Genomic DNA, 66,675 nt, shown 5'->3' on the forward strand with positions numbered 1-66,675 from the left:
CCATCGGGTAGAGAAACTATCAGTGCCTCACATAGTTTCTTCTTTAGCTTCTCGAATGCTTCTTTATGCTTATCACTCCAAGCATAAGTAGCTCCTTTGTGGGTCAAAGCTGTCAATGGACTAGCGATCGAAGAAAAGCCTTGGATAAACCTTCGGTAATATCCGGCTAATCCTAAAAAGCTTCGAATCTCCGTGGGACTTTTTGGTTGCTCCCACTTCATCACAGCTTCAAGCTTTGCTGGATCAACCATTATCCCTTCTTGGTTGACCACGTGACCCTAGAATTGGACTTCTTGAATCCAAAAATCACATTTGGAGAACTTAGCATACAACTTCTCCTTCTTCAAAACTTCTAACACTTCTTGCAAGTATCTGCCATGCTCTTCTTGACTTTTTGAATAATTCAGAATGTCTTCTATGAACACTATCACAGATTTATCTAGAAACGGATTACAAACCCTATTCATCAAATCCATGAATGTTGTTGGAGCGTTGGTTAGTCCAAACGACATAACCAATAACTCGTAGTGTCCATATCGTGTTCTGAATGCAGTCTTCTCTATATCCTGCTCTCTTACTTTCAGCTGATGATATCCTGACCTCATGTCGATCTTTGAAAAATAACTTGAACCTTGTAGTTGATCGAACAGGTTATCAATCCTTGGCAACAAGTATCTATTCTTTATCGTTGCTTTATTCAACTATCTGTAATCAATGCACATCCTCATGCTTCCATCTTTCTTCTTTACGAATAACACCGGAGCTCCCCAGGGCGATGAACTAGGTCTAATGAAACCTTTGTCCAATAACTCTTGAAGTTGCATCATCAGCTCCTTCATCTTCGTCGGTGCTAATCGATAAGGTGCTTTTGCTATTGGCGTCGTCCCTGGCTACAAGTCTATTTGAAACTCCACTTGTCTATCAGGCGGTAATCCGGGAAGATCTTCAGGAAATACTTCCGGATAATCACACAAGACAGGAATGCTCTGCATCCCCTTTTTCTCCTTTTTAGCATCGATCACGAATGCTAGATACGGCGTACATCCTTTAGCCAAACACTTTCTGGCTTTCATCAATGAAATGATTCTAGAATTTACTCTGCGTTTATCTCCATACACCATAAACGACTCTTTCCCAGGCGGGTTTACTTTGACTATTTTCTTCTTGCATAAAATTTCGGCGTCATTGGCGCTAAGCCAATCCATTCCCAAAACGATGTCGAAACTGTTAAGTTCTATAGGCAATAATTCCTCGTGGAACTTATTCTCATTCAAGTCAATTAAGATGTTTTTCATACGATGACTAACAGGTACAAACTTGCCACTAGCAACTTCGACTAATAAAGCACTATCTAGTTTATCAACATGCAAAGCTAGCTTTCTACCAAATTCATGCGATATAAAGGAGTAGTTGGCTCCAGAATCAATTAAAATTTGGGCAGGCAATTTGTTAACGAGAAAGGTACCTGAAGCGACATCAGCTTCATCTTTAGCAGCTTCCAGTGTCATTTGGAATGCTCTCGCCTTCGGCTTTGGCGGAATGTTGGGTCTAGCTGCCTCCTTCTTCTTCGGGTAGTCCCTCGACATGTGTCCCTCCTCACCACAACCATAACAAACTTTCTTAGTGAGGGTACATTCATTGGCATAGAGCCCTGGTTTTCCACATTTGTAGCATGTGGCCACTACCTCACATTTCCCGTGATGCTTCTTCTTACATTTGTCGCACTATTTAGCTTCGCCTCCACCTCCCCTCGAACCAGACTTCGAGAACTTGTTTTTCTTGTTGGACCCTGAAATTCCATCGAACTTCCTCTTTTCACCAACATCTATCCTTTCCATACCCTTTTCCTTCTGCTGGGTCTCCATATTCTTAGCTGCACGAACAGCTGTTTTCAGAGTAGTTGCCATCTTGACTGTCGGACCAAAGTCGGCAGGCAGTCCATTAGCAAACCTCTCAATCTTGGAGAGTTCCGTTGGCACTAGGTATGGAAATAACTTCATTTTCTCAGTAAATGCAGTAGCATAGTCATCTATGCTCGTCCTGCCCTTCTTAAAGTTTTGGAACTCATGAGATCAATCAGATCTATCTCTGAACAATAATGTACCCTTAACTGTTCCAAGAACTCCTCCCATGACATTTTCAGGGCTTCTCCTCGTGGCATAGTATCTGCCAACAACTTCCACCAACTCAAGACTCCAGTCTTCAGTTGTCTAACTGCAAAGACAGTCTTCTGTTTGTTGCTACAGTCGCAACTTTCAAATACCATCTCCATTTCGGAGATCCAATCCATTATCTCAACAGGCTTTGGGCTTCCAGAAAGACTTGGCAGCTTGGCGCCCAAGAAGTTCTTGTACATACGCCCATCCTTGTTGTTTCTCCTTTCCGGATCGTTCCTTCATTCTCCTTGAGTCCCAACTTGACTCATAATGCGACTGTTGTTCCCTTCCTCCGATTGCTCGGGAATCAGTTCGGGTTCCTCAATAGGTGTGATAGGTTCGTCCCTATGCAACATATGTCACATTTCTTCCCTTTGTTCGGCTAACATAGCCCGAATCATGGCTTGCACCTCAGCCATCGTTATTGGTTCTGGTGCTGCTGCTATAATAGGTATTTGCTCAATCACTGGCGGTTGATTCCTGTTTTCATCCGCGTTTCCAATGCCACTCCTTGTTCTTACCATTTTTGATCTACACACCGAATAAGGTGAAATTAGATCCTTATTCACGATAGATATTCAAATCATCCTTATTACTCCGAAACGTTTACATGCTACTTCTAATAACGTAGATATACGCTTAGAATCCTACACACATAAGGTTTCCAGATCCGGTCGGCAACAAACCGTAGATCGGAACAATTAATATCATATATGGCAACATATAACATTTAGCACATAAAAGCATTTTAGGTAACTTTCCTTAAATAAACTAGTGCTCGTGTCTAAAATCCAACAGACACTTAACTCAAATTTCCACTTAGCATTCTAAGTTTAAGTTTAGAAATCCTACAAATTCCTAGTTCGCTTAAACTAATGCTTTGATACCAACTGTGACATCCCCAAAATCTCGGCCAGAAAAGACCGATTTCATTTATGCTTTTTAAAATAATTTTAGAGTAAATCCTTTTTGATTTAAAAGAGTTGCGGAATTTGTTCCCAAAACTAAATATGATAAAATAATAATTATCAAAGCATTTCATCAAGAGATGCATTTTCATTATATAATCAAAACTCAGGATGTCATGTTCCGATACAGACCATAAAGCATAAATGATAACATTACAAGTCATTCAACAATATATACATATACAGACTTGTAAACAAAACAACTCGATGATTCATCCATCTTATGCCCTTGCACCACTTCCTGTAATACAATTAAAACTGAGTGGGTCAGGCTTGGGAGCCTGGTGAGCATATAGGGTTTTCAACCCACAATAAATAATTATATTTAATTTCACCAACCAACAACAACCCGATTACCCATTCCGGTTATCCTCACTTTACGTCCCTAAAACAACATCTATCTCAAGGGACCTAATCTAGGATTTTCATCGGGACAGACATTACTGCTAAGGGGTTTCCTCAATAATAGATGTCCTAAAGGCAACCATGAGGGGGATAGAGTACACCGGTGAACACATCGTTCACAACACCTACAGGTTATGAACCTGCTAACGTTCCACTGGACTGTCTAGAAAGAGTCTGTGGTCGTTATCCATACTCCGCTGAATAACTAGATCAACAACAACAACATCGAGGCCTCTCATCTGTTTATTACACACCAACTATCTACCCATGTTCTACCCAACATATTAGTAGATAAAAATATATATTTTTATACATAGTTTAAAACCTGTATAACATTTTCATTCAATACATATTCCACATAACAGATGAGACACACCCACATAACACGTATTTCATAGAGAACAAATCGGATCTATGAGATAGAAGAAAGTGAATATACATTCACATACATAACAACAAAATTATACACATAACACGTATTTCGTATATAAATACTTCATAATTATGCATTAGAAGAAAGTAACTACACACTCACTTGATCAGAAGATGATCGGACAGCACTGCGGCTCGCAGAAGTAGTATTCTCCATAGATCTGGAAGATCTTCACAAAAACCGAACTTCTCGCGGGCAGAGCTTCGGCTTGGGAATAACGCTCTTCGGGATTCTCGGGGCTTCGGATCTTGCTTCGGGGCTTGGGAATATTACCGGGGCTTCGGGGTATAAATGGCACGCTAAACGATGCAAAACGAGAGAGAGAGAGAGAGAGAAGAGAAAAAGAGCAAAAGAACTCGGCAGCCTCGCATCCTATTTATAGGAGACTGGAGCCTCGCAGTACGCTGGGCGTACAGGCGTACGTGGGGCGTACGCGTCCGAATTCGTCATTGCTTACGTATCCGAAGAACTCGAGTGCGAGGGACGTCACGCTTCGCTGTACGCTGGGCGTACTTCGGATGAGTCCGATGACTCATCTTCGGATAATACCAAGATTTGGAATTAAATTTATATATTAAATATTTAATAAACTTCGGAAATTCATATCTTCATCATACGAACTCCATTTTCGATGTTCTTTGTATCCACGCGTAGGTGAGACTACGCTCTACAACTTTCGTTTAGACTCCATCGGCTAATTTTGACTTTATTTTTATTATTTATTTTTAGTAGGCCGAGACAGAAAAACTTCGTTATAAATTCATAACTTCTTCGTCCGACGTCCGTTCTTGCCTAACTTTTCATCGTTTCGCTACTAACAACGAGATCTTCAATTCTCGTTTAGATTGTTTCGGCTAAAAACCGCTCGATCTCAAATCGAGTATTCGGGTCGCACATCGCTAAGTCGAAACTTCAGAAAATCATAACTTCCTCATACGAAGTCAGATTTGGGCGTTCTATATATATTCGGAAACCTCGTTTCAACTACTACAACATTTATTAAAGATATCAAGTTTATTTTACACTTAAATTTTGACGCTCATTTTATTCTTAATTAATCAAATCACATAATTAAGCAATTAAGCACAAAACACATAATACTCAAATAATACACTTCTATTATTTCAAAACGAGTTACAAAGGTTAACCTAGACTATTATATCAACATTAATGACAAACCTAGAAACACAGGCGTTACATGAGTTGTTGTATGGGAGGAGATGTCGCACCCCAGTCTGTTGGGGGAAGGTGGGTCACAGGGTAATGGGTCGGACCGAGGTAGTTCTGCAAACTACCGAGAGGATTCAACAAATCAGACAGTGATTGCAGACTGCTCAGAGTCGGCAGAATAGCTACGCTAACCGACGCCGATCTGAGTTGGAGTTTCAGGTAGATGATATGGTGCTTCTGAAGGTCTCACCCTGGGAGGGTGTGATCCGCTTCAAGAAGAGGGGAAAATTGGGACCCTGATTTATTGGACCATTTCGAGTTATTTCTAGGGTTGGCAAGATTGCTTATAGACTGGACCTTCCGGAGGAGCTCATTCAGATACACAACACTTTTCACGTTTCCTAGTTGCGGAAGTGCATATTGGATGAGGATGCGCTAGTGTCATTGGATGATGTCCAGGTTGATGAGCACATGAACTATGTGGAGCAGCCAATGTCTATCATGGAGAGGAAGATAAAAGTTCTACGTAGCAAGGAGATACCTTTGGTAAAGGTGCAGTGGTGACATTGGAAGGGATCCGAGTGATCTTAGGAGCCATAGTCCGAAATGCGGGAGCACTATCCGGATCTATTCGCTGCAGCAGACTTCCGGGACGAAGTCTAGGTCAAGTGGGGGAGAGTTGTAACATCTCGAATTTCGCAGGTATATTTAAATCCCTCATCTTTTATGAGTTTCCCATTTAAAGTCCCTAGAGTTGGTTGAGTTGGGCCATGAGAAGTATGAGGACTAAAGTTGCCACTTTGAGTCAGGAAGGAGTACGTTGAGCGTACTAGGCGCGCCTTAGTACGTTGGGCATACACTCATGTATGCTGGGCGTACTCATGTCAGGAGAAAATCCTAATATTTAGGGTTGGGGACTATATAAACAACCTTATAGCTCATTCCTCTGTTTATCATCAACATCCATATCCTTGAAAAACGTCCCAAACCCTAGTTTCGTGTGAGAAGTGTGGGTTGGTGTGCATTTTGAACATTTGAAGGTGAAGTCATTGCTCAAAGGAGTTGGAGAAAGAGAGCAAGGCTATAGATTTGAAGTTGTGTTGTGTCCAAGAAGCTCCAAAAGGTAAAAATCTTGGAACTTTATGCTTGTGTGTTATAGATCTAGTTATTTTTGTTTTATGGAAGCTTTCTTGTCCCAAAAGTCCCAAAATGGTGCATGTTATATCTTGGACGAAATGGGTTGTCCTTTCAGACCCTAGAAGATGTCCTAAGCGATAAAAATGAGGTCCCAATAGCTAGATTTGTCTCATGCATGAAGTAGGAAGGTCTTAATGGATTAAGACCATGTGTTAAGAACTTTCTGGACGTCAAAAGTGCTAAAGTCCGAAACTTTATGGTTCAATGACACATTTGGTCGATGGATTTAGAAGATGGGCTCAAGTGCTTAAGCCATTAAGCACTTGTTAGGGTTTTAGTGAAACCCCGAGTACGCTCCGTGTAGTTTATGTACGCCCAACATACGACGTCAACCACCTCGATGACGATCAACATAGGGAAGGCGTACGTCCAACGTATTGGAGGAGTACGCCCCGCGTGCGTCCTCAGTTTGGACTTTTGACTTGTGGGCTTGGGTTGGGCTGTTGTTAGACTTTTGAACTTAGGCCTTGTTGGGCCTGAATATTTGAAGTAGGCCCAGTTTTGATAAAGGGTCCCATGGTAAGGCACAATTAGGAAGTTAGGCCCAATTAGGAAAATTGGGCCATTATTGGGCTTGTACATATTGACTTGGGTTAAGTGCATTGATCTTGGGCCTTAGTCCCAAATTGGGAAAATGGACAATATGGACCCTTTGGCAATTTTGGAGAGCCCACTTATTAATTTAGTGTTCACCATTTTAGGCAGTCAGGGTGTTCGGTGATGTAGCGGCGAGAGACTCCCAGTTCAGTTCTGCACTACTTGCGAGGTGAGTTATCCTCACTATATCAATAGGGTCTAAGGCACCAAGGTCGACCCTTTTATATATAGTTGTATCCGGATTAAGGCATGATATGTTTATTGATTACATACTAGTAGTTAGGATGGAGGTATGCTTATGCTTAGTGACCTGGTTAGGTCGGTGTCCTGGTTATAGGATCATCATTGCGTTGTGATATGTTAGATCGGCTGACTGTTATATGCATGTTATTGTTTATATGTCATCCATGTGCACATGATTATTTGTTGTGGGTTGGGTTGAGACGGTCCTGCTTCATGCTGTAGGCCAACATACCCGGGGCGGTCCGGATAAACTATAAGCCCTGAGGAGGCGGTCCAGTCAGGCCGAAGGCCTGACGAGTGGTCCGGATAAGCTGTAGGCCCTGTGAGGCGGTCCAGTCATGCTGAAGGCTCGGGAGCGGTCCAGATAGGTTGTAGGCCCTGAGGAGGCGGTCCAGTCATGCCGGAGGCTCATTTTACATGTTGTTTGTTATTATTTTGCTGTGTGGTATATGTTGGTATTTTGGGGGTAACTCACTAAGCCTTCGAGCTTACATTTATTGAATTTTGTTTCAGATACTTCAGGTGAGCATGGCAAGGCGAAGGCGTGACGCATACATCCTTACATTTTTATCATTTTGGATTTCTGGGAAACTCTGATATGAAATCATTTGAAACAATTTGTGAACTATGTTGATGTTTAAATAATTTTTGATTACTCAGATTGGTTTTGAAAAGTTTAAAATTTTTAGTAAAATTTTTGGGTTGTTACACACATCACCATAATATACCTTGAGGTAAACGTTTATGCTGATAAATATACCTCTCATACACAGTAATATCATTTTGTAGAGAGGTGTTGACAGCTAACCACAGTAAACATAGCATAGACCATGTTTTAACGAAGTTACCCATCCGAAACACTCTTCATATACGTTATGGCCAAAGAAGGTTGCAATCTTTGATAATCTTGCAACTTTAATTTCATTTAACTTTTCGGGGAAAATGACTCGCGAGGGTAACTAATTGTTGAGTCTGCTCTCATTTGGTCCATTTTTTTTTGTACTCAATATACCATCAAACTTGTTGTCAGTATTCACCATCAATGGCGGATTTAATATATATCCCGGGGTAGCCCGAGATATCTTTTTAAAAAATTTCAGTAGTGTAATTTTTTTCTTATTATGTATTACATGATTTTTTTGTCAGGGATACCCCTTTACTTTGATTATGGATCCGTCGCAGTTCACCATAACCCTTTGACCGACTATCACATGTCAAAAGTCAATCAAACGGGTTATGATGAATACAAACAATGATATATCATACATACTTATAAAGCTAACATTTTTTCTTGAATCTCATGCATATGAAACTCCCTTTTTTAACTTCTCAAACCACATTCATTTGAAACCCCCTTTTAACTAATGCAACTCAAAAGTTTTCTTAATTATGATTTAACACTCAAAAGTTTTATAACTTATATTATGTTTAATTAGCATTTAGTGAAAAGTTTAGTATAAAAAGACAAATCTTTTGTGTCTTTTGTGTTATATAAAATCTTACATGTAAGAAGGATTTGAAGATATTGTGATTCAAAAGTTTTCATGTAGTTGAAATATTCACATCCAAATATGATGATTTGAAGAAATGGGTTATGTCGATCCAAATATGATGATTTGAAGAAATGAGTTATGTCGCATCGATGGTAATTGTAATATGATTTTTTCTTTCAACCAAAACAAATGAAGCTTTTCTATACTTTCTTTATATTTAGTTTTTCATTTAATCTTTATATGTGATTTATGTGTATTACTCAATCTTGAATGTGACTCTCCAAACATCAATGTTTTGCTTGGAATATCTTTATGATTCTTCTTTTTCAAGAAAAATATTTTGATTGCAGGTTAGTGAAGAATTGTCATCAAGTTTCTATGGTTGAATGATGTTAAATGAAGAAAGAAGATTCATAAAATGGATATATGTTTTTTTGTTTGAGCAAAGTTGACGAATGTTAGTTTTTTCTTTTGATTTAAATATATGTTTATGTAACATCTTTATTTATATATTTAACTACCCAATGCTCTTATTTATTTGATTGTAGTTTTTCTATTTTGATTATGTTTATTTTCTATTATATTTTTGTTGGGTTATCCTACACAACATATTTAAAAGACAATATTTAAAAGATAACATAATTTTGAACATTTGATATGTAATTATGATAGACTTATCATGATATGTTCTTCATATGAAAGTAATTTATCCATATTACTACGACAAAAATTACATATGACATTTACGAATATATATATATATTATGTGATTTGTTTAACATGTATATGCACCTATGTATGTTATAAATTTATACTTAAATATCTTTATGTTTAATAATTGAAGGGATTAAAATGATGCATCAAAACCAATTATTTACACAAATATAATAATAATAATAATAATAATAATACATTTCCAAGTACCGCATTAATTTGAAACTCACACTACAACTTAAGAGTTTTCTAATTTATGTATATTAATTAGTTACAACTCAAGAGTTTTTAATTTATGATTATTAATTAGTAATCACTAATAACTTTTTATTTTCCTTTTTTTTATAAGGTTGTAAAGTTTTTTTCATTAAAAACATTAATGTATTTGGAGAGATTTGTGATTTAAATATGAAGAGTTAATATAAATGTTATAATAGATGATTTAGTGTTTTTATGTTATTAAAAGTTATAATGTTTATTTTTCATATTTTTTATTATTCGTTGTATATATATCTTTTTTTTAATACAAATGTTATAATAGATGTTTTTCTATTTTTATGTTAGTAAAAGTTGCAGTTCATATTTTTGTTCATACGTTTTGTTACCCGTTATATTATCATTCATATTTAATTTACATAATATTAAACGGTTTATAAAATTATCAAATAATTGTATATATCACAATGACTTAAAAATTAAACTATAATGTTTAATAAAACTAATATGTTAACTATATGTTTGCTTTACTACTAACATTTTGTTTCAAAATAAAAATATTAAATAATAATTTAGTAAAAGTTATTATTTTAATTATATAATTCTATTCTCGTGCAACACGTGAGGATTCGCTAGTTAAGTATAAAAAAAATAAATGAACCAAATGAAAATAAAGATATAGTTAGCTACCTCAAAAGTCATTTTTCTAAAAAAAATAAAAAACAAAAAAACAAATATATTATCTCAAACGTTAAAAAGAAAATAAAAAAACATTTCCGGGCAAAAGTGACAGATTCTATTTTTGAAAAGTTTAAGGGTAGTCTGCGATATAGCGTAACATACCTCCGTCCCGCTCTCCCTTTATAAATCCGTATTCGTTTCCTCCAAACCCTAACGTTTTCTCTGCTCACACACACTTCTCTCTGCCGCTACCTTCTCTCACGAATTTTTCTCTTCCTCTTCATCAATGGAGTTTTGGGGTAACGAATCCGCCTCTCTTCGTTTATATTTCGACGTCTACACTCTCTGTTTGTGTCTTCCTTTTCATTTATGGTGCTAGGTTTTTTTTTCGACGAAAACTCGTACCGTCTTATGGCTTTGATAATGATTCCAGTAACGCAAATCTTCAAATATATTTACCTTGTTGATGTTCTTCGTTTTCGTCTGTTTCCGTTTCGTGGTTTCGTGCACATGCTTTGTATGTTTATGTTTTCAAGTCGAGATTAGATGCTTCGTATATGTATGTTTTTTACAAATTTATTATCTGTGCTTATTTTTCTTCGCTGATATTAAATAGAATGTAGCTTTATGTATTAATTTGTCAACACGCTATGATCCTTTGGGATATGGGAGGCTGTTTCAGTATGTGTTTAAGCTTTCTTGTTTGATCTGTCTTCATTTGAAGAGATTTACTTTTCTTGTTATGAAAGAGGACGTGCAAGTGTTGGTCTAGATTTGAAGTTGGAATGAGACAATAAATTTGATTTATAAGGTTATACAGATGAGTGCTCTTTGCAATAATTCTCTTGCTATGTTTCGAATATTGTGGTTGTTGGTGTTTATTCATCAACCCTCTGTTATCTGCATTCTCAAATTTCTGATGTGAACATTGTTTAATTGTCTTATTAGTCAGTTGTTCATATCCCTAGTTTTCTTTCCTGTTTCATGTTACATGTGTTTCAGTTCTCCAAGTTTTGCTTAATTCTATTCTATTGATACAGGTGCTGAGATTAAAAGTGGCCAGTCATTTGATGTAGTCATTGGTGAAGGCAAGGTTTTGCATCTTTCACAGGTATAAAATACTTTACTACAATGGATATATTCTCATTTTGCATAATTAATTATACAACTAACTAATTTTCTTGTTACTCAGGCTTGTCTTGGTGAAGCAAAGAAGGAAACAAAGGAATCTGTTTGCATGCACATGACTATGGATGGAAAAAAACTTGTTCTTGGAACCCTTATTCCTGAGAAGATTCCACAACAGTTATTCGACTTGGTCTTTGACAAAGACTTTCAAGTCTCTCACAACTCAAAAAACAGCAGCATCTATTTGTATGGCTACAAAGCTGACAACCCTGCTGATGACAATGAATATCCTTTTCTCAATCAATCTTTTTTTTTCTAACTTGAAATCTTTTGTGTTAATAATGTTGAGGTTTTGTGTTGATTCCTTTACCAATTTTTCCTTTGTGTTTTGTGATCACTGACTCTGAAGAATTTTCTTCTGAAGATGATGAGGAGGAAGATCTTCCACTTCCAGTGGCTAATGGTAATAGACTAATGGATTCTTTTTTTTTTTCTTCTAATTTCTTGAATATCTTATAATGGGACATAATTGAAAGAAACCTGATGTGTTTTTAGGAAAGCAAGAGGCAAAGAAAGAGGAGAAAAAAGCTGTAGTTCCTAAGAAAGAACAGAAGTCATCTGCTGCTGGAAAACAGAAGGTGAAGATTGTGGAGCCTGAAAAAGACGTGAAAGAGTCGGATGATGATGATGACAGTGATGACTCTGCTGCAATGTCTGAAGATTCTGATGATGAGGTTACATACATACATATATACATACATAGCTTAGAAGCTGGAATTGAAGCTTGATATAACATAAAATGTTGATGCATTGTTTTTCAGGATGATGAGGATTCCTCTGATGATGAAGAAGACAGTGATGAGGAGGAAGAGACACCCAAAAAGGTTAAATATATACTTCTATTTAAGAATGATGACATGGCATATATTGAGTTATATATAAATATTAATTTTTGTGTGTTTGTTTTTTGATAATGATAATTCAGGAACAATCTGGAAAGAAGAGACAGAATGAATCTGCAAGCAAGACCCCTACTGAGAAGAAGAAAACAAAGATTGCTGCTACCCCTCAGAAGACTGGTTAGTTTTTTTTATATGTTATAAAGTACATGATATATAAAAATGTTGAAGTTTATATAAAAATGTAATGAAATATTGTTTGACAGAAGGAAAGAAGAGTGGAGCAGTGCATATAGCGACACCTCATCCATCAAAGCAGGCGGTTGCTAAGACGCCAGCTGGCGGAAGCAAGTCAAACCAAAAAAGTCCGGCTACTGAGGGTGCTCATTCTTGCAAATCGTGCAACAGGTATTTTGAATTTTTTGTTGATATAATTTTAGTTAGGGTTTAGTATGTGTTTTAATTAATGTGTGTGTGTGTGTGTGTTTGCAGGAACTTTAAGACAGAGGGTGCTCTTTCGTCTCATAACCAGGCGAAGCACTCAGCAAGTAAATGAATGGAAAGTGAGTGAGAGGATGGAAGATTTTGTTGAAGATGAGGAGGGTAGTAGTTTTTGAATATCATGATATGATTGATGATCGGTAGAGGTTTGTTAGTAGTTAGTATCGAAAAAACAATTCTATCCTTAAATCTGTCTGTTTGGAAGATTGATTGATGATATGGCAGTTATGTTGATGATGCTCTATCTACTTACTCATTTTATGGTGATTATGGTTTTGGTTTGGTTGAATATTCATCTGTTTTTGACAATATATGCAATTTGCTCTTGTAGATTTGAGGTGTGTATGTATGTGTTGCCAAACAAGCTTGAAACATGTTTAAGGGTAAAAACTTAGTTTTTCATGTAATGCGCAATTAGTTGAAGTTTAACTTTAACCACCTCTTTGGCTGAAGTTTGTGGTTGGTTAATATTGAAGAAGGCCAAAAGTGCCTGGTTTGTGGTTTCGACTCAATGCTAACCAAGGTAATATTCACCAAAAAGATATTTTTATCTAAAGAATAACCACAATTTTTAAGAAAAAACCTTAATGAACACTGAAGCTCAATAATTTTTTTTGACACTGGATAAACTACTAATAAACGCTTAAAATTCACATTCCATATTCCAAATTTCATAGATGTTATGGAAAGCGTATATATCCTTGTCATATAACCATTTTTCAAATTTACTAAGCTATCAAATCAAGTTGTCATCAGTTAAAGAAAACGACTGCCAGACAACTTCACAACTTCAGTGACATGAGGTCTGAAATGATTTCACAAACTCCAGAAACTCGGGTTTTAATGACAATGTTGTCCTAGATAGATAGAGCATCACATCAGGTCATTACTTGTGACAATTATACCCCTGCAGTAGTGGTGGAGAAAAACAGGTGAAGGACAATTTGGTCTATTTATGCTTCATTTCTCCTTCCCCTCCTTCCCCTAAAAAAAACTCAACATATCAAATACTAAATCTTTCGTGCAAGCTGTTATCGTCCAAGAAGTACGTATGAATTCCAAGATCGTTGAAGTATTTGCTAATAAACCTTCGTAATATGTAGACATAAATTGTTATGTTTTTTGTTATATATTACAATCATTTTGTATAAAATTAAAAGACTTTGCTACCAAATGACGTTCCAATAGTCATTTCATATAGCAAACATGTCGACATATATTAAAACTTAATAAACTTGTAAAATTTCATTTAATAAACATATAAACTGAATTTTCAAAGTGGTGTTTCAGCTGTTCATTTCTGAAAATGACAAAAACAATAAGTGAGTTGAAAAACCTAAGGAAATTAAAAAATCTACGCATTGTGATTATTTTGTGACATTCATTGACCAAAAGTAATCATTTTGGGGAACATTCCATTGATGTTCCCCAAAATTGTCCTTCACCTGTATCAAAACCAGCACTTTAAGCCAATAAAAAAGGTGGGAAAACAAGTCTAAAATTGAATCAGAAATATCCCAGAAAACTCCATTTGAACTTCTCAATCTTTCATACAAATACAAACCAAAAATTGTCAAATGAAATGAAACAAAAACATACAAAAACAGTGAAATTGACTTTTCCCTAACATCAGATTTCCTACTTCACCAGCTGTTCTTCACAAATCAACCATTAATGAACTTCTGATCACCTTTACTTCCTCAACAGTAACATTGATGAAGATGACCTGTATACAAATATAATGATAAACTGCACAAAATAAGCACCTTCCCTGAACCTGCAAAACTAGTAGTAAATCATGTAAGATCACATTTCTTATAAAATTACTTCAATACCCCCCTGCAAAACTTTATAATAACCTAATCCTCTAATGATTTACCATTCTTCACAAACCATTATAGGTCAACAAAAGTAGAAAATACATTTGACCGGTCAACCTGTACTCCTGCACATGGAAAGCAGGCAGTAAGCCATATCTTCCAAGTGGGATTCCTTTTTTTTCTTAAAAAAACTTTTTTTTTAATAAACTTCTAATTATCTCCTCTAATTTCTCCCAAATCAATTTAAACTCTCATTTATCTTAAAAAACCAAATTATATAAAACCAAGATCAAGAAACAGAAAACAAACCAGACAATTCGGCGATGATCAATCAGTAATCATAATTTCCATCATCTTGCTGCTTCGGCTGAGGGGCATCACGGTAATTTTCTCCATTTTGTAAACCACCATCATCATTAGTATTACCACCTTCATTATTTTCATTAACATTTGAAGCATTATTAGTTCCAGATTTCGCCTGTTCTTTTTCTCTATTCCATTGTTCAATCTTTGCCCTTCTTTCAGCACTCCCTTCCCTGACCGGACTCCGGTTTCTCTTCCCTCCTGGACTTCTGCTCCTCCCCCCTCTCCTCCCCGGACTCCTACTCCTCGGCCGCCTCCCCCTGTCATTGCTCCGGTGATCAGAGTAACCACCACCACCTCTTCTCCCATACCCACGTCCACCACCACCACCACCTTGTGGGCGGTCATCATGATTCCGATGTCTCGGAGGACTACGGCTTCTGCTTCGGCTCCTCCTACGCCTCCCGAATAACTGCCTCCTCAAATCTCTGGAGAAAATGATTGATGAAGATGAAATAAGAATATGAAAAGTGGTAGAAAATGTAAAATGATATGAAAAGAATTCTTACTTGTTGATCTTTTTTAGATGCATGAAGTTGCAATAACCACCACGATTGCATACGTTTTCTTCATATTGTCTGCATGTTGCTTCACGGAAATCTGTCACTGGAGAAAAGTCAACGATAATGGGACGACCTGAAGATATAAATGAATCATTAGTTTGTTTAAAGGAAAACATTTTAGATGATTTGAAAAGTTTGTTTGGTAAAAAAGTAAAGTCGAAATCAATGTCTAAACCTGCATAAAACCTTCCACTAAGATTCTGGAGAGCAGCTGCAGCATGTTCTTCTTCCCTGAACTGTGCATACACATTTCCAACCTATATATAGAGAGAAGAAACTTCATCTTAGTGAGCATTTAATAAGCAAATAATTAATGAATTTGAAAATGTGGAAACGATCATACCATATGGTCAGCCAAATTATCACAAATGTTTAGGCTTTCAATCTCTCCGTATTTTCCAAGCTCTTCAAACAGATCTTCATAAAAATCCTATGTTTAGACATGGATTTGAAGGTTAGATGAGGATGACTAGACTCAAGATTTAAACAAACAAAAGTTATCTTCCTTACAACACTACATTAGGAACAATTACTAATCTCTATGAGATAGAACTGCTTTACTCCTGGAAAATCATGTTTATCTTGATCGAGTCTTATGGTATGAAATGAAGCACCAATACCGATTGACCTAATGGAATACGTATTCACAAGTGTTTATTGTCGGTATGAATGTGATATCTCTATAATTACGTATACTAAGCAAAAATGAAACCAGACGTCAAATCAGATAAGCTTAATAAGCAGACAAAGCTAGTTCAAGCTTAATTAGAGACAGATCATTAAGATATACGAAAAAGTAATAAATGGAAACTGAATTAGGGGAATGAAAACCTCGAAGTGATCCTGGATTTTGCTAGGATCAAGGGGCTGACCCTGAGGATCAACACCTGGAGTGATCATATCGGGGCGTTGGTACATGTTGGAAAGCAATAGGGTAGGGCTGATGCTGGGTTTGGTATGAAGCCTTGAGCATCGATCTCCATGGCGACAGGCTCCGATCTTGAAGTAGAAAGGACAGTTGACTCGGTCCTTTTCCGTACCAAATATGGAAGCCAAGTGCTCCGCCATTCTTTCGTATCGTTTCTAGCAGTTGGAGCGGCTAGGGTTAGGGTTTCTGGGATCTTCGGGGAGAGACCAAAAAGAGTATTTTGTTCTCTTTTTCTGTATATAAATCCCTTGGATTGGATTGAGACAAGTTGTAGGAATGAAAGGCTTTTAAGTTAAATTTACATTTAATAAAAAACATGAGAAAAACATTTTTATTGTTTTGGAATAAAGAAAACTTTTAACAACGTAAATATAGAAAATTAAAGTAAATTATAATGATTTCAATTTTTATGGGGAATTTATTGAAAATATTTGTATTGTATCATGTTATTTTTTTGGTTTAATATCTATTTATAAATATTTATTTATCGAAAGATACATATGAATATTATAGGATATTAAGTAAACTAACCATTAAAAATTATATTTTTTTTTCAAAGAAATTATATTTTTTTTGAGTAATGATAACTTATTTCCGAATGTTGCGTTCCAAATTTGATTTTTAAATTTCAGATTTGTTTGTTGTTTTTTTTTTCTTTTTTTTTTCTTCAAATAGATCCTTCTACTTATGTCCATAATATCCATTTTGAAGTGTTTAGGGGTGTTTGTTTTATCTTTTAAACCAACTTTTAGCTTTTATTTTTTTCCTAAAAGTTAAAAAGGAACCAAAACATGTTTGGCAAAGAGAAAAAATCTTTTAAAAACAACTTTTCAGAAAGAAAGAATATGAACGTTTTGAAAAGTCACGTGACTTTTTGTAACTTTTGAAGCCCTTAAAACTGATATTACTTTTATACCCCCAACCACCCTAATCCTAATTACCATTTTTAGTCATTTTACATATAAAGGTTAAACCAAACACTTTTTAAAAACAACTTTTGACTTTTACTTTTCAAAAGCTAATCCAAACACATTTTTAAAAACATCTTTTGTAAAAAATCCTTTTACAAAAAGAACTTTTGAAGGTAAAAATATATCCCAAACACCCCCTTAATGTCACAATTTATAAATCAAATGTCTTTTAAGTCATAATATATATATATATATATATATATATATATATATATATATATATATATATATATATATATATATATATATATATATAGAGAGAGAGAGAGAGAGAGAGATAGATAGAGAGGTTCCGTTGAGATTAAAAATAAAATACAGATCTCGAGATTCAACCTCAGCCACGTATTTCACATCTGCCGCTCTAATCCTTTAGTGTACCGACGCGGCAGATCTGGTGTAATCATAAATGATTACATAGTGTCACTCGTTCTTTTCTCCTCCGCCACCATCCCCACCACCGTAACCGCCACCGCCACCACCACTACCACCACCTCTGACACCAGTCGACCCCACCATTGTCACCTCCATTACTTATACCACCGCCACCTCTGTCACCACCACCTCTTCTGCGACTAACTATAATAATCATTTATGATTACTTAATCTGTGAACAGACATATATGTATAATCATTTATGATTATGCATATACGTATAAACATGTATAATCCTATATGATTATACCTCTCTGTCATATAATCATTTATGATTAGGCATACGTCGTTGCTGCTGGTACGCTGGAGCATTAGAGCGGCAAATGCGGAATATGTGGCTGAGGTTTAATCTCAAGATCTCTACTTTTTTTTTAATCTCAAGTGAACCGTCCCCTATATATATATATATATATATATATATATATATAGGAATGAGTTCTATGGAAAACAAATAACTAGGGCAACATATGCTGGAACCAATGATCAAGTGACACGTGTCCATTTCTTTATTCATAAGCAATCTACTATGAAAGTTATTTATGTAGTTATTCCAAAGTGATGTGTTGTCATGCTTTCATTGGTTCCAACATGTGTTGCCCTAATTGTTTATTTTCCATATAACTCTTCCCTATATATATATATATATATATATATATATATATATATATATATATATATATATATATATATATATATATATATATATATATATATATATCACATTTATTATTTTGTTTAACTTTTTGTTAGATTTAAGTAAAAATGTTTTTTTTTTCGAAATTACGAAATTGTTCATTGGATCTCGGAATTGTTATTAAAATTCTAGATTTTTTTTTTCTTTTTCTTCTTCTGAACTTTGAAATTTCAGTTAGAAATTCTAGAATACAATCCGAAATGTATTTTTTCATAGAAAAAAAAAATACTTTTTTAGTACAAAATGCCCAATCTGAACTAAATGATTATTTTTGCCAAAAAAAAAAAAAAAGTTTTTTTGGTTGTTTCTTCAAATACATGTTACATCATGGTTAGATTACTCAATTTTCCAATATTATAGTAATTTTGTCTTACGGTCATATGCTATGTTTGATCGATTAAAATAACTTGCAGTCATCAAATGAATTTACATATTATTACATAAGTTTTCAACACATTTCATAAACATTTACATGTTGTCTTAAAATCAATGAATGAAAATCTACTTTTTGGACAGAAAGTCTCCGATACATTTCCATTTAAATTGCTATCGAACCAAAAGTATGTTACATTATAAAACGTGAATTACTTTTTAATTTTACCTCACGAAATATATGTTTTGAAATGTCATATATTAAAGTCAATCTTAGCAATGGAATGTCCAAATTTATTTTTACTATTTGTGTTGCACAGTACTTAATATGGTTAAGTGTGTGTTAGTGATTAATGGGTGCGATGGGCTTGAAGCTAAGGATCTAAAGTGTATCTATACTAAAGATTGAAGACCAGGAGCTTGGTGGGTGTATTTGGATACCTATTAAATTTCATACATATGAGTTTGGTCCCAATGTTCTTCATTTTTTATACATATTATACTCCGCCACCGGAATCAAGTTGTTTAATATTTTCTTGAATTTGTAAATCTTTTGCTTGTTCTTTTGTCGGTTCGTTCTCTATTTCTCAATCACTGCTTTGTTATTCTTCATGTATTCTTTGAGCTAACATTTGAAGCTACAATCATCTTTTATGTTCTTTTACTAAAGTGATAACAAAAAAATAAAGCGACATAGGCAATTGTGTTCAATATGTGCAATTTGTAATAGTTAGTTGAATATATGATTATAACAATATGGATACCCTTTCCTAGATTTTTGTAATCTTGTATCCTTATTATTCTATTGATTCTTCTGGGTCTTCTGTTTATTGCAAAATAAATTTGAACCAACATTTTGGCATAATCATTCATATATGATTGACTAAATGGTTTAGGATGTTTAACTTATCATCTAATGAATAAGTAATCTAAACAAGCATTTCATTCGAATATAAACAAACATTAGCTAGGATGATTGTGTTAGCCTACAACTCACCATATTCAATCATTCCTAACTATAACAAGAATGACTGACTTGTTACATGCTTTTCGTGATCTTCTAGCATCATGTCATCTTCATCTTGGTTGGATAGTAATTCAGGTGCTAGTAAGTACAAACAACTCGAAATTCATTATTCCTTAAATGTTGTTTGTTGGCTCGAATGACTTGTTGGACCTCTTAACCATTACAACAAAATGTAGATTGACTCATGAGGCGACTACTTGGGACCACCTGTTGTGGGTCATGAGGCGCTCTCCTATCCATCTTCTTATTGGTTGGATTGCAACACACATTCTAACAATATGCAATCTAACAACATAAGATGTTTAGGCCCATATAATATGAAAAACTTTTTGAAACATACAAAATTATCATGGATAGACTACCTTGTACCCCTATATAACAAGTTTAGCATGTTATGAAGTACCGTGAAATAGTAACCCTATTTTTTACAAAACCAATGTAAGTAATACAAAAATTATATAAACAAAATATGAAGAGTTTTGTAATGCATCACACTAAGAATAATGGTAGATCTTTAAATACATAAAAAAAATATATATGAACATTTGCCTTCATACTAGGAATTTAAATATGTCATTAAATGTGAAATATTATCATATTAATGGTAGATTTTTTGAATTATCAATATAATATATTTAAAATGTTAATTTAAATTTCATATTAAATCCAAAATCCAAAATCAAAATATCATTTTAAATCCAAAGTGTAAATCAAAATACCAAATAAACTTAAAAATATTGAAAAACTATTTTTTAAAATAGTTTAAAATGTTTAAATATAAAACCTAAATCGAATAACGGACATTAAATGATATGATTTTAATAGGTGTTAATATATGGTTCAAAATCATTACAATTTTATACAAGAAATTAATATAATAATTTAATTACATAATTGATATCAATAACATAATTATTTTCAGTATTACTTGCCAAATTGTAACTATATTTCAATTTACGCAACAAACAACCTAGTATATAATTAATAGTAGAGTTAAATTAACTTTTATAAACGATGTTAAAACAATTGGGACCAAAAGAGCCTTTGCAAGTCTTTCACATGTTGAAAGAGGATATGCTCTAGTGGTCTTGCAAACGGAGCCTATGTGGGTTTTGAAATTGCTTTGAAAGCCTAGCTGTGGGTGCTCTATAAGTAATACAAATTGGGCACTTGGCGGTAGGGGTTGGCAGTAAGGGTGTAAACGGGCCGAGCCGAGTCCGAGCTTGGCTAGGCTCGACTCGGGCTCGTTTAAGTTGAGGGGCTCGAACTCGAGCTTTATTGCACCGAGCTCGGTGCGAGCTCGTGAAGAATTATAAAGGCTCGGCTTGGGTTCGAGATCAACTTGTTTTCTGTATGAAGAACCTAAATAAGCTTAGGCTCGATTCAAGCTCGTTAAGAAGCTTGTTTTTTAATATCCTACATCCCTAATTCCTCAAATATTTTTTTATTTTAATATATAAAAATAATAATAATCTAATAATATATATATATATATATATATATATATATATATATATATATATATATATATATATATATAGGCTTGTTTAGGCTCGCGAGCTCACTGATTGAAGCTTGGCTCGAGCTCGTTTAATAAATGAGTCTCGTATTTAGGATCGGCTCGGTTCACTTACACCCCTGCTTGATAGTATATCATTTGTCATTATTTAAGCTCCTTTTGTATATGTAATTTTTAAGCTATAGTAACAAGGAAATTATTTTAGAGAGGGTCTTGAAAGAAATGGAAAATGGTAGAGCTTATTTCCAATGCAGAAAGAGAAATGATGTAAAACATAAAAAAGAAAAAGCATGTGATTCCATTTTCTAACCCATTCCGAAAATGGTAAAGCAACATTACAAAAAAGGAGGCCAAAAACATCAACTACCACAAATCACAAAACAAAATCCATTCCGAAGTACAAACTAATAACTCTGGCCTCCTGTAACCAAAAACCATTGCCCATTATTATCAGAGAGAGAGAGAAATGACCACTTTGCCCTTCTTCTTCTTCTCCTCCTTTTCTTTTATTTAGATGATGGGCCTTCATTCAAATTCAACCGCAAATCTAATACGGCTCAACAGGCTTCCTGAAGTTTGCTCCAGCATAAACCGCCTCTGACCCCAGCTCCTCTTCAATTCTCAGCAGCTATAGTAGAGAGTCATTCAGTTTTAGAAGGGTAATAAGGTAATTTACTTACACATTATATAAATATATACAAAAACTACCTGATTGTACTTGGCGAGACGCTCTGATCTGCAAGGTGCTCCAGTCTTGATTTGCCCCTGCAGATTGTATTGTATTGTATCATCAGTATTTAATTTAAATGAAGATTAATTTATTTAAATTAAATGAAGATTTAATTTATTATTATATATATAATAAAGAAAAGAAAATTACCGTTGACAAACCGACTGACAGGTCAGCAATAAAGGTATCTTCGGTTTCCCCACTGCGATGACTGGCCATGACACCCCAACCAGCCTGCTTTGACATTTTCACAGCTTCAATACTCTCAGTCACTGATCCAATTTGGTTCACTTTCAGGAGAAGGGCATTACATGTCTTTTCACTGATTGCCTTCTTAACTCTCTGTAAACACAATTCCCAACAAAAAGGTTAAATTAGGAATTTTGCATACTTTAAAGACCAACTTATATATATATATATATATATATATATATATATATATATATATATATATATATATATATATTGGTCCTTAATCTTTGGGTCTGTTGCAAATATCGTCTGTTCATCGTTAAATCTAACTACTCAGATGTGAACTTTTTCAAAATGACGATTTTGCCCTTCAACGAAATTTGTAAATGAATTTTGGGAAACTTACAGTTGGGTTAGTGACCAAAAGATCATCTCCAACAATCTGTACTTTGTCACCACATTCAGCAGTCATCTTGGCATATGTCTCCCAATCATCTTGATCAAATGGATCTTCAATGGAGACAATTGGGTATTCACTCACAAACGATTTGTAAAGATCCTTCAGTTGTACTCCTGAAATCTTTTGTGACCCGTTGTTGTTCTTCATATACACACACACACAAATTCAATAAATCAATCAAACAAAATGTATTTCTGGTGTTGAATGATTAAAAAAAAAAACTTACCTCTTCTTTGAAGTTGAGATCATAAGTTTTGTCTTTTCCATAGAATTCAGATGCAGCAACATCCATTCCAATCACAACTTTTCCAGTGTAACCAGCTTGACCAATGGCTGTTTTGAGCAACTCAAGTCCTTCCTTGTTTTCTTGAATATTAGGGGCAAATCCACCTTCATCACCAACATTTGTTGCATCTTGACCATATTTCTTCTTGATAACAGACTGTGATGTCAAGTGTCAACACAAGTAAAGATTAGTGTATAATTCACATGTTTATAGAGAAACATGTTTTAAAAAAAATGTACCTTTAAGTTATGGTATACTTCAACACCCATTTTCATGGCTTCCTTGAAACTTGAAGCACCAGTTGGAAGAATCATGAATTCCTGCATAGCAAGCTTGTTTCCAGCATGTGATCCACCATTGATGACATTGAATGCAGGTACTGGTAATACTAGTTTCTTGTTTCCAGCCAAGTTTGCAATATGCTGTGAGAAGTTTTTAAATCAGATATTAGATATTGTTTTTTATTTGGGAAATGTAATGTTTGTTACCTTGTAAAGGGGAATGTTTTTGACACTAGCACCTGCTTTGCAGAGTGCAAGAGACACTGCTAGAATGGCATTTGCTCCAAGCTGTAAGCAAGAAAGTAGATCATTTATAAATATGAAAATAAATAAATAAATTTAAGATTTGAAAGTTGAGAGTATATTACCTTTTGCTTGCACCAACCCCACTCATTTTTAGTTCCATCAAGTTCTTGAACCATGTAGTTGTCAATACCAGTTTGATCAGTTGGATCCTGTAATTTGAACATATATGTTTAGATCATGTATGTTGCTACTTCAAATGATGATATTTAAATTGATATTGAGAGGAAAGAGTGAATTGATGAAACAAACCTTGCCTACAATAGCAGGTCCGATTATGGTGTTCACATTGGAAACAGCCTACTCATAGAATGTAAAAGTTAGTTTATAGTGTAAAAAATAAAGAAAAGCATCAATCCAGATTCCAGAGTATTATCTTACCTTGGAAACACCTTTTCCAAGGTAGTCTGAGCCTCCATCTCTTAGTTCAAGTGCTTCATAGATGCCTACAAGACAAAATTAATGTGCATTTGTTATTATTACATCTGAAATTCTAGCAAAACATTATATCTGCTTGCAGATTAAATGCATGATTGTCTACTGTCAACACCATTGATATACGATATCAAAGGGCTGTACTAAACAGCTTTGAACCAAGTATGATAAAAAGTAAAAAGATATGCATAGATCGATTCAGGGAAAACATTTTGAGAAAAAGTTGGTAGATCTTACCAGTGGATGCCCCACTGGGAACAGCAGCTCGGTGCCATGTACCATTTGATAGTGCAATATCCACCTATATCACAGAAATATTAACATCCGAATTTCAGGAAAAGTAACTAATTAGGGATCAATCAGGATATGAAACACCGTTTCTAGATTATGATTTAATATGAACGTCATCTGTAGATTAATATACTTATGCTTCTTTTTCACAATTAGACATATGCAGTTGACGTCAAATTTTGATATAAATTTAAATATCTACTCAAAGTATAAAAATGTAAAGCTCCGATTCATAGCAAAACTAATCTTGTAGAATCAGAGCATTGATCCATATGCTATATCAATAAAATTGATCTAAAAGGAACCAAACCACGATTACTCAGTTATCGCTTTAGTTAATCTCATTCATAGCAAAACTAATCATAAAAACGACGATAAGTAACTGTTTCAAACAAAAACCTAACGTTAACTTAAACCGTAATCATAATTGGAATAGAGATCGGCGATTGGACATTTCAAAACGATGTTAATTCATAAGAAAAACGGTGAAATACCCAATTAAGAACCCAAATGGATTTACGAAGGGAAACAAACCTCGACGGTAGGGTTGCCTCTGCTGTCGAAGATTTGTCGTGCTTTTACTTCCTTAATGGTGGCCATATTCGCTTCTTCGTTGAGATTAAGATGCAGAAAGAGAGAAATATAAGGAGGAGAAGTGTGAAATGTGAGTGAGTGAACGCCATGTATTTGTAGGTGGTTTAGGAATTTATAACCTCCCGTGATGAAAAAGTCGCGAGAATAATACTCGCTCCGAAATAGAAGAAAATCAAATCCTTCTATTTATGGGTTTTTCTAAAAAAAATTAACTTTTGAAACATTCGTTTTCAAGTTTATACATGTGTTGGTTATTTTTAAGTTTTATAAAATTACTGATGGCTTGTAAAAAATTAAAAAAAAACTATCTCATCCCATTTTAAATTATTAATTATGTGATAATTTGGTGAAAGTTTTTGGGCGTCTTTACATAGAACTTATAATAGCTTTTGAGAGAGTTTTTAATAAAAAACATGAAAAAAAAAATGTTTCGTTAGACAGCAATAGTTTTTACCTTTTATTTTAAATTAAAAATTAAAAATTCAATAACTACTTTAAATAACTTTTATACGAGTTTTTAGCTTTTAAAAAGTTTTAACTTGTTTTTAATTAATTTTATACGTTTAAAAGCTAACAACTATTTTTTTTTTTCCAAAAATTTATATATAAATAAAAACTACAACTTCTACCTACCAACTATCAAATTCTGGCTACCAATTTTTTTTAGTAATGGCAGAAAGATATATTAAAAAACAAAACTAGCAAGAAGCTAGCACAAAAAAGTCTAAACCATTACAAGAACATAAGAGTTGAGTTTTGAAATCATAACACCCGATCAATAGATAGTTTAGACCTATTACAATACCAAAGATAAAAATGAAAAACAATGCTATTGAAAATAGTACTCTTTTTTGGTATATCTTTACAAAAAAACAACCCTATTTCGAAACATCCATAAAAACCACCATGCAACAAAGAACATCCCTTCCATAACATCTTTCAAATTCTTCCGCATTCTGGTGTTACCAAACCAATCAGACCAATCAATAGTAGAGTTAAAGTCATGCTTCTCCAAACCCCACCACTTCAAGATTCTATGAATGACTCCATTAGCAACAAAACAAGAAAAGAACACATGATTAACTAATTCCACTCCATTATTACAGATAAGGCATAAAATCGATTGAATCTCCAAGCCTTTCAAAGATAAATTATGTCTTGTAGGTAACCTATCCAAAAACATTTTCTAATAGAAAATATTTACTTCAATAGGAATCAAAGACATCAATCTAGTAGCATTACCACCTGAACCCAAAGTAGCAAAGTCCACCAAATTCCGAGCATAAGAAACTGTATAATTACCCGAGGTATCTAAATCCCAAACCCATTTATCACGATCCCAGTTAACAGAAATTGATGAAAGAGTGGAATTTAAACCAACCAACTGGTCAGACTCCGCTCCACCTAAACAAGAACGGCGAAAAGAATCAACAATCAAATTACTGTTGCATTTAACCGCAACAAAGACTTCCTTATTACTCTCTAGGGAGAATAACTACGGTAATCGATCTTTAAGAGGTGTTTCTCAAATCCACACATCCAACCAAAAAAAATATTAACGCCATTACCAATCAATTTCTTGCAATCACCAAATAAATCAACACCTTTCTGACGTAAATTAGAGGAGGCACAAATAATATCAATCCAAACTGAGTGTCAATTAGATCTGATATCAGAATCCAAGAGACCATGAACCCCATGAATAGATTTAATAACACGCATCCATAAAGAATCAGGAGAATATTGAAACCTCCATATCCATTTGAAGAGAAAGGCTCTATTCAAAGCAAAAAAACTACCCACTCCCAAACCACCATGAATTTTCGCCATCAACACCTTCTCCTAAGCCACCCAAGCAATCTTCCTTTCATCTTTCCCAATGCCTAAAAAAACATTCCTCAAAGCTTCCAATTAACAAGAATACCAGAAGGGGCCTTGAGCAACGACATATAAAAAATAGGTATAGAACCTATAACTGATTTAAGAATAGTGAGACGACCCCCAACTGAAAGAGTATCGATCTTCCATTTAGATAATCTCGACTCAACCTTTTGCACCACAATATACCATGAATGGAGTCTATTCATAGAGCCACCCACCATCAATCCAAGATAAATAAAAAGAGTCTTAAAAGTTGCACAACCAACTGAAGAAGACACCATCTCAACTTCATCAAAACAAACACTAACTCCCAAAAGATGAGATTTGTTAATATTAATCTTTAACCCATAAGCCAAGAAAAAACACTGCAAAATAGTGACAATGCTAGAAAATTTCTACACTTTCCAATCTCTAATGAAAATCACATCATTCGCGTAAAAAAGGTGAGAAATTATGAACTTAGGTTTAATGACAAGAGGCGAAAAAATCCCTCTGCCATAGCACGAGAAAAATCAATATGCAAAGACTCCATCACCAGAATAAAAAGAAAAGGAGAAAGAGGATCTCTTTGTCTTAACCCTTTATAAAACTGGAACTCTTCCGTAGGGCTACCATTAATTAAAACAAAACCCATAGAAGAATATAAACATCCCCTAATCAAACCCCGCCACCTAGTTCCAAAGCCAAACTTTCCAAGAATATCATCAAGAAAATCCCATTTGACAGAATCATACGTTTTCTCAAAATCTACTTTAAAAATCCTCGCCTTCTTTTTCTTCGTTTTACACCAAGATAGAAACTCGTTACGAATCAAAGGGCCATCAAGGATTTGGCGACCAACAAAAAAAGCATATTGTTGCTCATTAACAAGATCACTAATCACCATACTCAACCTGTTTGCTAAAATTTTAGCAATAATCTTGTATTGACATCCTATCAAACTAATAGGACGAAAATCCTTAACAAACTTCGCATTAGAGACTTTTGGGACGAGGGTAATAAAAGAAGGATTACATCCTTTAGGAAACCGAGCAAATAAAAAGAAATCTTGAACAACATCAATCACATAGGCCTCAACCAAGCTCCAGTATTTTTTTAAAAACTCAAATGTAAAACCATATGGACCAAGAGACTTATCTGAACCACAATCCCAAACTGCACGTTTAATTTCTACAGGTGAAACCGTATCCTCCAAAACCGATATATGCTCATTAGAAAGTGATTTAGGAAAATCAAACAGAAGAGGAATCCGAGAGCTAGATGGAGCCGAAAATCTACCAGCAAAATGATCAAAAAAATTCCTTTTTTTACAAGTCTTGGATCTTCAATCTAATCTTCATTCGAAAACATACCTCTTATCGCCATTTGATTTCTTTTTTTATTTATGATACCATGAATTGACCAATGAACCTTTGCCCTTTGAGCAAAGTCTATGTAAATGTAACACCCGTAGATCCAGGGTAGTCAATTTAGAGACGTTAAGCGTCAAAAATGATTTTTTGATAGAAGATTATTTAGAATGAATAATCTTATCTAAGTTGTATTATATGTTACAAGGATTCTGTACATATAAAGAACGTTGAAATCCGAGTTATAACGAAGAAGTTATGACCTGCCGAAGTTTCACGACAGAACCGGAACGACGCAGCGCGACGTAAATAATGAATTTATGATAGAGTGGGATTTGGCCTTAGCAATCTAAACGAAAGTCGTAGAATACGTTAAACCGAGAGTGTGCATAAAAAAAACGTCCAAATTTGACTTCGTATGAGGAAGTTATGATTTTTCTAAGTTTCAGCTTAACAGTATGCAACCCGAAACTCGAATTTAAGATCGAGTGATTTTTGGTCGAAGCAATCTAAACGAGAATCGAGGATCTCGTTATTAGTAGTGCAATGATAAAAAGACAGACGAAAACGAACGTCGGATTAAGAAGTTATGAATTTATAACAGAGTTTTCCTGTACCGGCCTACTAAAATAATATAATAAAAATAAAGTTAAAATTAGCCGACGGAGTCTAAATGAAAGTTGTAGATCGTAGTCTCCTACGCGGGGATATAAAATGAGGAAGATATGAATTTTTGAAATTTATTAAATAATTAAAGTATTTAATTTAAATATAAATTCGATATTATCCGAAGGGGGGGGGGGGGGAGTCACCGGCCTTATCCACATTACGCCCAACGTAACTCTAATTACACCCAGCGTAATTCGAAGAATCAGCCACTATATAAAGGGTGCGAGGGCAGCCGAGTTCCTTGCTCAATTCCTCTCCTCTCTCTCTCTCTCTCGTTTTACCTCGTTTTTCGTGCAAGAAATATCTCGAAGCCCCGGTATCATTCCCGAGACCCAAAGCAAGTCCCGAAGCCCCGAAGATCCCGAGAAGTAAAGCTTCCGAGCCGAAGCTCTGCCCGCGAGAAGCCAATTTTTGTGAAGATCTACCGAAGAATACTACTTCTACAAGTCGTAGTGTTGTCCGATCATCTTCTGATCAAGTGAGTGTGTGATGACTTTCTTCTAACACATAAATATTAAGTATTTGCTATGAAATACGTGATATGTGTATAATATATTGTTGTTTATTTGAGATGATTGTGGAATGGACGAATTATATAAGTTTTAATGAGTTAAACTATATATGTATTTCGTTTCTAAAAATATGTTGGGTAGAACATGGGTAGATGAGGTTGTTGGTAGGTGATAAAAGATGGGTTGGACCATAAGATAAAAGGATAAAGAGATAAACTTGTTTTAGATCAGGATGTATGGATCAGATCTGGAGGTTAGTTTTAGATCCGAGAGTATGGATCAGATCAAGAGGTTAGTTTTAGATCCGAGAGTATGGATCAAATCAAGAGGTTAGTTTTAGATCTGGGAATATGGATCAGGTAAGGAGGTAAATTTTAGATCCGGGAGTACGGATTATGTATTTTTGAAGTATGTGTTCATACGATAAGGTATCATGGGTATAGTCCCTTTTAGGAACGTGATTTTAATACATGTATTGATTAAAGTATGAAATATACATATGTATGTGAAGTATTTGTTATTGTCCGAAATACGAGTTAGATATATTTGATGATATACAACGTGCGAATAAGTTATGGTTCAATATGTGTTAAGATGTGAATATATGATATTATTACTTAAGACTCTGTGTTAAGTATACACTAGTTAGCATTGCCTAAACGGAGTTAATATCGAAAATTGATTATAAGCTTTGTAGGCTTGCCTAGTGATGGGTTAAGACTTAAATAGGGATGTTTAGTTCCATTAAGTTTGGACATTGGGTAGCCTCATATTAAGAGTACGTGTGTTGTGAGATTGATGATCGGTGGAGTACGTCCTACGTAAAGAAGTACATTTTATATACGAAGTCCTTTTCAAAGCTCTGTGTCTTGGGTGCTGCTTGTGCCAGGGTACTATTATGTTCTCGGGTACGAGTCTTTCGCATACCAGAGTACTATAATGTGCCAGAAGTACTATCATGTACAAAGTCTTTTTGACAATTTTGTGTGTCGGTTACGGGAGCGTACGGGAGTACTCTAGTAGTATTTCCCCATACTTTTATTTTAAGAGAGCTTTGGAGTCAGCGTGTAACGACCGAAAAACACAACCAATTTTAAAATTTTCAAGAACATCTCAATTCCAATAATTCTTTACAAAAAGGTTTTCAATACAAAATATTTATCGTATTCCCAGAATCATAACACCACAAAATTATGAGGACCGGTACGATCACGCCTTCGCCTTGCCACGATCTCCTGAAGAACCTGAAAAACATGAAACCACAACTGTAAGCCCGAAAGCTTAGTGAGATACCCCCAATATACCAACCACATATACGCCCTTCCAGGCCACGACCTTCCGGTCCAAACATATCGCCTTCCGGCCCATAACATATTGCCTTCCGGCCCGTAACATATTGCCTTCCGGCCCAAACACATTGTCTTCCGGCCCGAACATATTGCCTTCCGGCCCATAGCATAAAATACATACATAACATAACAAATCATAGAACGACCCCGCATACCGGGTCACACCCCAGATCTAGCAATCATACGCATGACACATAATCATATAACAGTTCACAGTTAGCAATCAACCAACAGATCACATATCCTAGCATTACTCTAAACAAGATACCGGTCTAGCCGGTCACTAGCATAACATCGCCCTACGAATCAGTCAACATACTAAATGCACACATACGCCCTTCCAGGCCATGACCTTCCGGTCCACATAACAATGCCTTCCGGCCCACAACATGTAATGCCTTCCGGCCCACAACACATAATGCCTTCCGGCCCATAACGTAATATCATAACAACAAACGCTACTCGGATTTCCATCCGATAAAGGGTCGGCCTTGGTGCCGTAGACCCCGTTGATATAGTGAGGATAACTCACCTCGGAACTGCCGACTGAACAGATAGCTCAAGCTGCTCCGATCACTGATACGATCTCCACCTCTGGACAGCCACCAATGCACTGTACTCAAACAATGATCAACAATTACCAAAATACCCCTGGAACCACTGGACAACCCTTGGTCAAAGACAAGGTCAAAGTCAACCCCTGACTGACCCTACTCGCTGAGTCAACCCGATGACTCGCCGAGTCCCCATACTCAGAACTTCACTCAATCCGCGATCTAACTCGCCGAGTCACCCCGAGACTCGCCGAGTTCAACAACTCTGAGTCCACTCACCCTCAACTCACCGAGTCATCCCTTGACTCACCGATTCTCGACTCAACCAGAGAATATCGGAACTCTTCGACAAGACTCGCCGAGTCTAAGAACAGACTCGCCGAGTCTATGGCTATCTTCAACCTACTCGCCGAGTTGTTCATACAACTCGTCGAGTTCCAAGCCATCTTCATCCGACTCGCCGAGTTGTTCTTCCAACTCGTCGAGTCCCATCTCATCTTCAAGCAACTCGTCGAGTTCACCCATGTGACTCGCCGAGTACCACCGATCTGAATCCATACAGAAGCATCCCAGACCATGCAATTGATCCAAAACATAGATCCAACCTCCTACAACTCATCCATCACGTAAAGTGGCAAACTTTACGTGAATCCATAAAGATCTAGGCCATATTCACTCATAACTAGGGTTTGGGACTTGCAAGCTTCACTAAACACTCCAACACAGGGACTTTCATGCTCTCTGATTCTCCTCTTCTCCAGATCTGAGGTAGCAACCTCAGATCTACCCTCTAGGCTTCCAATTACATCCAAAGGCAAGATCCCACAAACCCCAAAATGAAGAAACAACATACAATCAGACCAAGAACGAGATATTACCTCCAATGGACGCCCCCTACTGCAATGAAGTTGATTCCAAGCAAAGCCCCTTGCCCCAAGCCTTCAATTCCCACAAAATTCCTTCAATGAATACTTCTCCAAGCTTCAATCTACTCAACAATGGAGCTCCTCTGCGATTTAGGGTTTCTAGAACTCAAGAGGGAAGTAAAGAGGCTGGGGAAGGAACATAATGTTCCTTATATAGGGCTCAACCCCGAGAATTAGGGTTTTCTCCACCCAACGCCTACTCGCCGAGTCCATCTCATCGACTCGCCGAGTCGGCTACTTAACACGCGGCCAAACCGCGACTCTACTCGCCGAGTCCAGCCATGGACTCGCCGAGTCACTCTTTCCTAATTAACACTTTTGGCCCTCAACTCTACTCTCGCTATTTCGGGATGTTACACAACGTTTCTTTTATGAAGTGATTGACCGAGCTTCATATGTCAGAGTTTTCTTTCACGAAGTAATTAAGGTAAATTCGTAGACTGCCTAATAAAGTGTGTCAGTAATAGACCACTGCTAGGTATGTCTTGTGCTATATTGTTGGATAGGGTGCGTCTGGGGGTGAAATACCTCATGTATTCAGGCCACTGCTAGGCAAAGTTCGATGCTGGGATAGGTAGAGTCTGGGGATATAATACCTCATGATAGTCGGACCACGCCTAGGCATTGTTATCTAGATAACTACCCATGACTTAACTATCTTGTGGTTCTTTCTTTTACGAACGAAAGTTCGTGGTGAAACTTATTCCATTCCCCTCATTTGATGTCTTTATTAATCCTCTTTTGCTGCCAGGGAATTTCCGAAGCAGCTTCGTCAGTTGTTGTTCATATCGATTCCTTAGGCTAGATCTCGTAAGATCATTGTATAGGGTCAGTATGTGGGGATCGACGGGATGGGATAGATTTTTTTAGAAATATGATTTATCTTTGCTAATAATATTAGTGGTTTTGCAGGATCGAGATCTACATTATTATCACGTGGTTTGAACTAAGAGCTTTCGTACTCTATGTTCCTTAGGTGATTGAGTTCACCAGGGATATTTGAACTAAGTGTTCACTAGATGTCTTGAACTATGTGTTCGCCAGGGATATTTGAACTAAGTGTTCATTAGGTGTTTCTAAACTAAGTGTTCATTAGGTGTTTTTGAACTAGGTGTTCATTAGGTATTATTGAACGGAGTGTGTTCAAGGGGTGTTCTTGAACTAGGTGTCAGATGTAATCTAAGAACCATGGCAGCATTAGACTTTGTGCCAATTTCTTAGGACAATTCTTAGGAATGAATGGGAGAAGGGTAATCGGTTCTTAGGGTAAATCTCTATGAAATAAAGGAAGATAATGTGGGTGGGTAATTGGATTGATTGTTTGATAATTAAATATAATAATTATATTATTGTGGGTTGAAAACCCTATATGCTCACTAGGCTCCCAAGCCTGACCCACTCAGTTTTCTTTGCATTATAGGTAATGGCACAAGGGTATAAGTTGGTGGACTTGACGAGAGATTTTGGATTATAGGCCAGTAGTTATGAATAACTGTTGTAAGGTCTATTTTGTTATGTTTATTCTTTTGGTCTGTATTAAACATGACATCCTGAGATTTTGTTATATAATGAAAATACATTTCTTTAAAGAAATGCTTTGATAATTTTTATCATATTTTGTTTTGGGAACAAATTCTGCAACTGTTTTTTTAAAAGATTACTCTGATTTAAAAAACAAAGCATAAACAAATCGGTCTTTTCTGGCCTTGAAATTGGGGATGTCACAGTAAAATAACAAGTGAAAGACATATAACGGCTAGGGTTTAGTATTATTATCAAAGAGAAGTACCAATACAGTGAAAGGGAAAGACATAATATATAGACTAGCTAATTAGGGTTTCCTAGCGAAAAAAGGCCCAATCATAAAACCCAATACAAAATAAAGCCCAAAATATTATTAGGCTAACATCCCCCCTCAAACTCACAATGCAACAACAATAAGCATTGAGAGTTTGTCAGACAAAAAATGGAACGAGGATCAGTCAACGGCTTCGTAAGAATATCAAAAATCTACAAAGAGGAGGGAACATAAAGAAGGGAGATAATGCCCTTCTGGAGATGATGACGTGTGAAATGACAATCAACCTCAATATGCTTTGTGCGCTCATGAAACACTAAATTCTTGGCAATCATTATCGCACTCTCGTTATCACAATATAAAGGGGTAGGCTAAGAGATGTGAACGCCCATATCTACAAGAAGCCATATCAACCAAATAATCTCACAAGTGGCGATAGCCATGGCTCGATACTCAGATTATGTAGAAGATCGAGAAACAACATCTTGTTTCTTTCTTTTCCATGATATCAATGAATCTCCAAGAAAAAACACAATACCCAGTAGTGGACTTATGATCATCAATATCACTATCCTAATTTGCATCACTATAGGCACGCAACTAGAGGATGTAGATGGAAATATAAGAGTGCGGAACTGAGTACCATGCAAATATCTCAAAATACGAAGAACAACCTCCTAATGAACAGTAGTAGGAGCAGTGACGAACTCGCTAACCACATGAACTACACGAGCAATATCTGGTCTAGTGACAGTTAGGTAAACCAAACTCCCAACAATGGTACGATAAAGGCTTGGATCTAATAATGGGACACCATCAGTTGGAGAGTAGTTTGCATTACTCTTTATAATCATATCAACTGTTCGATTATCCGTGAGTCATGCACGTTCAAACAAATCTGAAATATACTTCTTTTGAGATAAAAGATAAACCTTTGGAGATTGAGCAACTTCAATCCCCAATAAATAACATAGCAATCCCAAGTCTTTCATAGAAAAACAGTGAGCCAAATCACGCTTTAAAGACTTTATACCATCATGATCATCACCAGTAATAAGCATGTCATCGACATATAAGGAACGAATAATACGACTTGCATTCGTACATCGAATAAATAGAGCCGAGTCATGGTTAATTGCTTGTAAACCAAGAGAAATAATCATCGTAGAAAATTTCTCAAACCAAGCACGAGGGGCTTTTTTGAGGCCATATAGTGCCTTCCGAAGTCGACAAACTTCACCTGGTTGGTGAGCAATACCAGGGGGAGGAGACATGTATACTTCCTCATGAAGATCACCATTCAAGAAAGAATTCTTGACATCTATCTGACAAATCTTCAATTGGCGAATGGAAGAAACTGCAATCAAGGTGCGAACAATCGTCATTTTTGCAATAGGAGCAAATGTCTCCTCAACGGATCCATCAAACTTTGTTTTGATTTTATAAACCCAACGACAACCAATCGTGTGTTTTCCGGGTGGAAGCGGAACCAGATCCCATGTATGAGTCTGATGCAAGTTCCTCAGCCATAGTGGTCTGCCAAAGCGGATCAGAAACGACCTCTTTATAGGATGTTGGCTCAGAGAGACAGTGTACATTAGCAATAAAGGAGGCAAAAATCGGTGAGTAAGAGGAATAGACAAAGTCAGGAAGCTTTGTGAACTTCTTATTACGATAAGGCCTCGATGGAGGGGGCCTTGATGATTTGCAGGCAGAGGATCAATGATAGGTGGTGGATCAGCAACAAGTGGTAGATCATCAATGTCAATGCTAAACGGATCAATAGTATGAAGCTCCTATCGGGTTGCATCATGTGACTAAACAGGACTGCTATATAATGGAATATGCTCCAAAATGTGACATTGGAGATACATAGAGTTTCTGATTCGAAGGATCGTAGCACCGATAACCTTTCTGACCTATATTGTATACCAGAAAAACACAAAGAGCTGATTTTGAAGACAACTTATCTCTCTTTACATGAGGCTTCAAGACAAAACATGTACACCAAAACAATCATAATGAACAATAATCTGGGAGTTTTCCAAACTGATGGGTTATTAGCACTACATCAGTCATATGGTGCAAATGCAAAACCCTAAACTTTGGATCTAGGTTTATATAATTGTACATGCAATAATCATCCGAAGCTCTTAAACCCTAGATCTAGCATACTATGAATGAAATTAGGGTTTAGATATTTCCTTTGATTGTTATGTAGCAATAACAATCTATTCTTTCTTGTAGCTGGCTTCAGAAAGCTTACTGCCTCAAGTGTTGCACTTCTAATGGAGTCACAAACACCATAAGCAATAAGGATGAAGAAGGAGAAGGAGAAGGAGAAGAGGAGAGGCACCAAAAACGTCTAGAAACCCTAAGGAATCAGTTGGCCACGTTTTTGGGGCTTAGGGTGTAACGTCCCAAAAATCACGACTGAAATTTTTTCTTTAAATCATTACTAAAACCATATTTATAAAAACATGTCATAAAGCATAACATAATTCAGAGTATTAATTCCAAAACATAATTTCATTATCAGAGTAAAACATCCCAGACTGACTAATCAATGGTGTGTGCCATGCGATCACCCCGAGCATTGAAAATCGTAAGCACGAAGCTTAGTGAGTTCCCCCAACCTACCACATACCCTGCATAAACAAATACTACACATACTGGGCCACGCCCGCTACCTCGGGCCTCGCCCGTTACAACGGCCTCACCGCTCCAGGCCCTGCCTGGCTTCGAGCCCCGCTCAGATACAGATTTGTTTTACTTAGGCCTCGCCTGTCACTAGGCCTCGCCCGCTAACATATACTAACACATAAACATATCACAACACATAAGCTAAACATATACTAATGAATCCTGTCCTAAGGCCTCGCCTATCTTGGGCCTCGCCTTTGTCCTGTTACTGATGAGTCATGGAACCCCGTCCACGCTCCTACTGATAGTGAGATACGGGCCCAGCCCACACTCACTCCTTCCCTAGCTTGGGCCTCGCCCTTGTTCTACTGCTAATGAGATGTGGAACACCGTCCACAGTCTGCTGTTGGTGAGATACGGGACCTCGCCCACACTCATCTCCCTACCAGACACATACAAGTATCACACAAACAACAAGTATACTCTATCATGTAAACCATTCCTTGGGCACCCACCCGCTATCAATGAACCTTGGTCCTAAATATCATACTGGCATACAGTGCCTAGGGCTAACCCATGGGCCTTCTTACTCATATCTACATGGGCTGGCATTGTGGCCTTAGACCTATCCACACAAAGGGAAACTCACCTGCACTGCTGAACTTGCCGATGACCCTCTGGCTGTTGTCCGATAATTCTTTGAACCGTTGCTCCTCTAGCTCCCCGAGCTATCAATATCAATATCATATAACACTCAGATCCAAACAAAACTCTAGAAGCCAACTAAGTCAATTCTTGACAAAGTCAAAGTCCTGGTCAAAGTCAACCTTCCTGACTTACCCTACTTGCCGAGTCAGACCGTTGACTCGTCGAGTCACCCTGACGACTCGTCGAGTTCCACGATTTCCGCGTCCCATCCTGACCAACTCACTGAGTCCCCACTCAACTCACCAATCTAAGTCTTAACCCAAAAAGGTTAGTGCTTCGCGACATGACTCGTCGAGTCCAAGAACAGACTCGCCGAGTCCACGACAATCTTCAACAGACTCGCCGAGTTGTTCTTCCAACTCGTCGAGTCCATGCCCATCTTCATCCAACTCGCCGAGTCCACCCATGTGACTCGCCGAGTCGCTTCAGTCCTTAATCCATACAATGGATTTTCGAGCCATGCAGGGGCTCCAAATCATAGATCCATTCTTCCCAAGTCTATTCCCCACGTAAAGTTGCAAACTTTACGTGAAACCAAAGAGATATGGGCTTAAAACACTCTAGGGCTAGGTTTTGTGACCAAGGGGCTTCACCAATAACTTATTGGCGTAAACTTTATGGCTTTTTGGATCCTTAATAGCCTAGATCTGAGGTGGCAACCTCAGATCTACTCCAAACTCGGAATAAACCTCCTCCATACTCAAAAATGCCCAAAACTCAACCATAAGATAGATCTAATGCAATAGGGTCAGCTTATTACCTCAAGGGATCTGAAAAGTCACACCAACTCTGGATCTAAAGCCAATCCTTGAATCACCAAAGGTTCCCTTCCTCCTTCTTCCTTCAAATCACCCAAAATGGTAAGAAAGCTTTAATGTGCTAAAATGTAGGCTTAGGGTTTCGTGTTCTGGATAAGAGAGGCTATAGAGAACCTTAAGGGAGAGAATGAGATGTTTATATAGTGCACAAAGTCCTGGATTTAGGGTTTTCCTCTTCAGACCGGACTCGCCGAGTCCTCTTGCCGACTCGTCGAGTCGGTCACTTACTCCTCGACCCGGATCCCGCTCAGACTCATCGAGTTCCACCCTAGACTCGACGAGTTGACCCCCTTGACTTAGGGGTTTCCTTTCCTTTCTTGGTCTTTCTGATTATGGGTGTTACATAGGGGTCCTTATTTATAGTTAGGCTATTAGGGTTTGCAACTAGGAAACCCTAATCTGACTGCTTAAGCCCTAAGCAGCCCATGGACTCCTTTTAGAACATCCCTTGGACGAATTCCTTATGGGCTTCCCATAGAATTCGTCCAACCTATATTCCAAAGTGATCCATAGCCCAATTGCAATTATCTTATTATTACAATATTAGTCCCCTAAGTTTAATTAATCTCTTTTAGCCAAAAAGTTAATTCTTAATTAATTCTTGACTAATATTAATTAAACAATATGATTTCTCCTTTAATATATTATTATCATAATATACTAATAAATCATAATTAATCCTCTCTCTCTCTCTCTCTCTCCCTCTCTCTCTCTCCATAAATCATCATATCAAGTTGCTTTGATGAAGGCAACCCAAAAGGACCATGCACCATCGGGTCAAGTACATACCAAAATAGTTATGGACATAGACACTAATCCAACACAAACAACATTTCATAAGGAGACTTCCCCGAAGTGTACATTGTAGGAATGCGATTAATAACATAAGTGGCACTATGAAAAGCTTCTCCCTAAAACGTATTGGGAACTTGAGTAGAGAGTAGTAAGGATCTAGCACTTTCTAGGAGATGTCGATGTTTTCTTTCTGCAACACCATTCTGCTGAGGATTGTCTATATAAGATGATTGATGTATAGTGCCATTAGATGCTAATAATTGTTTAAAATGATTGGAGGTAAATTCTCCTCCAAAATCACACCGAAAACATTTTATGACAGCAAAGTGTTGAGTCTTGACAAGAGCTATGAATTCACTATATATGGTGAAAAAGTCAGACTTGAACTTCATAAAATAAACCCACATGTACCGAGTGTAATCATAAATGAATGAAACATAATAGTTAGCTCCTGATTTGGAGGTGATCGGAGAGGGACCCACACATCAGAATGCTTAATATTAAAGGGAGCAACAGAATGAGTGACACTTTTATTAAACAGTAAAGCAGAAAATTTTCCCAGTTTACAACCACAACAATCAGAAATATCATCAAATTTCAAAGAGCCTAACACACCATTAGAAACAAAAAACTATAAATGAGTCGCTGACACATGTCCCAAACGAGAATGCTAAAGATAAAAAAGAGACTATGAAGGGTTTAAACAAAAAGACGACAAATCGACACTAGATGCAGCAACATCAGCAACATGTAGTTGCTCCAAGACATAAAGCTCCCCAAGTCTACGGCCTATCCCAATCACCCTCCGAATGAATAAGAAAAGAAGACCCAACAACCAGATTTACACAACTGACTGACCGATGAAAGATTCAAAGTAATTGTAGGAATGTAATACACATCTGTTAAAGATATATAAGGAGTGACAATAGAACCAACACCCTCAACTGACATAGGTGTAGCACTAGCAGACAAAACAGAGATAAGTGTACGAGAAGATAATGAGGAAAAAGATGACAATTGTGATGACATGTGATGAGATGCACCATAATCCAATATCCACAAGGATGAAGGAATACCTAATGTGTTGGATGAGGAATAACCTAAATGAGACATGGAAGCTGACATGGTAGTTGGATTGGTAGCTAAGAACTGTCTGAACTGCTCAACAATCTGTGGATCCAAGGGTGATGGTGGTGTGAAATATATTTCATTCTCTACTGAAGGTGTAGCAGCAACGTACTGTGGTGGCCTAAAAGATGAAAATGAGGGACGTGACTGTCCAGAAAACTTGTTCTGTTTTGAAGACTAAGAATGTGCTGGTGATCTTGTTTATTATTGGTGTTGATTTCTCTTGCTTGTCAACAAAGGGCAATTTGCCTTCCGATGGTTCTTCTTTTTACAGAAAGCACACTCATGAATGCAACTCTGGGACGATTTTGGTTTGAAGATTGAGGTCGTTGTGGAACAGCAAAGACAGCAGGAGTGGCTATCTTGGGAGCTTTGTCAGCATGGGACTTGATACGAGTTTCTTCAGAAATCAACTCATGAACAACCAAATCAACAGTGGGAAGAGGTGTATGATGCAAGATTGATCCACACAAACCTTCAAATCTAAACGTAATTCCATCAAGAACTGAACCAAACATCGCTCTTCCCTTCTATCAATATAAGGCTTAAAAGCCTTCAACACGTCAGGTTCTGTAAGAGCTAACTGATCCCACGAATCCGACATAGCTGCATAAAATTCCTGAGCATTGAGATTGTTCTTTTAGAGGGCTCGAATATCAAACTCTAACTAATATTGCTTTGCAAAGTTAGACTGAGTAGACAACCTAGCCAAGTGATCCCAAACCTCCTTTGTCGTGTCATGCTTTGCCAACTGAGTACCAATAGACTGGATGACAAAATTATTAATCCAAGTAATGATCTTGGAGTTATCAGTCTCCCATGAATCCAATGGTTGCATAATTATCGGAATTCTCGTATGTTGGTTTCTTCTTGCCACCTGTAACAATCCCTCACATAGTCTTGCCCCGCAAGAAACTTTTCATAACATAACTCCAATAGGCATAGTTTTTGCCATCAAGTTGAATACTAATGGACTGAATATAATCATCTCTTGGGTTCATATTTCAATATCATTCAAACAGTAAATACGAGTAGCAGAAAAAACAATCAAGATCTCGAAATCAACAACAATAGACAAAACAAAACCCTCAAAACCGACAAAACGAACAAATCAAACCAAACCGAATACAGAAACGAGCAAGAAAACCATACCGAAATTGAAAACAGTGTCAATGAACAGTGCACATGAACAATGCCGATGAACAGTAACGTTGATGAACAGTGTCACCAGTGAACAGTAACACTAGTGAATAATAATGTCGATAAACAGTAACGCAAATAGTGTCGGCGGTGAACAGTACTCGCCGATGAAACAGTACCCACCGATGAACGGTAACTCCTTGATGAACAGTAATCGTGAACAATAATATCAATGAACTGTAATAGGTGAACAATGCTGATGAACAGTAACTCGCCCCCAAAAAACGAAAAGTACAGATAATCAACCGAGCTCTGATACCATGTAAACTAACAAGTGAAAGACATATAACAGCTAGAGTTTCGTATTATTATCAAAGAAAAGTACAAATACAATGAGAGGGAAAAACATAATATATAGACTAGCTAATTAGGGTTTCCTAGCGAAAAGGCCCAATCATAAAATCTAATACAAAATAAAGCCCAAAATCTTATTAGGCTAACAGTCTAAAGCCTCCATTTTATTCAAATCTAGCAATTCTGTAAAGAGAGAAGCTCTAGAATGAAGCAACTCATAATTACCCTCTTCATTATCAATTTTTTGATCAACCACAACTAAAGCTTCTTTAAGATCCAATTTCCTGTGTTTTTTTAAACAAAACTCCTTATGCCTTTGCTTTAATTGGGTTTTTAAAAACCGAAGCTTCCTTTTCAAACAAATCAACGCATTATTATAATTTACCCCATCATTCTCCCATGAAAAACGAACCACCTTATCAAAATCATCTAAAAGAAACCATGAGTGAAGGAAACGAAAAGGGGAAGGACCGTAGTCCAAGACCATATCCCGTAAAAGAATAGGACAATGATCAGAAAGATGTATGTCCAACACAAGGCCTGAAATATTTGGAAATAGCTCTAAAAAACCCTAAGAGACCAGAAAACGATCTAATTTACTCATTTTCTCACCCGAGGATAATGACCAAGTATAATTAAACCACCAAAAGGAACATCCAAGTGGAAAAAAACTGCAATGAAATCGTTAAATGCAAGAAGCCCTGAAGCATTCAAAGTCAACCCAAAACGTTCTGCTTCACTTCTCACTTCATTAAAATCTCCCATAACAAGAACATGATCATCCCATCTGTTAATAAATTGCAATAAATAATTCCACAACATACATTTTTCACCCAAATCTTGAGGCACATAAACCGAAATCACCATAACTTTTTTATTAAAGGCCTTCCATAGGCCTTCAACGATGATAAAATAATCCGACATAGCAACTTAATCTTTAAGAATATTAGAAGGATCCTAAACTACCAAAATACCCCCTGAATTCCCCACTGAAGCACTAGAAGCTGAAATAAAAGAGTTATTACCTCATAATTTTCGAATAAAAAAATTACTAATATTCTCCTTCTTAGTCTCCTATATAGATAAAAAAATAATCTTGTATTTAGAACAAAGTTTCCAAATCTAAGATTTTTTCTCTTTATGGCCAATACCTTGGACGTTTAAAGATAAAACATTCATCTATAAACATTCTTGCTTCCATGATGACTAATAATATACTCCACATTCTTTAAACAACCTTCCATATTGAATCCCATAGCTTGCCTTATTGAAACAAACCCATCAAGCTTAGAAAGAAAAGAATAAGAAGAATTAAGCATAATCGGAGGTTCAACCTCTACTTCTGTTGATTTACTCTGACCAAAACCATTATCTTGTTGCACACATTCACGCGATTTACCCTGCATGGCAGCCGGCGAAGACCGAACATCTTGAAGATCATGCAAAGAATCATTTTTTGGAGCAAATGGAACATCTGGAACCTCATCTCCATGTAAATCAGCAACAAGAAAAACATTATTATCGTCACCAACTTGAACAACCTCGCTTCTCACCGGAGGAGTAAACCTCAAGTCCTCGACTTTTTTCTCCCAAGCAAGCAAATTATAAATTTGAAAAGGATCCTCATAAACTACTTTTGAATCGTTCACTTTCTTGTTATTACCTGAACCCACAGTTCTTTCATCAATAATATTCTCAACTTGAACCTGATCATCGTCACTATTAATATGATCAGTGTGAGTTAAAGGATCTTCCTCACCAGAATCATCTTCATCTTCATCTTCAATATACTTTGGATTCCAACCGATTACTTCTATGGCATGAATAAAAAAACACCTTGCCTTCAACAATTATTTTAAATGTCTCCATAACAATCTATGTTACCTTAGTTTTAACGCACAACCTTTTCCGAAACAAATTATTAGGATCCTTTGCATACAAAGATCCCCCCCCCCCCATCTTTGAGTAATTTTAGTAAAGGAATTATTAGTCCATGCAATTAAGGGAACACCCTCTATATCAAGCCAAATAATCCGGTCCTCCACAATAAAATTCTTCGTCCATGGTAATAAAACTGAGAACCAAGATGAAGCACCCCTATGTTTCTTGAAATTGTCTTTGGCTTTAATTGAATTAAACTCCAAGGAAACCCAATAACCCCCATATATCTCAAAGTCATGTCATCAAAATCTACTGAATCACATATTTCTCATAGCTTAGATAAACTCCCAAACTCCTTAACCTTACCCACTAGAGTACGAGAGAAATCCTTATCAAGCAAACAAGAATCATCAAGAACTAGAGCAGGGAAATTAGACGAATGATTGATCTTCTTATTCATATTAAAATTACCTCCAACGAATCCAACATAAGAATGATTCCCATTTCTTGACTAATTATGAGTATTTATCTCCATGTGATCATTACCACTTCCAACATTCACAGTTTTCTTGACGACAGTGACCAATCCACACAATGCAAAGATTGGAAACAAGCAATTCAAGATTGGCCACATTAATAAAACGAACAAACGCATACCTCTTACCAGCCTTGGATTTTCCTTTAGGTATAAAAACGTCTACCACATTCCCATACAACTCACATGTTTTCCATAAATCTTGTACATATAATTCTTCTGGAAAATTAGTAACATAGATTGAATGGGAAACCTGTTGTACCAAAAACGAATTAGAACACCTCTTCACCCTTTGCCAATCTTCCATGAATCGAGAAACTGAAGAAAAAACGAGCAGATCATGTTGACTGGTGTTTGTTCCCGCCGGGGAAGACGACCCCAAAATCGCTTAGGGTTTTTTTATATTTGTGGCTCTATCTCCAAATTCTAGCTACCAACCACCAGCAAGGATGACCCATGGGCCTGGGCAAGCTAGGCGAATGCCATGGGCCCCCAAACGCCAAAGGGCCCCATATTTATACCTGTTATTGGGTTATATTAGTTGCAGCCCATATTTTTTAAGCCTATATTAATCACAGTCCATATTTTTTTGGCCCAAAATTAACTCCTACATTGCTGCGCCCAAATTCAAGATGCGGGAGTGTGACCTACCGTGTTTGAGTTTCTCGGTTCTAATTTCCAAGACTCAATTGAATCTTCGGCAGTTCGGCTTCTCTTCAACTTCGCTAGTTCACTTCCATGGAAAATCCAAACGACACACCATCTCTAATGGTTAGTTCTCGATTCTCCTTCTTCTATTTCTAGTTCAAGACTTCAAGTTAATCGGTTACCCTTCTCCAATCTCCTCCTCTTCTCTGAATTTTGATTTTCTGATTCGCCATCGCCAATTAGTCGATTACGGATTACATAATACTCATTCACTATTTCCCTTCTATTTTCCGATTTCATTTTTCTGAAATAGCTGGTGTAGTGGTGTTGTGGTGGTTCTCTTTCTGATTTCTGAATCCTTTGGTGAATCCGTGAATGGTGATTTCGGATTTTGTATGAACTTTGAAGACTGAGTATAGTACAACACTTTGATCCGTGAGTCTAATTTTTTAATCTATGAACTATTTGTCTATTTTGTTTAGAGTAGGCAATGGAATGAGATTTAATTATTGATTTTGATTAAATAAACTTCTGTAAAGTTGATTTTGTTATGAATGATTAATCAGATTTGAGATTTGAGATAATAAGATATGAAATAAATTTTCTAATCTCTTTGTTTAACTGTTTTTATGTTCAGATAATAAGATTTGAGATTGTTCAAAGATTATTAACAGCTAAGCTGGTTACAAACTTACAACCTACTGCCTACATGTAATTTCTTTTTTAAAAAAATTTAATCTATTTTCTGTGATTTTGCTAAATTTGAAATTTCTCATATTTAAAGATTATTTTGTATTTTTAATCTTTAGATTTCTCATTGCTTCGGGAACAAAGGATTAAGGATATAATCTTATAAACAAGCAACATAAAGTCAACTGCTGAGCAACCACATTAGCCATCAGGTAGTCTACTTCCTTTTATTTTGTTAAGTTGTTTTTTGTGAATCCGTGTGATTGTTTGTTATCAGTTATCTTGATTGTTATTTGTTAAAAATGCCTCCTAGAAAATATATATCTGGAAGTAAAAAATGAAAACAAAAACAAAAAATTGAACAATTTAATGATTCTAAAAAAGGATCTATGAATAAGTTTGTAAAAAAAGTAAATTCTTCTAATGTAGAAGATAATGTTGCACATAAAAATGTTTTTGGTGAAGAAGATAATGTCATACATGAAAATGTTTCAAATGAAAATGTTGTTATTGACGATGAAATTATTAATAATGAAGATGTTAATTTTTCTCATTAAAATGTTAATATTACAAATGAGAATGAAAATGAAAATGGCATGAATAATAACAATGAACAATTTATTTCACCTTTAGATATATATGATCCTAGTAATTGGAATAATCTTGATAATAACTTAAGAGATCTTTTGATTGAAAAATGGCCAATAAGAGAAACAAATTTTTTGTATCCTAAAGATAATTTATCTAGATATTTTTCTTATACTTCTTATACTAGAAAGTTAAGTAATGGTGAGACGAGTGATCGAAAATGGCTAATTTACTCAAAACAAGTTGATAGAGTGTTTTGTTTTTGTTGTAAATTGTTTAAACCTAATAATTATGTTACTAAAATTTCTTTAGCAAATGATGGATTTAATGATTGGAAACATCTATTTGATAGGCTTAACGAACATGAAAATAGTTCCCAACATCTTTTTTGTATGGATTATTGGGATGAAGTAAAAACAAGATTGGATAATAACAAAACAATTGATAAAAATTTACAAAATAAAATTTTAACTGAAAAAAAAACGTTGAAGTCAAGTTTTAAAAAGAATAATTGTTGTCATCAAATATTTGGCAAAATACAATTTGGCTTTTCGAGGTTGTAATGAAAAACTTTTTCAAGAATCTAATGACAATTTTTTGGGAGCAATTCAAATGATGGCATAATTTGATGTTATAATGCAAGAGCATGTTAGACACATAGAAAATCATTAAACTCATCTTTATTATTTAGGGCACAAAATTAAAAATGAAATCATTACTATTTTAGTTAATAAAGTTAGAAATTCTTTAATTAATATTATAAAAGAATCAAAATATTTTTCTGTTATCCTTGATTGCACCCCCGATGTTAGCCATCAAGAACAAATGACTCTAGTTATTCGATGTGTGAACATGTCTAATAATAAAATAAAAGTTGAAGAATTTTTTGTAGAATTTTTGAAAGTAGAAAACACATCAGGTTTAGGACTTTTTAATGAGTTATTAAATGCAATTAAATCATATGGTCATAATATTGATGATGTAAGAGGACAAGGTTATGATAATTGTTCTAACATGAAAGAAAAACACCAAGGGGTTCAAAAACGATTACTTGAAATTAATCTGAAAGCATTGCTTATGTCATGTGCTTGTCATAGTCTTAACCTCACTGTTAGTGATATGGCTCATTCTTGTGCTAAAGCTATTTATTTTTTTTGGAGTTTTGCAACACATTTTTGTATTATTTTTGGGTTCAAATAAAAGATGGTCTATATTACTTGATAAAGTCCCTAACTTAACGGTAAAATCTTTATCTAATACTCCTTGGGAGAGTCGAATAAAAAGTGTCAAAGCCATTAAGTTTCAAGCTCCTCATATAAGGGATGCCTTGGTAGAATTATGTTCATTATGTGATGATGCAAAGTCTAAAAATGAAGCTGAAAGTTTAGTTCATGCTATTGAAAGTTATGGATTTTTACTTGGTATGGTAATTTGGTATGATATTTTATTTGCTATTAATAAAGTTAGTAAAAAAATGCAAACAAAAACTTTGTGTATTGATGCCACAATTGATCTATTAAAAAATATGATGACATTTTTTAAAAATTATAGAAATGAAGGTTATGCCCTTAGTATAGATAATGCTAAGGCCATTGCATCGGATATGGATGTTAACCTATATTCCTAAAAAACGACAAATTATTAAAACAAAACAATTTGATGAAACTAATTGTGAAAATATTTTACTATCACCTGAAAAATCATTTAGAATCGAGTATTTTATATATATTGTTAGACGTGACAATTGCGTCATTAGAGAGTAGATCTGAGCAATCAACAATCTTTGAAAATATTTTTGGATTTTTATATGATTCAAAAAGGTTAAAGTCATTGGATGAAATTGAACTTAAAACAAGTTGTACTAATTTTGTAAATAAGTTTACTCATAATGACTTATGTGAAGTGGATTTAAATGATTTTATTACGAAACTTAAAGTATTAATAAAGACTTTGCCAAATGTTGTTATGTTATTGATTGAAATTTTAGAGTTTGCCAAAGGTAAAGATTGTTATCCAAATGTTTGTATTGCATATAGAATTCTATTAACCATACATGTTACTGTAGCATCATCAGAAAGAAGTTTTTCAAAACTAAAATTATTAAATAATTATTTGAGATCATCAATGTCACAAGAAAGATTAAATGGTTTGACTATGTTATTCATTGAAAAAGATTTGTTGGATAATATTGAACTTGATTTTATAATTGATGACTTTGCATCTAAAAAAGCTCGTAAATGTAAATTTCTTTATATTTTTCTTTGTTATGTTTATGTATATTGGTTCAGAGCATGTTCTGGCATTTTAATTTTTTTTTGTATTAATAGTTGTTAGGTTGTTTGGCTTCCGGGGCCTGTCCCGAAGCCCTTTTTTTCATAGGTGGGGAGTCATTAGCCTTCAATTGTATTATTTTTTTTAATTAATAAAAATTTCCGGAGGTACCGTTTCCTTTACAAGAAAAAAAAATTATAAGGGTCCCAATTTTTTTTTGCCCCGGGCCCCAAAACTACCAGTTAGTTTTGTCAAAATCGCTGTTTAGTTAATATGTGAAATCAAACATTATATATATATATATATATATATATATATATATATATATATATATATATATATATATATATATATATTCAAATAACATTTTATTATCTGTAACAAGAGAACAAAGTTGACGAATTAGATGTGTATTGCAAGTTGTAAAAGTTGACTCGTATTAAGGTATACGGTTTAGTAAAACTTATCGTTATTTTGTTATCAAAATATATGTATATTTTTTAATTGAAATTACAATAATACTCCATCTGTTTTGGTTAAATTCGCAGTTTATATCCAAAATTTGAAAAATTGATAGGATGCATCCCAATGATTTCATTTTCTTACCATTTTGGTCCATGATCCATATAAAATACATTTCTAGTATCTTTTTCGTTATTTATTTCTTTATGAAATTTAATAATAGAAATTTAAAAAGGGCTCACCTTACCCCCCCCCCCCCCCCCACCCATACTACAACCCTATCATCTCCATCTCCAAAACCTTATCCATTATTCCCTTTTGACTTTCCATCCCAACCACTCGCACCACCGCCTCCCTCTATCTCCAATAGCCGTCATCCACCATCTTCATCGCCTCCCAAGTCCTTCCATCTTTCTCTCTTACCATGCTCGATTTATGTTTGAAAACCCATTCCATCTCTTATTACTTATTTCTTGTTCCACCACCACCATAATAGCAACTTTCACCACCAACCACTACTCCCATCACCTCTCTTTCCTTTAACCTCCACCTCCACCTGGTGAATACAAGTTCCGGAGTCAAAACCATATATGTTTCTTTCCCATAATAATTCTTGAACCATATATAACAACAATGTCCTAGATTAAAGTTGTATCGTCAATGACTTCAACATGAAATGAGTTGTGATTTCCTAAGGAACCATGTTTGTTCCATTCGCTTTGTCCGATTCCACAGGCTAATTGTGAAATCTGAAATTTGGTGGATTGATTGATTTCAATGATACATTCACAAAAAATACAAACAAAACTACGATGCGGCTGTGAATCATGTGTCTAGGTCTTCTTCGATTCATATAAGTTAATTTCGAAGCAATGAAAAAGATGTAAATGAGTCTAGGATATATGCACACTATACACCTAATCAAATTCTTGAGTTGGCTCTTGATTGATTTTTAATAGTGAAAAGTTCATAGTGATAGTAGTCATGGTCATCGGAATGAGAAGAACAGAGGGGATGGTGTACGAAGATATGAATAGAAAGAAGAAGGGGTGTGTGGATTTTGGTTGACCCTCTTTAATTTTCTAGGGTTGTTGACTTAAATACACATGAAGGTCACATTTGGTTTTAAATGACCATTTAATTTTTTTTGAACCCGTAAGACCATTAAACTCAAAACTTACCTGTCTAAAATAACATTTTTTTTTAAATTATCAGGTTTCTCGGTTAAATTTCTAATGTGTACATCGACTTTAGATAGTCAAAGGTTTACATTGCCACCTAGACATATCCATGAGAACTTGAGAGATTAAATCCTAATCAAATGGGAAAAGTTGCAACTCTTACCCTTCATCTTCAATTGATGCTCTAAGACGCAACAACTCAAGGTCGTCACCTCCAGATGCACATATCATCATCCTTCCCATCTCTGTTCTTAATATCATATCTTTTTTAGAAAACCATGTTTGCTCACCTTTGTTTTGGATCTCATCTCGACACATACATCATTGCTAACACCAGACCTCTAGTCAAACTCCAAAAGAATTTTAATGGCGGGATGATGGTTGATGGCAAAAAAGTTCAATCAAATCGGCGTACGTGATCAATGTAGTGATAGTAGTTCCCATATGCCGAAATCACTCGAGTTTCAAAAAGTTCAATCACATCGTGTATAGCTTCAATGCAAAATTTGTGACATCTCCTATTTTCCATAACCAATTGAAACTTTTTATTTACGCTTTAAAATAATGAATTGTCTTTGTTGTGGAAAATATCAGTTTAATAAAACATTTTGAGAAAACAAATATTACTTCATAATATTAAAATACCAAGGATGTCATAATTAATATCCAACATAGATTATAGCGTAAATACTTAAAGGTACTGAAAACTATTAAATGCTAATCTCTTATTGCACTCGGCATCTTACTCAAGTTCCGACACTCTTAAATCCGCTACATGTGATGCATATAAATTGAGTGAGTCAAGTTTGGGAATCTTGGTGAGATACATAGGGTTTTCAAGCCCATAATATTTAATGATAATAAATCTTATTAATTATCAGGCAAAACAAATATTTCCAAGCAATATATATATATATATATATATATATATATATATATATATATATCCAACATAAATATCTATAAGACAATCTAACCATACATATATGGTTCAACCGATTCTCACAAATCCTAATTCAACGATTATCTGGAAGAATCACCTTACCCGATGAACTATTTGAGAAACTAAATGACTACACGGCAAGGGGAGTCCTTGGCCAATGTAAGTCATTTAAAAAGGCAACCAATGTTTAGAGTATTTGATAAATATGGTATCCCATTTTATATACTATTGTAGGTTATAGTTCCACACTAGCAACGTAATTTATAAGATTGTCTAGAATAATCGAGTGTTATCACCCTACTCTAATAGATGACTCAGACATACCTTCTAATTGTCCGAATTAGACACACCATTTCTGGATGTCTAGAAAAAGGAGGACTACTACACTCCACTTTAATCTCACATTTTTCCTCAAAATGAGACTATTCGATTATTCAACTTGCTTTTAACTAATCATCATTTTCAACCCTTTGTTTATAATTAAACAAGACTATAATAAAAGCAAATAACTTCTAATACATTTCTTGGTTATGCAAAACTATCATAAAACAAGATATACAAACAGAACATAATACATATATTTAATATCTATTTAACCCTTTACGTAATAAATTCTTTTATTTAAGATTATGCTCTTGAAAGTAACTATGCACTCACCTGGTTAAAAGTGAAAGAATTTTAGTTAAGTTTGTGCTTCTCCTAACATTTCAACTCTTTTCTTTTAAAAGACCTAGATATAAATATTACTCTGTTTCATTATCGTTTATATTATTTGTGACTAAAATAATAGTTTCTTAGATTAATCAATAATCACAAAAGAATACTGAATTATAGTTGATAAGGAACGACCATGTAAGATCATATCATATGTAAGATCCTTTTGGCATACATAGTACACTGTTTGGAAAATTCACTTTGAACACCTCACAGATCTGGCCTAGACATCATTCCCGTATGTAGATCTATCAGTATAACGACCAATATTACTGATAAATATTTTTTATAAGTTCATAATAACGACTAAAAACCTAAATATAAGTTATAATTAAAGTACGGTAAACATAACTCAACTTATTTAGCGAAAAATCGAAAACTGCACACGCATAACTTTAAAATTGAAAGCTCTATTTCACCGGGCTCTCTGGCCCTACAGGGCTTCACTACTAACACCTAAGAACTCCTAAAGTTAGGTCTCAAGATTTTGGGACAGTTTGGAGAGGATTGGTGAAGAAAAAGAGTGAAAACGAGGCTATTTATAGAATTTTTCAGAAAGTGCGTTGTGCCTGCCACGTGTCAAAATATGCATGCCAGGCTTAGGGAGGAAGGGTTCAACCAGATTGCGACATGTGTCGCTCATCCGTGGTGCCAAGTGTCATGATCTCGGCGGTCGAATTTCTAGATTTTTTAAAAATCGTAATGTTTGAATACGAGCATCATTTTTAACGTTCTTTATATCACGTGTTTCGTATCCATGAGTACAATAACTTTTATTTAGAATTCGTCGGCTAATTTGCATTTTGTTTTTCATTTTACGGTTCGAGAAAGCTTACACTATAAATGATGCTACGAAACTTATAACTTTTTCGTATGAGCTCTGTTTTCGACGTTCTTGATATCGACAGGTACTGCAACTTTCATTTATATTGATTTGTCCAACGAGCAACCGGGTTTCGATTTAATTTTTATGACACACATAGTTGTATCGTGTAGAAAACGAAACTTTGAAAAATCATAATTTTCTCATATGAAGTTAAATTTTGGCGTTCTTTATATTTACGAATACATATTCATGACTACTATGACTTTCGTTTAGATTATTTATCCTAAATATGCTTTTATTTTTATTTGATATTTTTTAGCTTTTCGTTATGTTTTTAACCGTATTTTTATACAAATATTATATTATTATAAAATTTATCTATATAACATAAATACAATATCATATACCAAGAACACTTTTGTAAACATACAACAAGTAAGTTTATTATTTATTTATCATAAAATTTACATTAATTCGCTAATGTACATGAGGACGATTTGTCTTACTAAAAGTGTGGGCGTTACAAAATTAAAGAAATTAAACACATTAACACGAAATTCAAAAACCTAAAAAACAAAATTGACATCTCCACGGGTAATTAAACGAAGTTCATAACCCGGCAACATCAAAATTCTAGATTAAAAAAAATGCAAAATACAACTCTAGTTATCGATGAATTAGAGGACATTGTAAGGAACTTTGAGAAAGCTTCGTGGAATTCAGGAATTGAATCTTCATCTTCAAATGTTTCATCAACAGTTAACAAAGTTGGTCTGATAAATTCCTTTTGAGCTTTGAGCCTAGCGAATGAGCTCGATCTTCCCTAACCCTTTTCTTCTTCTGCAATTTTGAAGAACACATGGGTTTCGTTTAATTTCCTCATCAGTGTGATCAGACCCATATTCTTTCTGCTCCTTTTGGTGGAAATTAGAGACGCACAATGAGATATAATGGCTTTCCACAGTGAAATATACATTGAAAGAGCATAATTTTATAAAGAAAAAATGATTGAGAAGAAGAATATATTTGGAGTGGTTTTGTTTGTTTGTGAATTATGAGTTCATCCCATCTAATCCCCCCCCCAAAAGCAAAAAAGAAAAGCCCGAAACCCTAGATTCAAGGGAAACCTATCACAATTTAACCAAAGGGGAAATGGGATTCCTCTTAATCAAATTCAAACCTTTTAATCGGAGTTGGAATGAAGATGATTGTGAACAAGATTGATAATATTGCCAGTGGTTTTGTTAATGCAATAGTTTGGTCCACGTGGATATGTAAACTTTGAAAGTCAATGTACACATTAACAATGTGACAGATAAAACTGATAATTTTGAGCAAAATGATATTTTTGACAAGTAAACTTCGAGTTTAATGGTCTAACAGGTCCAAAAAAAAAAGTTAGATGGTCATTTAAGACCATTGAAACTTTCATGTGCTTTTTTTTTGTAACATCCCCAAATTACAAAAGAGATTTTTCATTTAAAATAAGTTAACCAATTAAAACCATTTACTTAAAATCATTCAGTGATATTCATCTGTTTGAAAACCATAAGATTAACATAGTTGAATTGCAAAACAACAGAAACTAATATCTTTGATGCGAGTGTACAGTCTCGCCAAGCTCTTCTTACGAACAACCTGTAATACAATTAATCCACAACTGTAAACATAAAGCTTAGTGAGTTCCCCAATTTACCTTATATTCCACCATACAAACAATGCATACAAAAAAAGTTCTTGGCTCTAGCGTCGATCTGCCAACTCTCCTTTCAACATGCATACAACAGACATAATAACCATACATATTATCCACTGGTACTCTGCCACTAAACTGATTGTTAAGGTCAAAATCCTGGTCTTTCATACATTTTTAGGGGCCAAATCCCAGTCTTTCATACATTTTTCAGGGGCCAAATCCTAGTCTTTTATACAGTTCAAGTTCATATCCATATACTTATCGGGGCCACTGCTAATACCAACGACCACCTTAAGATTATGTAGCCACATGTAGTCAGAAGTCAAATAGACATTCAGACATGTGATCCTTCCCGAAAGTAACAAATTAAACAAGAACCATGCAATAAGGCTTTAGACCAAGAGTTCTTAGGTTATCTAACTTAAACTACATACGACCCCTAGGGTATCCACTCAACGATCAACCAATACTATCATTACCCCAACCAACCATGACACCTAACAATATCATATAATCAACAAGCAAGACCCTGCCGGTCTAGTATACCATGACACAAAGTGTCCTATATTGCACATACATAACAAACAGTTATCCTAGTCAACTAACATACACATACTCTAATAGCACCACTATCCTATCATATAAAGGATATACAATGTCATACGTGACATAACGATAAGACTCACCTAAATCGCAAAACTGAAGAAGCATATCTACACTCTTAACTCCTTGTATTGATCAGACTTGCGAATTGACTATCACCAATTAAAGATCAAACCTCAATCAACAAACCAAATCCTTCAAGTTTGATCAAACTGATCAAAAGTTAACGGTCAACAGTCAAGGAAAGTCAACTGTTAACTAAGTCAACGGCTACTACGTCGTGGCTAGCCCTTAGTCGCGCCTTGGACAAGTCCAAAAAATAGACGCATTGCAACACGTAACCGTGTCATGGGCCTTCCTTGGCTACACCATGGTTTTGGTCAGAAAGTCTTTTCTTCATTAAGAGCTTAATCCTTACAAATCAAGGCCCATAGCTTTAGATCTGGTTCTTTTCAATGATTTAATAGATAAAGTTTCTAACTTTATCACCACAAAACAAGATATTGAAACTTAAGTCCAATAAGCTTTTTAAAGGCTAAGTCTTTATGCATGGGATCAAGAACACCCAAGCATGGTCATTTTCCTCACTTAACAGAAGTCCAAAAGCCAAGAAAGTGCCATAACAAGCTTTGGAGTTCCTTAACTCCAAGAACATCCATAAAAGGGACCAAAACCAACCATACTGAGCAAAAACTTGAATCAAGAGGAACAAAGGTCAAGGTATAAACTTTATACCTTATATTACTCAGAAATCTGAAGATGATGGATCTAAACTAGCTCTTTGCTTCCTTGTACCAAGATGGAGCTCCTTCTTCCTCAAGCTTTACAAAACCCAAAGAACAAACTCCAAAATTAAGCAAACAAGCTCACAACCATGAATAGAGGCTAGAGTTTTGAGTCGAGGGAATGGAGGCTGAAAAGAATGACCTACACCTGAAGCTAATATCTTTAAATCTGAGAGAAACCCTAAATTATTGGGCTTGAGCTGCAATAACAACCATGTCGTGGTAACCAACCAGACACTTTCTTCATTTAAGTGACGTGGCCATGCCGTGGCAAGCAACCTGCCACGCCATGTCATAAGGTTTTTCTCAAAACGTTATCTTTGAATTCCATAAGTCTTCTACTGATCAAATCGGGAGAACGGATGTTATATTTATGTCAATAACCTAATTTTCTATTATTAAAAATTATAAAGAAAAATAATCAATTTGACATGGATTAAGAGCCAAAATTAAAAAATAAAAAATGAAACCATAGAGATATCACCTATCAATTTTTTACAAGTTCGAACTTCCGGTTTGACTTAAAGTGTAAGAACATTTCTACCTATCAACTTTTTAGAAGTTGGAACATAGAACTTCAATTTTGGCTTGAAACCATTTTTGTAATTTACTCCTTTTTTAAATAACAAACCAACAATATTTTAAAAAAACAATAAAAATAGCATAGAGCTAGAAAAAGAACCGATTACAAATTTTTAAAGGGTTCTGTAAATTACTTTTTTTTAATGTAAAAGTGACTTAGTAGGAAGCATGCGTATACATTATTATTATCATACAATATTGAGAAAAGCACATATAAGAGTTCAACAACGTAAATATTCACTTTTGACAAAGTACCTACGTATATAGCTTTGTTAAGATTTATTTGACCATGAGATCAGTCCCTTTGGTTTGTCACACAAACATCTCATTATTCAAAACTTAAACTTCGTAAGTATTATCATATCCGTATAAAAATAAATAAACAAATAATTAACTAATTGGAATTTGAGTGATGAATGAAACCACTCTCAATTTGTTAATTGGGATGTGAATTCATTGGCATGAAACAGCAACGAATAATTCATTTAAACAAATGTCTCAACTAAAAAATGATTGCAAGTAGTCCTGGCATGGGTCGGTGCATCTATGGAGTGATTGACTTTTTTTTTTTTTTCTTCCTACGGTGAAATGAAATCATAAAACAAATTAAATAAACAATATAATAAAATAGATGATTATTATTTTATCATCATAAACTATTGACTTGTATGAATGAAGTAAGTCCATCGAACATGTCTCAAATGAAGTAAGTCATCTAATATATCTAATTACATTTTTGACATTTTTGGTGGAATTTCTATGCTCCTCGCCCTCCTTTTGGATAAGGTTTACAAGGAACAATTTATTAATGAAAAATTAAATATCCTTTTATCTTTTGATCATATCAATCCTCCTATCTATTTAAATGATTATATGTGTCATATTAGTATTCTAAAATATCATTAAATCTCATTAAATGAACATTAAATGTTACACATATCACCATTTTATTGGGTAAGAGGATATGTAGGAACAAAAAGTAAGAGAATATTTAATTTCTCTTTATTAATTGGTGTTTGTTTTTGAAGATGTAAAATGTCTACGAAATAAAATATAGATATAGATCAAAAGTTTTTTTTTCATGTCTCTAGACTTCATAAAAAATTGCTTTTTTTAGGTCTTTATAAAAAAAACCCGGTAGTGGCGGAGGTAGGGGTGTGGGGGCAGAGGTGGTGGTGGAGGTGGTAGTGTCGTGGTGGTGGATGGCGGCGGTGGCGGTGGGCGGCGGTGGTGTAGAAATAGTGATGGTGACATTGGGGTGGAAAAAGAAATATAACATAGGGTTAGAACTTACAAAACGTTTTCAAAAATCAAAAGTTATTTCTTTTTACTTTCGGAAAAAGAGGTCAATATGACTTTTTTATGTCTTTTATCTTTTGAAAAAACAAACAATATTTTTCTTAAATATCTTTCCGTCAACAGACATAAAAAGCCAAAAAGACTTTTTGCCAAAAAACAAACACCACTTAAGACTCTAAAGAGTGGGGCGATAAAGAGCTTGGCACTACCATGACATGCTTGATAAACACCGCCCCACCATAATGGCATGCCGATAAGAGAGAGGGTACAAGTCAACCTACTGGAGAGAGAGAGAGATATGAAATCTTTGCATTTTACCAACTCTAACCATATTTAATGATATTTTGTAATGTCCCAAATTGCAGAATAAATTTTCGAAAATTGAGTAAACTAACCCTTATATACGGGGTTGTTAATAAAAACAATCATTTTTATTTATTGAGAAATGACCACTTTCTCCGGAATAACATATTCCGGAGCATGTAAGAAAATTTCAGACTTGACTCGGTTAACGTATTCCAAAATATCCTGAGCTTTTATTTTCGTTCTGGAGCTGTGGGTGGTTGGTAGGAATTAGATCCGGAATCTCACACCTCATACATTCTAGATTGAAAAAGCGAATTCCGGACTGTACTCCGGAATGGCTATACATTCTGGAGGTCTGTTCCGGTGAGATGAAATTATGGCATTTGTGTGTTTATGTTCCATATATTTTCATATATGCAATATATTTGTGTTTTTTATACATTCGTTACACGTACCAGAATGAGTATGTATACATGATTTTTTTCGAGTGTCAGTTTCTAATGGAGGACAATGACAACGTATTGAAGGGTGTATGCAATATATTGCTTCAGACTACACATATTTTGGTGTAGATATAAGCAATGATATCAACTTCGTCGGGCTAATTACGTTGGATGCTTCCAAGTCCAGGTTACACACTAACCAAATACATCTATCTTTTCAATATCCTGGATCAAATATAGTTATGCATATTCTAGAAGATAGTGATGTCATATATTTTCTTAGTTTTGTTAGTATTATGACTCCAAACACAGTACAATTGTTTGTTGTTAGTAACGTTATGGAAAGTGGTATTCATCGATTTGTTGTGGAAAATCTTTCTGGTGGAAATGGGCCTTCTGGTGGTGGAAGTAACCAAATGTGTAATTTATTACCTATGACAACCAACCATGTTCCTTCTTATAATGGCCATGTAGATAGGGTGATTATAGGAACAAAGGTAAGGTTGTTGTTGAGGCTTCTCCTACAGTTGATGTTGATGAATCTGGAAATGATGATGCAAAAATAATGATGTTGGTTGATGATGATAATATAATTCCATATGGAGAGCTAGTTGAACATTTTGAGAGTTACATTGAATTTGATGGGGAAGATACTGAAGGCGAAGAGGAAGAAATTGAGCCCTTACAACCCCAAAAATCACAACATGAAAAATTTCCTTTTTATTTTTCCGATTCTGAAGAACTACAAACCACCCATTGGGGTATGAGTGAACATTTACCATTGCCCGAACTAGCTCAAAAAAAATGTAATGATGCCATAACCCACAATTATACATCCTATGTGAAGTTATTCCAACTCTTTTAAAGCAAAGAACAACTTAAGCTTAACTCCGGATTAAAAAGTGTTACTGAAAGCTTCCAATATAAAGTGATAAAATTCACAAAGGACAAGTTTTAAGCTAGTTGCTTTATGGATAATTGTGACTGGATGATACGGGCAACAAAACATAATATCACTGATACATTTCAAGTGGTTAAACTATCGGAGAAACACACTTGCTTAAACACACAACTACATCCTCATCACCTACAAGCTAACAAAAAGGTATTGGGTCACTTGTTGAAGGGCATATTGAATGATAGTACAAGTAATATATGATGGGTTTTATAGGTTACAAAAACAATGCTCAAAGCGGAAAATACTTAACAATTAAGAATTTGGGCACATGTAACCTAAAAGGATCTATGCCTTTCACATAAAGGCAACATACTTTGAATTAAAGAAAACTATTATAACCCTAATGGAATCAAAATTCGTAAGGAAAGTAACATACCTTTTGATTTGTTGTAGCTAACAAATTAAACCAATCTTTATTCAAAAGCTCTTGGAAGCAAGCACCAAAAATCTTGTGCCTCTTATGATTCACACCTAAACCTTAGCAACTAAGGAAATTTGAAGAGAGATGAGAGGGGAGGTAATTTTCGGCTATACTCTCGAGGTAACAACTGGTCGAAAATATGAAGAGGTAAGGGTCTATTTATAGCTGCACCAGGAAACCCTAGAAACCCTAATATAATACTATTATTTCAAATTAGGTAATAATTCAATCTCCTAATTATCTTCAAGGGATATTCTAGAAACCCTAGAATCTCTCCCCAAAACCATCCACCACACCGGGGAAGGTTCTGGAAACTTTCTGGTCAACTATTGAACAATTACAACTTAGGTCCTTGAATTATTAAGTAATCCAATTAATCTCAAAATTAATTCTAATTATTTTATGTTTAATTCTTAATTAAAAAATAATATTTCTAATTAATATATTATTCTCATAATATATCAGTAAATTATCTATTGCTATTTATTAATCATATAATAAATCAAAGAGTAAATTACACGAATGGTCTCTATGGTTTGGGGTAATTTGCACGTTTTGTCCCAAACTTATTTTTTTTAACTCGGAAGGTCCTTATTGTCTGTTTTTGTTGCGCACTTGGTCCCTGTCTTACCTAAAAATACTATTTTGCGCTTGATTTTTTAATTTATTTAAATAAACACACCTCCAATCCCACTTCCACCTCACCTTAACTTACCTTACATACCCCACTTTATTTAAATAAATTACCCCACTTTATTTAAATAAATTAAAAAATCAAGGCTAAAATAGTCTTTTTAGGTAAGACAAGGACCAAACGCGCAACAAAAACAAACTGTAGAAACCTTCCGAGTTAAAAAAGTAAGTTAGGGACCAAACGTAGAAATTACCCCAAACCATAGGGATCATTCGTGTAATTTACTCTAAATCAATAAATCAGTCTCTCTCTAAAAGTCATTATATTCAATTACTAGGTTTGAGGGCAACTCAAAAGGACTTTGCAAATAATTCAAGTATATACCAATTTAGTTATGGGTAAAGACACCTAATCCAACAATCTTCCACTTGAATAAATTTATAACTACAATTGCAAGTATAACTTCCAAATTAACAAAACCCAAAGCGACTCTAGTCTCTGATCTGATCAAACATTAGTTCTAAGATAAGTGATCAAATATTCTTTCATTCTACTAGATATCGTATGAACACGAGACATGGATTAGAATCAATTCTCATTGTCTAAAATTTTGTTTTCTGATTTCCCGATTTGTGATGACCTCATAAGACTTACTAATTGAGCATACCAATTTAGTCCTGGATGGGCCCAACACTACAAGTCAACACCAAATCATCGAGTGACCCAAATATATCGCTTTTTCTATTAAGGTAAATGAACAAATAAACTTTGACTATTGTGCGTGTATCCTTTACTCACCAAATCATACAAGACACTACGTTTTATAACATCAAGTTAGTGATGCATTTTCGCAATACCAATGTACAACCGACTTGCAAATTACAACTCATATATCTCCATTTTAAGAATATAAGATATTATCGTCTCATAATTACCCATGATAGAATCCATGAAGTAATTCTCTAAGCGTGGGTTTATCCAATACTCAAATCTCCATTTTCTAAGTACTCATGAATGTTGTAGCAACACAATTGCTATGTCTAATCTCCTTAGACAATCTACAATCTAATTCATGACAATCGTTATTCACTGCTTACTTCATAAAGTACGAGTGACTGTGGAGTTTCGAATAATCGAATTATCCAGGAAGTAAAACATGCAAAACGAAACACAAGAATAAATAATTGACAAAGGCAGTAAAAAAAATCATAAATAATCTCTAGCATTCAATCACCAAAATCAATTACATTTATTTTGTTACAAGTTTCAAACTAATCATCTAAATACTAAAAATAATGTCATCTATCAAACCAATGCTCCTAGCATGTTGACTATGTTTAACCGTACTCAAAGCCTTTGTGAAAGGATCTTCAGGATTATCTTCTGATGACACTCTCTTTGCTATGATATGACCTTCCTCAACTCTATGTCTGATATAATGATACTTTCTATTGATATGTATGGATTTACCATGATCTCTCGGTTCTTCAGTCAAAGCAAACGCTCCTTCATTATCACAAAATAGTTCCATTAGCTCCTAATTAATGGTTGAAAATACTCTAAGATCGCTGATTCAATTCTTCAGCCAAACCACTTCCTTTGATGTTGTACTCGTTGCTATGTACTCTGATTCACAAGTAGAATCAGCCACCGTGTCCTGCTTGGAACTTTTCCAAGTAACTGCTCCACCATATAATAGGAACACAAGCCCTCAATTGACATTGCTACTCAAAGATAATATACATTCCATAACCTCTATCCTACAATGCCTTATTTACCACAGTGATATTACAATTGCCATGAATTGTGGCCTTTGTATATCAATGGTGATCGATTGGGAAAGACACGATGATACTGATGTTGGATTTGTTAATAAGGATAATTGGTGTCGATTAATAACCGAAGAATTGGTGATGAGTTTGGATGTTCCAAATTTGGAATCAAAATCGATCATGATTCATCGGAAGCTTCTGTTACACTAGCAACGGAGATACCACCATTGTAGGATATTTAGCTGATACATGTTGCAACCTTGTTGCCTAAGAGAAAAAAAATAGAACAAAACAGGACAAGAAGGAAGAAGAGAACATGGAAAAACAGGGCAACAATAAAAACAAGAATAAGAACTTAGCTTGCTGATACCTTGTTCATCAAGGTACATGTGAAATAATCACCCGCAAAACACACATATACATAGGAAGTAACAAGGGATAAACAAGAGACAAAATATATTATGGAAGAACACCTTTGATTGCAAAACTTACGACTTGAAACTTATATTTAAAAAAACTACAGGAGCCTATTTATACTAAAACATTAAAAGAAACCTAGTCTAATACAACCACCTGAAAACAAATCCTAATCTAACACAAAAACTTAAAACAAGATGGTTTTTCCCAAATTACCCCTCGGCTATTTTTGTCTCAGATTTTGAATTACTCCAACAACCATTACTTGTTTCCCTGATTTGAATACACAAAAATTCAAAAATACAAACATATCTTACCTCTACCAGTGTTCTTCAAATTAGTCATTCTGTAAAATTCCCTTTCCTATTCTTCATGAAAGGTTGGTGTCGTACCTGATTCTATATCCCAAAGTAAAATTCAGCGTAATTTTCCTAAATGCATGGATTTTATAAGGGAAAATGACTTATTAAGGTAATTAATTTTTCAATATGTTCACATCTAGGTAAGTATCTTTTTTTTGTACACATATAAGTAACAAACTTGTTGGAAGTGTTCACATATGACTATTATGACTTGCTATAGCATGTTAAATCCTAGATGTGAACACATTCAACAAGTTCGTTACCTAGATGTATACAGAAAAATAGTTACCCAAATATGAACAAAACGAAAAGTAAAAAAAATACACAAATGGTCCTTATGGTTTGGGAGAATTTATGTTTTTGGTCCCTAATTTACCTTTTTAACTCGGATGGTCCCAACTGTTTCTTTTTGTTACGTGTTTGGTCCATGTCTTACCTAAAAAGACTATTGTGTCCTTATTAATTCATCTTTTAATTAATTTTTTTAATTATGTATTTATTTTTTTATATATTTAAAAAAATTAATAGTTACCACATGTTTGTATCTCATCACCATAAACCTCAAACCAAATTTGAGAAATTTAATTCAGATGGTCCCTACTGTTTATTTTTGTTGCGTGTTTAGTCCCTGTCTTACCTAAAAAGACTTTTGTGCCCTTATTAATTTATTTTTTAATTAATTTTTTTATTTATGTATTTATTTTTTATATATTTAACAAAATTAATAGACCCTACATATCTATATCTCCTCACCGTAAACCTGAAACCACATTTTGGTCTTACTGGTCACCATCCCATCTCTCATCCTCCCCAACTTCTATTTCATTTCCATCTTTAGTAACATCGACGTTGTAACATTCTAGATTTACTAGGTATTAATATTAATTATCTTATTGAGTATTGGGTTAATTTGGTGTGGGCCAGGACCGTTGGACTTCAACAAATTGGGTCGAGACGGACATTACGCGGGGCGTACTATGCCAGGTACGCACAACGTACTCAAGAGAATTGGGCGGGGAGGTCGTGCACGTACGCGGTCAAGGCCAATGTACGCGCCAGGTACGTCGCGCGTACGCATGTAGAGTGGCTACCTTGGGCTTTTTGGGCCTTAAAGGGTTGAGCATGGAATATAGGCCTCGTGGCCCATTGTGGAGTATAGTCCTGGGCCTAGGAATTTGGAATTAGAAGTATTGGGCCTTTTGGGCCATATTGGGCCACTTGAGATTATTCATTTTGGGCTAAGGACTTATTAGACTTGTGAAAAGGCCCATTTGAAGAGTTGGGCCCAATTTAGAAAATTGGGCCATTATTGGGCCCTTAGGGAGCCTTTGATGGGCCATGGGTGCACCGGATATAATAAGTTAGAATTGGGCCTTATGAATGGTTCAAGTTAGGCCAAGGGGGTAAAATGGTTATTTTACCCCCAAGTAGTGTTATAGATTCCGATTTAGTGTTATTACGATTATGATAGTCGGGAGTCATCGGAACAGCTGTTGTAGATTACTTCCCGTGAGATCCGATACTCAGCTTTATGAGGGGAGTTACCTTCCAATAGAAGTGAGTATAAGGCACCAAGGTTGGCCCACTAGTAAGAGATTATAGTAGATATGATTGTCTTTATGATAATTATTTGGTATGTTGCTATCTGTTATGATTATGTGCTAGGATGCTAAATGTGTTAGTAGTAGTAGGGGCGGAGCAGTCCCTAGTTACCGGTTGAAAGATACTGGATAGGTATACAACACCCATGCATGCCTAGATATATGTTCATGATATGTTATTATTGATGGGTTTTGAGCATTCTAACACTTCCTAAGTGTACATGCAACCCTAATAACCTTGGATCTATGTTTGTCTAATTATCATGCAAAGTTGAATTCCAAGGTTATATTCCTATCTAGCATACATGGGGAACAATTTTAACTTGAATCATAGATAGAATAACTTACCTTGTTGTTGATTGTGTTCCTTGAAACCTTGTGAGCCTAGCACCCCAAGTGTGATGCCTCAAATGCTTCACACAACACCAAATGCTCTTGGAAAGACTCTTGAGATAACACACACTTCTCAAAATCGGCCAAGCCCTCTAGTTTCTTAGTGTTCAACTTGTGTAGCCAATTTTGTGGAGAATGGGACTCTTATATAGTGTTGGCACATCTAGGGTTACACCATGTAAACCCTAATGTGTCATGACTCTTCATTTCCATGACCCATGGGTTTGTAACTCCCATGGAGTATCCATGGAGCATCCTATGGGTAGAACCCAACTTGATAATCCATGGAGCCTCTTAGCCCACTATACAAGATATGGATGATTTACATAATCAACCCATATATTTAATTAGTTATCCTTTGATCACTTAATTAATTCCAAATTAATTCTTGATCAAACTAATCAAATAATATTATTAATATATTAGAACTTATAATATATTAATAATCTCCAAGTGTTATTTCTCTCATTTAGTCTATCCAATTGCATGGTGCCATGCAACCCAAATGGACCATGCCGGGTCGGGTCAAGTACAAGCCTGAAATAGTTATGGACTTAGACACCTTATCCAACAGTCTCCCACTTGGATAAGTCTAATAACTATATCTCTAGTACTTCAGGAACCGACCGGCAATCGTAGCTCTTTCAAGGTCTCTCGGAACTGAGAAGATGATGATACGCCATTTAAGATAAGTGATCATATAATCCTCTGTTCTAGATATCAGCCGGACAAATACATGGAACATGTCTTGCTTATTGTCCAGCATTTGTTTCCCGATTTTCGATTTGTTTGACATAGAACTTAATTGAACACATCAACTTAGTTCTGACCGGGCCCGGTACATGGGTCAAAACAAAATCATCGAGGGGCCCAGATATCAGCTTCTAATCCAAGAAAGAACAGATAAACTTCGACTCATATGTTTGTTCTACCACTCATTGAATTACACACAAAAGTACGTTTTATAACATCGAGTTACCAATGCGGTTTCGTACAGTCAATGCATAACCAACTTGTAAGTAACAAATCATATCTCTAGGTTTGAAGACTTATATGATATTACCGTCTCACGATCACTCGAGATAAAATTCCATGAAGTGATTCCAGTGAGCGTGGGTTGAATCCAATGCTCAGAACTTATGAGCACTCATGATTGTTGTAGCCTTGTCCAAGACCTCTACAACCAAACATGACAGTCTTGATTCATATCTACTTCCAACATATGACCGACTGTGGAGGTTTGAATAATATGTTATACCAAACAAAATTATTCTGGAAGTCAAAACATGCAAAATGAAATATAGTAAACGATTGACAAGAGATAGCAACACTTTACTCATAAATAAAACATGTTTTATTCATCATCTAATGTCAATTACACTTTACAACTTTCGAGATTATCTAACTACTAAATCTAATATCATCCTTCAGCCCTATGCTCCGAGCATGTTGAAGATGCTTAACCCGAGTCAATCCCTTTGTGAGGGGATCTGCCGGATTCTCATCTGATGATACCCTCTTTGCCACGAGGTGTCCTTCTTCGATCCGATGTCTAATGAAATGGTATTTTCTGTCGATGTGTCTGGATCTCCCATGATCCCTTGGTTCCTTGGCTAAGGCAACAACACTTTCACTATCACAGAAAATCTCCATTGGCTCTTTAATAGCTGGTACAACTCCAAGGTCTCCAATGAAGTTCTTCAGCCATATCGCCTCCTTTGCTGCTTCACTAGCTGCAATATACTCTGATTCACAAGTAGAATCTGCCACTGTCTCTTGCTTGGAACTCTTCCAAGAAATTGCTCCTCCGTTTAGGGTAAAGACCCAGCCCGACTGAGAGCGGAAATTATCCCTATCAGTCTGGAAGCTAGCATCACTATACCCTACAACTCTCAAGTCATCACTCCCACCGAGGGTAAGGACCCAATCCTTAGTCCTCCGTAGGTACTTGAGGATATTCTTTACCGCAGTCCAGTGT

At 35.4% G+C, this 66,675-nt stretch overlaps 3 protein-coding genes and 1 long non-coding RNA gene across 6 annotated transcripts; 2 read left to right on the forward strand and 2 right to left on the reverse strand.

Moving 5' to 3' along the window:
• Positions 1 to 10,429: 10,429 nt before the first annotated feature.
• Positions 10,430 to 13,090, forward strand: LOC145089724 (histone deacetylase HDT1-like). The gene is made up of 9 exons (XM_079028125.1): positions 10,430 to 10,572; positions 11,314 to 11,384; positions 11,466 to 11,686; positions 11,800 to 11,864; positions 11,957 to 12,135; positions 12,223 to 12,285; positions 12,387 to 12,480; positions 12,567 to 12,708; positions 12,793 to 13,090. Exons 1-9 carry the CDS (start codon positions 10,560 to 10,562, stop codon positions 12,854 to 12,856), a joined length of 912 nt encoding a protein of 303 aa, XP_078884251.1. The 5' UTR covers positions 10,430 to 10,559; the 3' UTR covers positions 12,857 to 13,090.
• A 1,212-nt stretch (positions 13,091 to 14,302) lies between these two features.
• On the reverse strand, positions 14,303 to 16,730 carry LOC145089731 (splicing factor U2af small subunit B-like). Of its 3 annotated transcripts, none has more exons than XM_079028136.1 (6): positions 16,379 to 16,730; positions 15,891 to 15,977; positions 15,723 to 15,804; positions 15,494 to 15,620; positions 14,931 to 15,412; positions 14,303 to 14,578 (listed from the first exon to the last, which is right to left on the reverse strand). In XM_079028136.1, the coding sequence occupies exons 1-5, from the start codon at positions 16,613 to 16,615 to the stop codon at positions 14,953 to 14,955; spliced, it is 993 nt and encodes a 330-aa protein (XP_078884262.1). In that variant the 5' UTR covers positions 16,616 to 16,730; the 3' UTR covers positions 14,303 to 14,578; positions 14,931 to 14,952. The 3 variants fall into 3 exon arrangements, with proteins under 3 accessions (XP_078884262.1, XP_078884258.1, XP_078884255.1); XM_079028132.1 differs by having other exon boundaries at positions 14,303 to 14,746; XM_079028129.1 differs by having other exon boundaries at positions 14,303 to 14,527; positions 16,379 to 16,729.
• A 5,035-nt stretch (positions 16,731 to 21,765) lies between these two features.
• On the reverse strand, positions 21,766 to 25,160 carry LOC145089745 (enolase). Its single transcript, XM_079028144.1, has 12 exons — positions 25,003 to 25,160; positions 24,415 to 24,478; positions 24,124 to 24,188; positions 23,995 to 24,042; positions 23,808 to 23,894; positions 23,647 to 23,727; positions 23,398 to 23,580; positions 23,099 to 23,314; positions 22,819 to 23,013; positions 22,371 to 22,562; positions 22,199 to 22,255; positions 21,766 to 22,118 (listed from the first exon to the last, which is right to left on the reverse strand). The coding sequence occupies exons 1-12, from the start codon at positions 25,066 to 25,068 to the stop codon at positions 22,038 to 22,040; spliced, it is 1,335 nt and encodes a 444-aa protein (XP_078884270.1). The 5' UTR covers positions 25,069 to 25,160; the 3' UTR covers positions 21,766 to 22,037.
• A 19,606-nt stretch (positions 25,161 to 44,766) lies between these two features.
• Positions 44,767 to 48,466, forward strand: LOC145068899 (uncharacterized). The gene is made up of 4 exons (XR_013689174.1): positions 44,767 to 44,873; positions 45,064 to 45,185; positions 45,388 to 45,461; positions 45,560 to 48,466. It is a non-coding gene; the product is annotated as an uncharacterized LOC145068899 (long non-coding RNA).
• Positions 48,467 to 66,675: the final 18,209 nt, after the last annotated feature.

This window comes from Lactuca serriola, chromosome 1, assembly GCF_051521515.1.
Source record: "Lactuca serriola cultivar US96UC23 chromosome 1, Lser_US96UC23_V15, whole genome shotgun sequence".
NCBI lineage: Eukaryota > Viridiplantae > Streptophyta > Magnoliopsida > Asterales > Asteraceae > Lactuca > Lactuca serriola.

Excerpts from the sequence above, each read along its gene's own strand:
- LOC145089731 (XM_079028136.1), bottom strand. The coding sequence starts at position 16,615 with ATGGCGGAGCACTTGGCTTCCATATTTGGTACGGAAAAGGACCGAGTC. Across the intron at positions 15,805-15,890 it reads ATAATTTGGCTGACCATATG|GTTGGAAATGTGTATGCACA; the intron begins GTATGATCGTTT and ends CTCTATATATAG. Across the intron at positions 15,621-15,722 it reads TAGTGGAAGGTTTTATGCAG|GTCGTCCCATTATCGTTGAC; the intron begins GTTTAGACATTG and ends TTATATCTTCAG.
- LOC145089724 (XM_079028125.1), top strand. Across the intron at positions 12,286-12,386 it reads AGGAAGAGACACCCAAAAAG|GAACAATCTGGAAAGAAGAG; the intron begins GTTAAATATATA and ends ATGATAATTCAG. Across the intron at positions 12,481-12,566 it reads TGCTACCCCTCAGAAGACTG|AAGGAAAGAAGAGTGGAGCA; the intron begins GTTAGTTTTTTT and ends ATTGTTTGACAG.
- LOC145089745 (XM_079028144.1), bottom strand. The coding sequence starts at position 25,068 with ATGGCCACCATTAAGGAAGTAAAAGCACGACAAATCTTCGACAGCAGA. Across the intron at positions 24,189-24,414 it reads TCCCAGTGGGGCATCCACTG|GCATCTATGAAGCACTTGAA; the intron begins GTAAGATCTACC and ends TTTGTCTTGTAG. Across the intron at positions 22,119-22,198 it reads GTCTCGCCAAGTACAATCAG|CTGCTGAGAATTGAAGAGGA; the intron begins GTAGTTTTTGTA and ends TCTCTACTATAG.